Source organism: Ictidomys tridecemlineatus, chromosome 16 (assembly GCF_052094955.1).
Source record: "Ictidomys tridecemlineatus isolate mIctTri1 chromosome 16, mIctTri1.hap1, whole genome shotgun sequence".
NCBI lineage: Eukaryota > Metazoa > Chordata > Mammalia > Rodentia > Sciuridae > Ictidomys > Ictidomys tridecemlineatus.
The window spans coordinates 10,411,557-10,483,645 of record NC_135492.1 but is presented as its reverse complement, the minus strand read 5'-3'; the positions used below and the strand labels follow the sequence as shown (position 1 = coordinate 10,483,645).

Below are 72,089 nucleotides of genomic sequence, written 5' to 3'. Positions count from 1 at the left end.
TTCTCAAGAAAAAGAAGAAATCAGATAACAATAATATACCATCATCACTGCTATTAATGAATGTCTACCATGTATCAAGTACCATGGGAGGTAACCATATATTAAATATGTGAACTAAAGATCTCCAAAGAGCCTGAAGTCTGTTGGACCTTGGACATCTAACATATCTTGAGTGGAGAGATGGAATGTTGCAGATCAAGAGCCAAGTTATCTTGGGCTATCTTTAATCTCTTTTAATAGCTTTTTATTATTGACCTGTGTATCTGACCTAGCATTCTTGTGACTATGAAATAAAACTCTTGGAATGAATACTAAGCTTGGTAAAAATGTGATAACATCTGAATCTTGTAAAAGATTTCCTCAATTTATGAAAGACAACACCTGAGTCTTCTAGAAGAGATTTTTTTCATCTCTTTGTAGTCCCCATCTACTTTCTTCTGTGACTATAAAAGCCCATTCAACTTCTTTCACAGGAGAACCATGTCATTCCAGGAAACTTGAATCTGTTCCCAGCCCATGGTTACTCATGTTTGGTTCTGAATAAATCTTTTTCTTATTCCTTAGAGAAGAGTTGTTATTTTTTTGTTGACAAATGGAACTCCTCCCATTCTAAAATTTTGAGAGAGGGATTAAAGGTTGGAAAAAGAAAATGGGGTATGAATTATTCTCAAGCAACCCTACATTCTAAATCAAGATGCAAGACTATTTGTTCAGACTTGTAAAGTGGGTGGTCAACAGCTCATTACCCGCCTCCTCATGGAATGACAGAAGGCTAAGAGTTGAGGCTAAATGGTGCACTTGAAGAGCTATCTACAGAGAGATGTCACTTTCTTCCCCCTCCAGCCAAGGGTGTTGATTCTTTCTTACTATAACACTTAAGGTGGGTATTCCAGAGGGAAAATAGTTTTGACTGGAATCATTGATATATGTTTGGGGGTAAAGGGACTCAGGCCTAAAGATAATCTAAAGGCAAGTGGCTGTGGCAGGATTTCTCTTCTGATAGTGAGTCCAGATGACTGCCTTCAGGGTGAGTGCACCCCTGAGAGCTTAGTAGAGCAGATGTTTGCATTTTCCATGGGCCAGATGTAGACTGCCCTGGAGGGCCTAGAAAAGAGAGGTGACCCTAACTAGGGAAAGACCTACAGAATCCACATGGCCAAATGGTCTTAAGTGGCCAGTGGGAGAAGTATTGCCCATATCTATTGCAGAGAACCTCTTACTTATACCTATAAGTGAGAGATCCTCTGCAATAGGACATCATCCAGAAACTCAGGACATTGTCCCTCGAGACAATGCCAAACTGTGATAGAAAGAGAAAGATTCATAGATATTAAATAATTTGCTCAATATCAAGAAGCTAATAAATGGTGTATGGTGGTTTTGTATAGAGTCAATTTGAGTAAGCTAGAACTATATTTTCCAGAATCATCTTCTTGTCATGGTTAGGGTTGGTTAAAAAGATATATTTTTAAATTATGTGGAAGGCAGAGAAATTCAGCAGAAGCAGCAATTACTTCCAGCATGTTCCGGGTTGTACTTATTCTGCCCCATGCCACTACCAGAAGTAGTAGCAACTTCCAGCCCTTTTGACCCACAAAAATACCAGTCCATATTTCAGAGGCAGAGACAACAAACTTCCATTGACTTCTCTAGGATCCTTTTCTAGTAGCTGGCCTGCCTGAGCTCAAAAAGTTTGAAAGGCTTTCTCTGATCCTACAATTTCTCTATGCAAACCTTATTCCCCCAGTGTCTCCAAAAATCATGGTAACTCCTTGATTATGGTTTGTTCCCTTCAAAGCTCATGTTGTAATTTTAAGTGATGGGAGGTGGGACCTCTAAAAGAAGATTTGGTTGTTAATGCCTTTCTCATAGAAGTGGGTTTTGCCTCTTCTGCACACACCCATATGCCCTGCCACACTGAGGCCCTCACAGAAACTGAGCAGCTGCTGGCTTTGCTCTTAGATTTCCAGCCTGTGGATCTAAGACCTCTTATGGCATCTGGTTTGCAGGTGTTGACCTGGCAAAATGCTTATTCTTTATGCCTGTTAGGAAAGATCACCAGACTCAGCTTACTGCCAACTGGTAAAGCCAGCAATATGCCTTCATCTTCCTTCCTCAGGGCTTTATCTACTACAGGAATGAGATGATGCTGAATGGACCAGGTAGGTAGGAAGTAGCATGTACTTCAGAGGCTTTGGTAAGACACATGCATCCAGATGGTTGGAAATAAGTACCCTAGAAATTTGGGTAAAATTTATTGAGGCCCAGAGATTTGAGGTACATTAAAGTATCACATCTAAGGTGAAAGACAAATTGCTACCTCTCGCTTCTCTACACTAAGAAAGGGGTGCAGTGTTTGGTGAGCCTCCTTAGATTTGGAAAGTAACATTCAATTCCTTTGGTAATGCAGCTTTAATATATCAAATAATTCAAATGTCTGGCAGTTTTGAGTAGGACCCAGAATGTGCAAACTTATCTGCTCCTTGAACCAAGCTTTCAGATTCAATGGTGCTTCAAGTGTCTGGTACTGTGTAGGACTATGAATAAGTGTATGGAAACTTCAGCAGATGCTAAAGATGAATCACAGAACAAACCTTTAGGATTTTGGATAGAACTATGCCATTCTCTTCAGATAATACTTTCCCTTTTTGGCTTCATTGGGTAGGGGCTACTAGAAACTCAATGTTTGACTCTGGATTACCAAGTTACCATGTGACCTGAGCTGCCTATCATGAGCTGGATATTATTTACAGCAATATTCTACTATCAAGTGGAAGTGGTATGCATATGTGTTAGAACTTGAGCAGGCCTTAAAGGTGAAAAAAATCACAAAAACAAGTGCCCCAGATTTCCTTGGCTCCTAACCCTGCTAAACTGCCTCTTCCCTGTCATGTGACCCTATGAGAAATTCTCTCTGACCCAGTTGACCTAAAAGAAAATATTTGCAGTACTATTGTCTCACTCAGAGGGGACCCAGAAAGACAGCTGGAAAATCCTCCCTTTGTTCAGAAGTTTTGAGCAATACACATAGTTGCTCATTTTTCCTGGAAGGCCGGTTAGCCAGTGATAAAAATACATACTTAAAAAAAAGTTTTTGAGTGGGTGTGTGTGCTGTGGCTGAAAGTTTGACTTGATACTCATAGTATTAGAGGGAAATACACATTTGGAAAATCAGTAATAAGGAAATATGGAGAAGAGGTATGTGAATGAACCATGATGAGCTGAGACAAAGTGAAAATATTTGTGTCTTCATGAATGACCACTGAAGTGAAATCTTAGTGGAGAATAATCTTCATAATCAGAGCACTAAGATAGCAAATTTCTTTCCCCAACTGTCTTTATCAGCCATCTCTATCTTTGTACAGTGTCTCATAGTTCCATTATATAAGTTCAGGGACAGAAATTGTGCATGGCTTAGTAATATGGGCTTCTTTTCATGAAGTCTGATCTGTCTACAATCACTGCTGAGAGGCCAACTTGCCAACAGCTTAGACCAACACTGAACCTTCAATGTGGTGCCATTCCCCAGGGTGAATATCCAGTTACATGGTAGCAGGCTGATTACATTGGAACACTTTTATCATGAAGGGGGCAAGCCTCTCCTCACTAGGGGACACTTAATCTGAATATGGATTTTCCTTCCTTGTCTACATACTGCTAACTAGATCACCAACTTACAGAATATCTTATTAATATAATATTTCACTAAACATGGCTTCTGATCAAGGATCCTTTAACAGCAAATAAAATATGGCAAAGTACTCATGATCATAGAATTCAGAGATCTTATAATATACCTGGTCACTCTGAAGTAAATGGCCTAATAGAATGGTGGAATGGTCACTTGGTGACACAGTTTCAATGCCAGTTGAATACTCACATAGGATAGAACTTAAGCAATGTACTTCAGGAAGCTGTGTATGTCTTGAAGCAATGATCAATATGTAGTGCTTTTTTCCCCCATAGTCAGGATTCATGGTCTGAAAATCAAAAGGTTGAAATGAGAATGATTCCTCTCATTGTCATTCTTAGTGATCCTTCAGGGAAATTTTTGCATTCTAGCCCCACAACTTTGTTCTTTTCAGATTTAGAAAAAATATATATAACTACCTAGGTTAATGCCATGTAAGTAAAACATGTAATACATATATCTTTCTTTTTTTAAAAGAGAGAGAGAGAGAGAATATATCTTTTTTGTAGATGGACTAAACACAATGCCTTTATTTTTATGTGGTGCTGAGATTTGAACCCGGGTCCCGCCCATGCTAGGCGAGTGCTCTACCGCTGAGCCACAATCCCAGCCCAATAATACAGATATCTTTCAGTGATGACATTTAGTGTGCTGGAAGCAAAGGGAATATAGATTGAATAATAGAGAATGAAGTTAAAAACACCAACTATGACCACATAAATAGCTATAAAAAAGAGAACTGCAATAGTTAAAAATGTTTTCCTCACATTAATATGAATATTATTATGACCATAATCATACAATTATAACATAATTGATTATATTAATACAATATGTTAACATAAATACTGAAATTTATTTTCTTCCTTGAAACTCATGAAATTGATCAGGGCAATTTATTATCTGAAAGCAACCAGAAATATATACAGAAGCTGCCTGAGATTCATCCAGAATCACAAAAATGTTGGGATTAAAGACAAAGGTGTGGTAATAATGAAATTATTTCCTGCTTGAGCCTCCCCACCCAAGTCATTATACTTCAGCGAACTGGAAAAAATTTTCAGTGAACTGATTACATGTACCTTGAAACATTTAATCTGCTCAAGACCTATGAGGTAATTGCTATTAACACCAGTTTACAGATGCAGAGAGGGAAAAAAAAAAGCCTTTGGGCTTTCGATAGCTTTCATACTAACTGGGAGAAAGACCAGGAAAATGCATATGGAAAGTGAGAATTGGTGGGGGAGGATTGGGCAATGTGAGTTGTCTCATTAATCTTCAGAACAATTCCATAAGGTAGCTATTAATATTCTCATTTTATAGACAAGGAATCTAAGACCCAGAGTCTAACTAATTTGCCCAAGATCATACAACCCACAAGCAGAAGAACTAGGATTTACCCAGGATTGCCCAGCTCTAGAGTTTGTAGCATTTTATAACATGTGGGCTGTGTCCTGGTCATACCCTTGGGGACCCAATTCCCCACAGTCCAAACACTCCACATGAAATGCTTAGGGAAGATGAGAAGGCCTAGGGATAGGCTGAGTAATATAAATGCCACTGCAGGAGCTGACAGTTTGCCAGAGTGAGCTTGGAAGAAGCTGGATACTGCATAGTTTGAATTCTACACTAAAGACAGTGGAGAGCCACACAAGAACTCAGGAGCAAAAGCCAAAGTAGATTAGCACATCGAAGACAGAGCTGCTAAGTCCAGATGAGGGATGAAACTGCACAGGAAAGATCAGAAGTTTTGACAATAATCAAGGTAAGAAATGATAAGTTCTTAAAACAAGAGTTGGCCTGGGGGTGCAGAGATCGGGGAGAGGAAGATGAAGATGTTTTCCATCTCTAGGCTCTTTCTATTCTGTAGTCAATGCTTGTTGTGTGTGTGTGTGTGTGTGTGTCTGTGTGTGTGTGTGTGTGTGTTTTCTCTTCCCAATTGATTAATGGCAGCCCTAATTCCATCTACCAGGCAGATGACTGACTGCTTACATACTGAAGGCTCAGTATTCCAATATACTGCCTTCTGTAGAGCCTATAATCCCTTCATGTGAGTTATTATTTATTTATTTATTTATTTTTACAGCTGTATTCATAACAAGCAAACATAGTGGTACTCTGTTTAATGACATCTTTAAGGGCTACCATTTGAATCTGAACCAACTGTGAGGAAAGACTGAAATGCAAAAGTTTTGATGGTATGGCCATTCTGGAGGGCTAGATGTCCAGGAATTCCCAAGAAAGAAAAGAGGCCACTCTGCCCGGGAAGGATGGACTGCTGGGGCGGGAAGGGGATTCCTTGAACACAAATAATTTTTGCCCTTTGGCTTCTAGGAATTTTGAGCTTTGTCTTTTCCCTCTCATTCTGACACAGCATCAAGTTTCTCTTTAACTTTTCTTAAGGCACAAGGATTCCCAGAACAAGATTGCTACATGCCATCCAGAGCCTGGATGGAGCTGGAGAGGCACATGATAGAATATTTCCTCTGATGCATTTTTCAACAAGAAAGGAGGGACAGATGTGTAAAACGTGGCCCATTCAGACTTGCAAGACCTATCAATGACCAGTCAAAAACAGGAACAGTGTGAGCAGCTCAGTATCCAAGTCCCACCCTGCAGAGTCCCTAAGCTCTTGTGTAGGACTGAGCCCAAGGCTTTCAGCTGAGAGGACTAGAAAGTGTTTTTGTTTTTTGTTTTTTCCTCAAGAGTGATATCTGGGAAAGTCTTCAAAGCTGGAAGGTCGAGGATAGTTCCATTTTTCCCATCTGAGGGAGGATTTCCTTGATGTTCTCCACCAGCTCGTGCCCCTTTTCTGTGTTGTCCAACACATAATCGTTTTCAAAAGTTGAACTCCCCTTCCAGAGTTAGTACCCTCATTAATGGTTTAAAAGGCAGTCCACTGGGTTTTCTTTTCCCTATTCTACAAGGCTATTCCAAATACATGAATAGCCATCTGGGTCCAGTAGCTGCGGTGCCCATGTCCACCGTAGAACCACACTGAGTGACAAACCACAAGCTTAAGGATATAAGGATCCAGTTTAGCTACTTGCCCTGGGGGAAGAGAGAAATGAGTCCTCTCTACCCTGTAATGGAGTCCATCTTAACCCCAGCAGGTGGAGGAGGAATGTACAATAATGTGCTGGACTGTGTGCAGCCAGTGTGCCCTGGTCTAGCCATCTGTCTTGATTAATCATCTCTGTGCTGAATTAGTTTGAAGATACAAGTGTCATCCTTGCTTGTAGGTATGGAAATACGAACCACAGATACCCCAAACACCAGCAGCATACAGGCATGTACAATTATATCATTACCCCAAGGTACATATGCAGTTTATTCTTTTTTTTAAAGTATTTTTCTAGTTGTAGATGGACACAATATCTTTATTTATTTATTTTTATGTGGTGCTGAGGATCAAACCCAGTGCCTCACACTTACGAGGTAGGCTCTCTACCACTGAGCTACAGTCCCAGCCCCTCCAGTTATATTCTTTACGTTTAAAAGTAGAAACAACATGAACTTGGAAAGCATTAACTGAACTGATATATGGAGAGACAAAACCTTAGGGAAAGCTCTATCTGCTCCAAGTCTTCTCTTGGCATCTCTCTTAGTCTTTATTTCTTTATTTTTTAAATTCATTTATTTGTATGTAGTGCTGAGAATCAACCCAGTGCCTCACACATGTTAGGCAAGCGCTCTAACCACTGGTCCATACCCTCAGCCCCTCTCTCTTAGTCTTGATGTCTTCAATTCTTTTCAGGTATCACAAGTGACAACGGAAGGGAATAAAGGGGACACAGGCACACTCAGTGTCAAACAAACAGGCCCCCCAAAGCAGGAATACAATGCAGTATCATTTTCCAGATTGTGAAGTGTGCATATTGAGAAAGCTTAAAAAAACACTTTAGCAGGGATTGGCAAAATTGTTCTATAAAGGCTCAGATAATTATTTAGGTTTTTATCGGGGAGGGGGGCCATATTTTCTCTTTTAAAAAATTCAACTCTGAGGCTAGGGATGTGGCTCAAGCGGTAGCGCGCTCGCGTGGCATGGGTGCGGCCCGGGTTCGAACCTCAGCACCACCTACAAACAAAGATGTTGTGTCCGCCGAAAAACTAAAAAAATAAATATTAAAAGAATTCTCTCTCTCTCTTTCTCTCTTCTCTCTTTAAAAAAAATCAACTCTGCTCTTATAGCACAAAAGTAGCCAATAATAATAGGCAATAATAAATAAACATGGTACTGTTGCAACAAAACTTTATTAACAAGGAAAGGTGACCAAGGAGTTTCATTTACAGACTCCTGTAGCAGACTGTAAGAAACTAGAAGCCATCAGTGCTGGCTCCACAGCTTTCAGGGGCTCCATTCCATTTCCTCCAGAAAAGGCAAAAATCAATTCTCTTTGTAATGGCATTAGTTTTGTTTTATTGTGTCCTGTGCTCTGGTGTTTTGATGTTGTGGTGAAGTGATACAATACTGGGCTTGAACCCAGGGGCACTTGACCATTGTTATATCCACACTCCTTTTTACTTTTTATTTTGAGACAGAGTCTTGCTAAATTGCCTGGGCTGACCTCAAATTTGTAATCCTCCTGATTCAGCTTCCCCAGTCACTGGGATTACATGTGTGCCCACTGCACCTGGCTGCTTCTTCCCTCTTTCTGTGTGTATATCTCTAAATGTTTCCATTTTTCTTCTGTCTTCTTGCACTCAAGCCATGAAAGAGACCAGGCTCTTTCACGTTAATAATTCTCCTCCTCCTTCTTTCTCTTCTTCATCCCTCTCTCCTCCTCCTCCTCTTTTTCTTCCTTTGTGCTAGAGATTGAACTCATAGGAGCTTAACCACTGAGCGACATCCCCAGCCTATTTTATAGTTTATTCAAATACAGGGTCTCAGGAAGTTGCTTAGGGTCTTGCTAAATGTTGAGGCTGACTTTGAACTTAGATCTTTCTGCCTCAGCCTCCTGAGCTGCTGGAATTACAGATGTGCCCCACAGCACCTAGCTTCACATTCATTCTTGCTAACTACTTTCCAAGTCCCTCATCAGTTCTGGGGTAAAAAGTGATGAGCAGTAATGAAAAGATAACTTGTTTGGGTGGATCCCTGGGCAGAACAAGCAAGCAGTCTGCTACATATCTTTGGGAAAATTATCTAAGCTCTCCAAGCCACCCTTTCCTTATCTAATAAATGAGCGAGTTAACTAACTGGCCTAAAATCCCTTCCAGCTGTGAGCTTGTGATTTTAGGAAGCTACAGCATCAACTCTGTGCAACTGTCTAAGACCATTAATTAAGATGTCACTCACAGACCATAAGGAAACTTCCAGGAGACAACAGAAATCCACTACATTATCTGTAACTAGCAACCTTCCTAAGTCCTTCACAGCTGAGGTGCAGAGTGTGCCTGTGAACTCAGAGGATGTGAGACCCAGCACACTAAGGGGAGACAAGGAAGACAATCCATGGAAACCAATTTACATTATAGGCTCTCATTGTACAGCTACAAAATGCACACAAATATTGACTTAGTTGGAAACAAGATCCCAGGTAGCTACTATTGGAAAGTGCGACAACTTCTCCATCAGATCCTCTCATGTGGGGCTTTTCTGGCCATGCAAAGGATACCCTTCAAAGCCCTTCAGATAAATATATGAATAGGTTTGGAGGAAATGTGGCTTTGAGGAGCTAATAAAATAAATTACCAGATCCCAGCATGTGTCAAAGGAAAGCAGTCTCCTCTGAGCAGGGATGAGGGAGGCCAGGGAAGGTAGGAGAATGAGGTTGGCTGGTGCAGAGGCTGGCACTGGTTGGCTTATGATGAGCAGGGGCCTGTAGCTCTGTCCCTACCTCCTAGACACAGTCTTGAGGGTGAGGAGGGAATGGAGGAGTCCACATCCTGGCCTCAAAAAGAGCAGGCTTTTATTACCTGACTCTGCTAAAGTTGTCTCACTTGTAGTCTAAATAATTAATTTACCCATCCCTAAAGGAGCATTCAGATAAAAACAAAACTCACCCCTGCCCTCAAGTTCAGGTTTCCATGGCACCCAGGGAAGGCTAGGAGGCTGGGAAGCCATCCCAAGCTGCAAACGTGGTCTGACTTCAGAGGTTCACTTCAGGTTTCAGGGGTTAGTGACCTTCTGAAGAAGGCCAAGAGTTTCTTTTTGTATTTGAGCTAAAGTTTTTTGCAATTTTGAAAGTTGTTTTTAAACCAAATGACACAAACAACAAAAACAAAGAATGTGCAACAAACTGTCCCCAATCTGATGGAGAAGGTGTCCCACTTTGTGGTCTGCAAAGCCTAAAATATTTACTCTCCAACTCTTTCTAGGAATAGTATGTCAACCTTTTTTCCCCTCCTCCAGGTCCTTTCCTAGCCTTGAAGGAGGCAAGAATGGCTCTGATCAGCTCACTAATAACCCCACCTGAGAGCCCACTCTATGCAGAGAGTATAGTTGTCAGAGCACTGATATTTACAGTCCAGCAAGAAGCTGACACCATTGTTCACCCCATTAACAAAAAAGAAAGAAAAAGAAAAAATACACTAGGGTTGGGTGAGGGAGACATCAGTCTTGATTCTACTGTATAAAGAGGTAGGCAGAGAGGGAGGAACTGAAACTAGTCCGAAATCATCTTATTTGCCTACCTGAGGATCAGAAAGCGGCATCATCCCAGTTGGTTTCTGATAACACCCTACCCCTAAAGCCCTGGTGATCCCCACCATCACAGAGGCTGCATCCAAGCTATCATATGGTGCCAGCTGATCCTCAGCCCTAGACAAAGGCTCAGCAGGTGAATTTGAAGTGACAGGACTTTGGCCAGCCCTACACTCCTCCCAGACTTTCTCCTAGAACCAATACCTCTGAGAGCGTCACAGGCTAAAGACCACAAAAGAGACGTGTCAGAGCAGGCAATGGGGATGCCAACCGAGCACACCCACTGCAAGTGGGCTGAGTGACGTCTGTGTTATCATGGAGATTATTTGGAGTTTGGGGGGCTTAGGGCAGAGTAGAGACAAAGTGACTCTACATCCTGGTGTGTGAAGATTCTGGGTAATTGCAGATAGGAGAACAGTAAACTTGGTCAAAGTGTCTAGCATGTTCCAAGAAAAATGTTGCTACTGTCCAGCCAATGCTTTACAGAGTCAGGTGTAATAAGGAAGGTCCAGGTTGGAATCTCAATGTCCATACTAGTGAAAGGTTGCAGTCTTAGAGATTTGAGAGACCAGGCTGTGAGCTCATAGGATAATCATCTCAACCTCCGCACTCTGGGGCTCAGTTTCTTTTCTCTCTCTCTCTCTCTCTCTCTCTCTCTCTCTCTCTCTCTCTCTCTCTCTCTCTCTCTCTCTCTCTCTCTCATGCTGGGAATCAAACCCAGACCTCTCACATATGCTAGGCAAGTACTCTAGTATTGAGTTACACCCACAGCTCTTTTTATTTTGAGGCAAGGACTTGCTAAATTTTCCAGGCTGTCCTCAAACTTGTGATCCTCCTGCCTCAATCCCAGAGTTGCTGGTATTAGTTGTGCGCCACCACATCCAGCTTTCTTATCTGTTATAATAAACAAATGAACAGAAACCTGAGGTGCTTGGATGAGGCTGATTCTAAGGACCTGTGCATTCCATACCCAACAAACAGCTCAAACATGCTGTGACTCCACAGATGCTTCATTGCTTTCCTTCCCCAAGTCAATCCAATCCCATCCAAATGAGAGATTACTGGCCTGGCATAAGGAAGAAAGCTTTCCTTCAACATGTTAGCAGTTTACCATGGAATCAGGATGGATGGAAAGGTGCTGACTGTGAATTCTCATCTTTGTGCCTTGTGACCAGGGAGTAGCCAAAGAGCTTCGAAAATTTCATCCCCAAACTCCTATCATGCCCTCAGCAGGTGGTTCCGAAGTCATGGTGCCATAGACTCTCAATGACCTAAATTATCTGTCTTCAATTCCCCAGCCCAACTGGATATTCCTTAAGGGCAGGAATTTTGTCTTGAAATTCTTTGTCTCTAGCAGAGCACAGTCTTCAAGATATGTGGTTGGAGATACATCCATATCTGCTTAGAGACTTGATTAAAATCAAGAGAGTTGATGCTGAATTTGACATGAAGAATGAGTCCAGGTAAGTGAATCTCTAAATTTGCTGGGTGATGACTGGATGCCATTCTTCAGTCCAAGGCTCAATCAAGCTTCTCCTATCCAGGCTGTGATCGCTAAGAGCTATCATGTGACCTAAACAGCAAACAATAGAATACAAGGTGGATCCATTCCATTGTGCCAGAGACTCTCCAGGATACGCAGGTCACATTGCTGCTGGTCCCTTGCTCCTGAAGCAGTCCAGGCTGCAAAAGTGGCCCAGCTTTTGTGGCATGCTTTACCCACTATTTGCTTCCAGGTCACTGTACAAATTGCAAGCACAGTGGAGGCTTTATGGGCTACAAACCTAAACATATAATGTGGTGACAAATGTCACAAGCTCTGTGGTGGGTCTCACTCTCATCTAGGCTTAGGTATATTCAGAATGTCTGTCTCCTTTCTCTGCCTACAGATAAGATGCTCTATATCTAGTCAAACTCCCTGCTCCATTTGTTCTGTGCTCTGGAAAAATTGTTGCTTTCTTCAAAACTGTTGAAGCTGCCCCTTTCTTTCTCTTCTTGTTTGTTTGCCTGTTTGATATGTGTGGTGATGGGCATGGAATGTAGAAGGCAGTGCCTTGACTTGCCCCACATTGTCACTCATCTGTACAAATGGTGATAACAAAGAGATGCAACTAATTAACCATGACACACATGGAATTGCTAACAACTTTAATAAAATTTTAATTACCCCTTGTTTCATGGGATAGGCAACAAACCATGAAAATAATAATCCTCTTGGTTTCTGTCACAGCAGACAGAGCAATTTGACTAGAGGAAGGGAGCTATGAACTGTTTGGAGTTTAGAATTGTGGGAATGGGGGGACAGTCCATGGAGAAGTGTTGGGCAGAGTGACTATTATACCTGGAATTCAGGTAGGAGGAGAGACTCCTCCCTGAATTATCTAGATAGCTTCCCCAATTCCCCACTTTGTTTGTATAGACTTGATGTTTTCCAGAAGCAAACTCACTATAGGCAAAAAAGAGAAAACAAGGCATATGGACCATCAAAAAATCTGTCAGAAAGACACTCCTGGATTTTTTATCCAGAGCCCTAACACCAGTCCTCAGAGTCTGACTGTACATGGAAGGACCACCTGGGGATGCAGTGAGTATCTCACTGCTCACAGATACCAACTTGGGTCATGCCATCCTGGATCCCCAGGGCTCCTGTGCCCCCTTGGCTGCCCCAGGTGAGGAAGAAGAGGAGTAGAATGAGGTGTCCACCTGGATACCTTAGTGGGTTTTGACTTTGTGTCCACTGCTGCAGCTCCATCCTGATAGGTCATGGAGCACCTTACACTCCTCCCCTGGCAGGCAGGGCTCCATCTGACACCACCACCTCTGCAGGATAAAAGAGGCTATTGGGGCAGGAGGCAGGAGTGCAGCTCTAAGCTTTCTGCAAGCACAGCTAGCAGTCAACGGGGGGGGGTCTGTGAATGAGGTACACATTTCCACACACCGCTGGCATGGAGTCCCATGTTTCCCTTGTCCTCTGCCTACTCTGGGATGCCCAGAGAGGAAGAAATGTTGAGGCTTGGGGACATAGCCCTACCAACTTTAATCCTACAGGTCCCAGCATCTCACCCAAGATATTGAGGGGGAAAGGAGGCAGGTGAAGTTATCTCTGAGGCAATCATGTCATTGGCACAGAGCTTGGTGTGTGTGAGCTACTATGCACCATGTGCAGAGGTCCACAGACCAGGAGGGCACAAGCTGGTATGCATGTGATCACACTGGGCATGGTTGCTCAGATGCCACTTAAGCTTGAGAACAGAAGCCAGAGTTGGTAGGTGGGAAAGGGTGATGTGAAGGAATACAAGTGTTCATGTAAAGGCAGGGTTGAGAATAGAGCATGTGGAAGAGGCTGGGGAGAGAGCAGTAGGTGAAGAGCCCACGTCTGAAAGGCTGTGTGTGGCAGAAAGCCTAAAGTATGAGGGAACTAGTCTGTCGGTGTGGGCTGGGCAGTGAGGGACAGCACACAACAAGAGCTTTCCTTGTCTATAACACAGAGATAATCATATCTTCCCTCCTGTCCCCCAGAGGGTGCCCCATCATTTGAGACTCTGATCATGAAAGCCCTGAGATGGGTATAAAATTGGATCCCCAGAAGATGAAATGGCCCAACAAGACCTCCTTATCTCTCTGCTCAGAGTCTCACTGACGAGGGCCTAGCTTCTCACTCACCATCCACACAGGAGGGCTTTGCCCGCACAGTGCCAGCCACCTGGCTGGAAAATCAGGAGTATTTTACAGTCTGGGAGTTCTCCTCCATGTGGTATCTGTTGCAGCAGTGGTGAGAAGCGATCACCTCATACGTGCCCTGCTTTACAAAGACTGATGGGGCCAGCCACATCAGATCAGGTCCCCAGCCCAGGCCTCCAGTCCTGCTCCCCTCCCACCCACCTGCTGGTCCTTGAGCCGCTTCTATCTGCTAGGGAGAAGGCCTTTCCTTCCTTCCTTTCTTGTTTGTGTGTTTTGGGCGGGAACTACTAGGGATTGAACCCAGGAGCCCTCTACCACTGAGCCGCACCCCCAGCCCTTTATATTTTATTGGGAGATGGGGTCTTGCTCAGTTGCTGAGGCTGGCTTCAACTTGCCTCAGCCTCGGAAATCACTGAGATTACAGGTGTGCACCACTACACCTGGCTTGGGGAAGGTTATTTAAGAGATTTCCAGGGCTTTGGTTTTAAGTCACTGATGGACCACATGTTCAGCAGCATCAAGTCCTGGGTTTGATCCCCAGCATCACACACAGAAAAAATCCAATGGCAGGGGAGAAAGAAGCAGATGAAATCTTCCTGTTCCTCCCCAGTGAAGCCGCACTCATCACCCTTTGGCAGACCCTGGGTCTGAGCAGAAGAAAGCTGAAGTCCGGCACCAGGTCCCGCCCCCACTTCCCTGCTTTTTCAGGGTGAGGGCAAGGGCCCCAGGGCTTACAGTGTGTGGGGAGGATCATCCACTTATATAGGCTTCAGCCATCCCAGAAGGAAAACCCCAGAATTAGGCCAGGAGGCTAGACTTAAGCCCCCACCAGAGGGCCTCTCTCTCTCTGCAGAACACCTTCTGGCCTGGAAGGGACAGAGAACAGTGGATCTGCCCAGGCATCATCCTGGTGGGGATTAGCAGAAGAGAGCAGTTGTCTGGGTGATGAACAAAGGAAGAGTCAGAACCCTGAAATCTATGGATTGTACTTTGCCTCCGAGATCTGCTCGCTGTGTGGAACAGGGTGGGGTGTTATCCAGTTTTTCAGTTGTGCTGGAAAACCTCCTTCCCAGTCCCTGCTGCCTCCCCTTAACCTGTGGCAGTTGGAGGCTGTGAGGAAGCAAAGGCCAGGAGGGTCTACAGACACATCAAGCACAGTGCCAGCAGCCAGTGGCCTGAGTTCCAGTTCTGCATGGCCCTTTCACTCATCCTGTGGAGAGAAGGGCACACCTTGCATAGCTCCAGACAGGAGGGGCTCTTCTAGTGCCCAGCCCTAGTTGCTTCTCTGTGCTATGCCCTCTGGGAGGCAAGGGTGGGTAAGATGCCCATCTTGTCCCCAAGCAGCTCAAAGCCTGGCAGAAAGTCACTGTAGGGAGCGATGGATGCCACAGAGAACAGGGGAGCAGAAAGGGAGGACCTGAGGAGGAAGTGACATTTAAAAGGGGTCTTAGAGCTGGGCACAGTGGCACACTTGTAATCCCAGCTGCTTGCGAGTCTGAGGCAAGAGCATCCAGAGTTCAGAGCCAGCCTCAGCAAAAAGCGAGGTGCTAAGCAACTCAGTGAGACTCTGTCTCTAAATAAAGTACTAAATAGGGCTGGGGTTGTGGTTCAGTGGTTGAGTGCCCCTGAGTTCAATCCCTGGTATCCCCCCAAAATTAAAAAAATGGGCTGTGGTGTGGGAGGAACAATCATGCTAACTCCCATTTTTTTCAGTTCTTAACCCAGACATGCTCTTGAATCCTTCATGACTATTCCAAAAACTAGGATAGTTATTACCTATTTTATAGATGAGCAAATGGAAACTCAAAAAGTCTGGACACAACCCAAACAGCCACCAATGAAGGACTGGCTAAATGCTTTGAAGAGAATCTGGGCAGTCTCTTCCAAACAGCTGTGGAAACACAATGAAAAATTCTTTATTTAATGATGCATGCAGTGATCTCCAATGATAATCCACTGTTAAGAGGGAGCAGCAACATGTGGGATGATGTGTATAAAACGTGTAAAAGAAAGAGATTATTTATGCTGCTTGAATAGACATAAACTAGCTCTGGAGCCACATGTGGTGGTCTGTACCTGTAAATCTCAGCAACTCTGGAGGCTGAGGCAGGATTGCAAGTTGGAGGTCAGCAAGGGCAACTTAGTGAGAGCTTGTCTCAAAATACAATAAAAAGGGCATGCACTTCGGAGGTCAGATAAGTCTGGCTGAAGATTCCTTAAATGGTGTGTCCTGCAGTGTCCTGTTAGCAGGTTCTATACCAGGCTCCGATGTCATTGGTGTAGGATCCATATTTTAATACTGTTCCTAAAATTTCATTTAATACCAAGATGTCTTTGACTTGATTTTATTCTTTGTAATTCTAGAAACGAGATTGTAGTTTAGCCATTACTGATATTTTTGAAAAAGGGATATGATTTTTTGCACAGTGCTTCAAAAGAGAAACAAGCTTCGGTTCTCAATGCTGACCTTTCTTTTTCAGGTACAAGTTTTCTAGCTCAGACAACTGAGAAGAACTATAGACCATTCTTGAGGCCTTGGTTACACGTTGATTTTCTATATTGCAGGCAGATTGGGCTGTGATGGGTGGTGTGCAGGCAGATACAGGATCTGACAACCTGGGAGGTTCTGTACTAAAATGTTACTTTGTATCAGTTTTATTACAACAAAATAAAGGACAATTTCCGAAAAAAATACTTAAAAATAAAAAGGGCCAAGGAAATAGCTGGCAATAGAGTAGCCCTGAGTTCAATCACTAATACCGCAAGCGTGTGTGCACACACATACACAAAACACCAAACCAAACCAAACCTCACCAAACAAAAATGTCAAAAAATTAGCTATGGAAAAAAACAGGAATAACATTGTTTACAATTAAGAAGGAAAAGTGGTTGGCTGAGAAAGAAGATGACTTATTTTTCTACCAATTTCTTTTTTACTCCCTATTTATTTTTTCCTTTTTTGTACCAGGGATTGGACCCAGAGATACTTAACCATTGAGCCACATCCCCTGCCCCACCCTTTTTATATTTATTTATTTATTGTTTGTTTGTTTGATTTGAGAAAGGGTCTTGCTAAATTACTTAAGGCCTCCTTATGTTGCTGAGGATGACCTCGAACTTGCATCTTCCTGCCTCAGGGAGTTGCTGGGTTAACAGGTGTGCACCACCATACCCGGCTCTTTTTTATTTTTTGAGTTTCAAACCTGGGGAATGTAGTGGCCATTTAATTTAAACAATATTTAAATTTAAAAATGAAAATGAAAAATGGGGGTGGCAGGGGCCAGAACCCAGCAATCTTCCCTATGCCCACCTACCACCTTGCTTCTGAGCCAAACTCTCTTCCCCTTTCCTTATCTTCCTCCATCTTTGGTGGTTCAAACTCCCAAATCTGTTCCAGAGAGTCACTAGAAATGAAGGGAATTCCATCTGGGAAGTAGAGGTACACAAAGGCTGGGAGCTGCCCAGCCACAGATGGGGACAAAATCAGTCTCAGGAGGCATCAGGGTCTCAAGCTCAGGGATAGACCTGGGTCACTACCTTTGTTGCTCACCTAGCCCCTTGGGTCACTGCTGACCTCCCTCAAGTGCCAGCACAATTCTGAGAGTATTAGGGATCAACCAAATGCCAGGAACCTGCTGCCATCTTAGAATAAAATGCCCAATATCTGCCCACCCCTCACACTTCAAATCTTCAACTGTTTCTTCACTTACCTTTTGTTAGGATCTTTTAGATTCAGTCTGCTCATCTGCTGGTCTCAGACTCACTCCACCTGGACAAGTAGGAAAGATTTCAGTGAGTTGTGAGGTCCTGAGGGAGCCCGGGCCCTGGTCTGGTTGGGTAAAGGAAAGCTTGGGAGAAGGCAAGGGGGTGGGTTGGTCGGAGTCCAGTTATGAAGCTGTTCTAGGCAGGGGCAGAGTCTCTTCTTCTGGATTGGGAATGGCCCTTACAGAGTCAGGATGAGCCTGGGACCAGTGGCCAGGGAGCTTCAATGTCACAGGAGTGAAGCAGTGGTGGGAGGGGTCTAAGAATCAGCATTGTCATCTCTCTGATCTTGGGACAGAGCTGAGGATCAGCGGAGGGTTCTAATCAGAATCTGCCAGATAGAGTTCTGCTGGGATAGACCTCTGGGGAGGATTCCCGAGCCCTGAATCCTCTTTGCCTCTACCTCCAATGTCCCATGGCACTTGCTTCCTGGACTTACATAGAGCTGGCTCAGTTCTGCCACTGTCACCCTCTTTCACCCCACAGAGCCAGAATGGGGGTTCAGCAGGTCTCTGAACTGCAGGCCACAGCTCCCCAACACCTTCTCCTAAGTACTCCTCCTTTTTCAGCCTCCTAAGGAGGCAGAAGTGAAACGCAGGATGGTGAGGCCCTGGAAGGAAGAGAACCCTCCCTCCTAGCTCCCAGCAACAAGGGACCTACAAAGGGGAATGAAGGTGTTCAGAGGAAGTGATGGCAATATCCTGGAGACAGTTAAGCTCCCACCTATCTGGATGTATCTCTTTCCTGAACAGGTCTCTCCTCTCTCCGCCCCTATCAGGAAACCTCATTTCAACTATTAGAAATGCAGCTTCTCCCAGGTGAGGGGTGCTGGGGATTGAACCCAGGGCTTCAGGAATGCTAGACAAGGGCTCTACTACTGAGCTACATGCTCAGCCTGTCTCAGGTGATCTTGTTTCTGAGCTTACAGACCCTTCAATCCCACTTACCTGGTCTCTCTTATGAACCCCAAGACTCAAAAGACCTGGGGGAGGGGAGAGGACTGGGGCTAGAGGAAGCTGCAGAAAGCTTCTGGGAATGTTTCTTCAACTTCTATGCTCTACCTCAGTTTCCCAGCCTGTTTCCCCCCTGCTTCAACCCATGCTATAGTGAGACTGAGTGAGCAGCCTGCACACCAAGAAGGAGTTGAAGACGTGAACCACAAGAACCTCCAACCTTCCCCAACCTACCCTCACCCAACTCCAGTGTCCTTTCAGTCCTCAAAAATTCTGAGCACTCTCACAGGGACCTACCTGCCCCACAGCGGTGACCACTGTTCCACCTGCTGGCCTGAGGTCTGCGCTGCCTCTGAACCTTGACCAAGACTCAGAGAGCAGACTACTGTTGGGTGCAGCCAGGTTGAATGCCCTCCAGTCCAGGGCTCTGTCTGCATCCCTCACCAAGTTGCTGTGCCCCCAGGACGGCAGGGCTCTGGCCAAACTCGCATCACCGACGCGGCAGTGATGAGAGCCCTGGGCCCTGCTCTGATCAGTCGGACCCTCTCTGATCCTCCCGTCTGAAGGCTGGGGAGCATGCTGCGGCCACTGCAGCCTTGACGCCGGTGCCGCCCCACTCCTCCAACCTGGGCCAGCACAGGAGAGCGTGGGGCAATGGGCGGGCTGGTGGTCGAAGCCAGCCCGCAGAGGCCTCTGGTGACTCAAGACAGGAGGAGGGAGGGAAGAACTACTGGCCCCTATTGTCAAATAGGTAACCCCGAGGAAGTCCTCCCAAACCTGCAGGCCTCCTGACGCCTAGTTCTGTGGCTCAGGGGAAGGAGGTGATGCTCAGAGGTGAAGGGCGGAGGCGGAGTGGAGGTGGCGGTGGGGCGCTGGAAGTGAGGAGTCATTGCCTGGACCTGCAAGGTGTCTTGAGCTTTGAAGATTCCAGAACTGCATTGTCCGGTGGAGTAGTCGCTAGCCGCATTTTATTTAAATTTAAATCTAAACTCATTAAAATTTTACTTAGCACTCAAACGCTATTTAAAGTGTCCAGTAGCCACAAGAAACTAGGGACAAGTGTATTGGGCAGAGTAGATATAGAACATTCTCACGGTTGCACAAAGTTGTTCCCTGTCCTCCTCCTACTAGGGCTTGATCAAGGGGCCCTCTACTGGAGTTACATCCCTGGTCCTTTTTATTTTGAAAGGAGGTCTTTTTTTGAAGGGGATATATATGTATGTGTATATATATAAAATTTGTTTTATACTTGACAGTAGGGTGTATAGATGAGGGCTGGCCTCAAACTTGTGATCGTCCTGCCTCAGTCTGTGGAATCAACAGGATTACAAACAATCACCATTAGACCCAGCTACAAAGTTCTTTTCAGTAGTCCTCTCCTAGATTGATATCTGGAAGGCAATATTTCTACCCCAGAAATGGTACCCTTAGTAACAGGCAGGAAGGCTATAATAGCCTGGTGAATGGTCACTATGGATGATGGGTGTGAGTCTCAACTTGGGAATCAAATTCTGGGACCCAGTGTCTGCATCAGAAAAAAAATGTAATATAATTTCCACTGTAGATTTATTTATTTAGGTACTGGATATTGGACCTAAGGGTGCTTTACCACTGAGATACATCCCCAGTCCTTTTTAATTTTTTTTTTACTTTGATACAGGGCCTCACTAAGTTGCTTAGAGCCTTGTTAAATTGGTGGGGCTGGCCTCCAACTTGCCATTTTCCTTCCAAGCCACTGGGATTACAGGCATGCACCACTATGCCTGGAAATAGTAAAATTCTTTGTAAGGTTATGTTTTGTATGTGAAAAGTACTAGGAAAATAAAGGCAAAGAGATTCTGTGAGTTTTTCTTTTCATATGGAGGACATACCTCTTACTGTAACAGGGCTCTGGGGTTGGGGTAATGTGGAGGGAAAAGGCAAGGAGGAAGAAATGGTAAGCAAACTATCCCTGAAACACCAAATAATAAAAATAATAGGCCCTGAACCCCTGCATGTGGACTGTGAAAAAGGGGCCTGCCTTGAGGCTCTCCAGTCCCCCTTTATGGCTAGACATTATCAGTCTGAACTAAGGAAAACATCCCACAGATTTGCTTCTTCCCAGCCTGCTACCTTTCTCCTCTCACCTTCTGCCACCTTGGGATGGGTAGGGGCGATGACTGCATTACCAGGTCTGAAACAGTCTGAGGATGGAGGAGGTGCGATCGTGTCAGGAATGGGTGGGTGGCTCAGGGAGATTAAAGTCTTAGGGTCTGGGTAGGCTGGGGTGTTGTGCAACAGCCCACAGACACTGCCAACTTCCCTGGGAATCATCTGGTACAGAAGCAAGGGGTCTCCAGGCCCTAGCTCTGTGGCCTATTTTTGCAGCCACTCCATAGATGCTGGGAAGAGCGGGGAATAAGAAGCTGTGTGACAGTGAGAAGTGATAAGTAAACTGTCCCAGAAACATTGAATAATAAAAATAGCTAGTAGTCATATTTTTATTCAGTCTTTGACCTGGCAGTGATGTTATGTCATTTATCAGAGAGCTGATTCCCATTTTTCCTCAAACAGGAGGGGAACACCCATAACAAACAGCAGCATGTTCTTTGTCCCTGTCTTTGCTGCTCTGTGGGGTCTGATGTTTTCTCCCTCTTGTGACTTCATTTGATCTAGCTTTCTGCCCAAATCTCGGGCATAATTATAGCAAACCCATATACCTGAGTGACTATTGTAGGCCAGGAAAGCCACCCCTTCTGGGAGTACAGTTTAGCCTGGGGGACAGAGTATGCTATTTTCAGGAAGCACTCAGTGGGCAGAGCTCAGAGGTAGGGTCCCTATAATGAACTTGATTCCAGTGTCCCGTGATGGCTAGTCCAACTTGCATTAGGGCACAGAGACCTTGACCTCATTTTAGGTCCCAGGTACATTTTAGGTGTACCTGGGACCTAAAATGATCTATTCCCTGATACCGTGTGTAGGAATACAGCTCTTCTCAGGTCAGGTCAGTACCACCTTCCCCCAGGAGGCAGAAAGCAGAAAGAATAAGCATCCCACCTGGTACTTGGTCTAGTTTCAGTCCTGGAGCAAGGGGGCTTTTAATCCACCCAGGCAGCAGTTTAACCTGGCCTCTGGCTCCCCCTGGCGGCAGAGAACTTGCCTAGCATTCCAAGACTTCCCAGCCTCTGCGCAAAGAGTAGAAAGGCAGAGGAGGAACCTCATCCCTCTAACTGCTGTCATCTTCTCCCTAACTCTCCCTCCCTGATTCAGAGAAATCAACTTGATTCTCAAGTCAGAACCGGGTTTTGGTATCAGGAGACTGACGTGGTTATGAATCTCTCAATGGCCTATGATATCTTCTGGCATGCCATATTAAATGACAGGTACATCCAGTCCCATCTCATTTGTAAAATGGGAGTGATAAATTGGTGTACAGAATGTGCTTTGTAAAAGGCCTACTGCCCAGTAGGTCTTCTTTAAATGGTATTTATTTATTATATTATGTTATTATTCTTATTAACTGATGAGAAGTCTAAATCTGAGTGTACAGGGAAGGTTCTGAGAAAGTAAGTGGGGTAGGAGTGGCAACCGCTCTCCCACACGTGGAAGTGGCCTTTAGAGATAACAGTACCATTAAGAGCTCAGGAATTTACCCCCGCTCTCTGATCCAAGGTGATGAGCTGTGACCTGCATGGTTACCATTGCCTTCACTCTGCACCAGCTCGCTGCTCTCGCTCTCACTCCAGTAGCTCCAGAGGTGTTGTCACACCAGCTGTTTCACACCCAGCGGCCCTGAAGCGGCTGTTTCCATCTGAGGTCATCAGCTTCGTTGCAGCCTGACCACCCTGAACCAGGAGCGGGGAGACCGCCTCCCCCACCCTCGTCACAATAGGGAAGGTCTATTTGATGTCTCTCCTACAGCACCACTGAAGTAAAATTTCCTTCTCTCAGACCTTTCCCACAACAAACCCATCTCCCTCTGAGAAATTGCGGCTGGACGAAGACAGAATGAGGTGGAGAAGAGATCGGGAGCCATTGGGGCGGTTCCCGGGGTGGCCTAGAGCTAGGGGAAGTTCTGCCCCTCACAGTCCCAACCAGGCAGGGAGCCAATGGCCTCAAAGGACCAACAGGGGTAAGCACCGCCCACGCTGAGCCCTAGGGTCAGGGTCTGAGAGAGGCAGCGCCACAGCCGAGGGCGGGGCCAAGAAGCAGCAGGCTAAAACTGGTGCGCTCTGCGGTGGCTCACCTGGTGAGCTCTGGGGGTGCTTCACCTCCGCGCACCAAATCCCCAGACCTGCCCAGCATGACCTCCGCGCCACTGGCTGCAGCTACAGAAACGCCCAAGAGCCCTCCAGCGAGGCCAGGAAGCGAGAGCTGGGCGTCAGCGAAGACCTTAGAGGCTCCAGCGAGCTTCTCCAGACCGACCTTTCTGCAGCTGAGTCCTGGGGGCTGCGACGGCGCCGACGACCATGTGGGCTGGGCGGGCTAGGCTGTGCAAAGCCCTCCGGACAGGGGCCGCCACCTGCCCTGGAGCACTGGCTACACTGAGTGAACGCCCTCCCAGGGCACCCAAACCTGGATGGGACTACCACTTCTCCCCAACTCTGCATCCCCGCTCCAGGGATGCACCCCCCGTGTGGCGCTTGGAGCCGTGAACCCCCATTTCCCGGGACCTTTGCTATCCTCTGGGCTTTGGGCACCACCCGCTCCGGGCCCTCTCTTCAATCCTGTGCAGCCTGAATCACCTTCCTCAAGACCTTGTAACTCGTTGATAACCCTCACTCTCTCCCCTCAAAACCCCGTTTTTTCCCAGAGCTGAGGGGGTGGGGGGGCTCTGCCAAGGATGAGTTGGCCAGGTCCTAATCGCAGCTCTGCAGGTTAAAGGCTAAGGAACTGTGGGGTGAGGGCGGTTGTTCAAAAAGGAGCGGAGTTCCTTCTAACCAGGGGATAGGGGTTGGAAAGACTATCAGCAGCTTCCAGCCCTAGAGCCCCAGTTCCCTGTCCCTCTTACGTTCCCCTCCCCCTCCACACCCAGAAATAGCCCAACACCAGAAGGCCGCCGGCCTCCCAGAGTGGGGGAGGGGGCAGCCTACTGCAGTGGGAGGGTACCCTTTGGATTGCGTTCTCTGGGTAGACTTATTGGTGCAGCAGATAAAGGAAATAGACCCCTTGATCAGGACAGCGGGCGTGCTTCTAGGCTACATGGATTTTTTAAATGCATCTACCAGAAAAGCTAACCCTGAGGGAGATGGGGACACTGAGATCGCTGAGAAAGGTGGCTGGTGGTCTCATGTCCCCACCACCACCTCTTTTAACTTCCTACAAGGGAGAAGTTTGTGGTTAAGTGGCTCCTTCCCAGTCCAGGTGGTCCTATACCCTTACTCTACTTTCAATTCCTCTTTCAGGATCTGGGCTGAAGCACTTCCTCACTACCAAACAGGCAGAAACTCTTGCTTGGTAGTTTTAGGGTGAGGGTGGGTGTGCCCATGAGTTGTGGAATGCTGGGGACAAAGTACTGGGAGAACTGATTGACGTTGGAGGTGGAATGTAGGGTCTTGGCGAGCAGAGAAGTAAAGCTTCTTACCCTCATCTTGCCTCTTCCAGCAGAACCTCTGAGGGAGCCTCTTTTGCCAAGTAAGGGGGGATCTGAGGCAGGCAGGTGCTACTGTCTACCTTTCTATGAAGTAGGGCCTGCCACCAAGACAGTATTCCTCGTCAGCTCTCCCTGCTCCTTTTCTCTCTGGTCTGGATACCAAGTGGCTGTGACCTTTCTCAGCTTGGCCAGCCGACAGGGGAGGATGTGTATATGTCTAAGGTGGGGGTTATTCCAGGACCTGGTCTGGTGTCCAACCTGATGTGGTCACTCTGGCCTGGCAGTGTCATCAACACTGGCAAGAGCCAGCACAATAAGGACCAGGCTTGCTGTGAAGTGGTGTATGTGGAAGGATGGAGGGGTGTTACAGGGGCCCCTAGGGAGCCTAGCCAAAGTCCAGTAAGACCTCACCCCTTCTCTTAGCCTCCAGAGACACAGACACTCGTCCTGAGGGATACCAGGTATCTGGTTTTATTTCTGAAACTGGGAAGAACTGCCTCCTAACTCACTAGCTTTCTGTGTTTGCCACAGAACCCTTACGTGGCATTGATTCCTGCCATGTCAGATGAATGTTTACTTTTCTACTTCAAATGTAGATGTTCGTGTATTATGGATAATTTAATTAATTACTGATACTGATTTTTGCATCTTTTATCTTCAGAATTTGGCTTTTTTGAGGGTCTCCTTTCTTTTGACACATAGTGTGCCCTGGGTGAATAAGTGAATAAATCTAATTTGCCTGTAATGTCAACCTCTCTAATATTTATTGGATGCTTACAGTCTTGTTCTATATTATACTATATATACACACACACACACACACTCACACATACACACACACACACACACACACACACACACACACACACACACATACACAGATTTACTCTCCTTCAACTTTTTCCCCACCAGGGACTCAGCTTCTATTATTGGGGCCTGTTGGATGGACAGGCCAGTGGTGGAGCTGCCGAAATGGCCTCACGGCTCCTGCATCGCCACATCCGGGAGCAACTAAAGGACCTAGGAGAAACACTTCAAGACCACTCACCACCTCCCCTCTGCCTCCCATGCACCTCAGGGACCCCAGGTTCCTCTGATTCTACTCACTTGATTTTTCCTCAGTCCTGCTGGTCTTCACAGAAGGAAGTGACCCATGAAAGCCTGGTAGTAGGGGCCATTGAGAATGCCTTCTAGCTCATGGTGAGCGGGTGGCCCAGGACAAAGGCTGGCTAGGCAGACACTCTGGCCAACTCTGTGTGAGAGCCAGGTGGCCTCAGGGACTGACCCTGAGAACCCACAACACTATTGAGAGCCAGAGCAGAGTTTGGTTTTGAGGGGAGGCAGAAGGAGTAGTTACCCCCATGTGTTTCACTATTTTTCCAGTTGTGGTTTGGCTGTGCCAGATGATTTCTGCAGATGGGAGTGGGGAGGGTGACTCGGTGTCTGCAAACTCTTCTTTTACTCTCCTCCCTCTTGACCCTTCCTCACTTGACAGGATGAGCAGATGGCTTGGGAGCAGGAGTGTCATGGCCAACAAGTAGAGGGGGGCTGCTGTGCACTGGTTGTGGTGTACCTGCTAGGCAAGGTGTATGTGGTCAATGCAGGTGACAGAAGGTATGAAGGAGAAGGACTTTAAAAGTGGCTACAAGGGGCTGGGGATGTGGCTCAAGCGGTAGCACGCTCGCCTGGCATGCGTGCGGCCCGGGTTCGATCCTCAGCACCACATACCAACAAAGATGTTGTGTCCGCCGAGAACTAAAAGATAAATATTAAAAATTCTCTCTCTCTCTCTTCCTCCTCTCTCTTAAAAAAAAAAAAATAAATAAATAAATAAATATCACCTCTTGTATAAAGCCTTCCCTTTGATGCTCCTTCTGCTTTACGTTCTAGCAATTTGCACGTAACTGTATTATGGCTGCCAGGTGCCATAATCATTTATTAAAAAAAAAAGTGGCTACAAGGAGCCATACTCTCTAGGATGGGGGGATAGAAGAGTGAGGTGGTGGGGTTCAAAGTCAAATATTGGACTTGGCATGGTGGCACATGCCTGTAATCCCAGAAACTCAGGAGGCTGAGGCAGAAGGATCACAAGCTCAAGATCAACCTCAGAACTTTAGTGAGACCCTATAATAAATTGGGTCTCAAAATAAAATCAAAATGGCTGGGGATATAGATCAGTGGTAAAGCTGCCCTGGGTTCAATCCCCTGTACTGTAAAAAAAAAATAAAATATTTAAAGAAACCCTAAAGATTGAAGGAGCTTGGAGGACCATAGATATAAAGAAAGGCCTTATATATCCACAAGGAGAGGAAAGATGGAGTCCTGGGTAAGAAATCCTAAGCAGAAGGCCTGGTCCCTCTGGAGTTATCCATGAAGGGGGCTGAGGAGAGCCAGGCCTTTTCTGTCTCTGGGAAGGGCCATCATTGTCCGGAATGGTGAAATCATTCCAATGTTCGGGAGTCTACCCCGGAGACTGAGCGCCAGCATCTTCAGCTGCTTGTAAGTAGAAAACAAACTTCCCACCCACATCGTTTACTGGTTCTTGTGCCTCTCTGCACTCTTGTGCCTGAGAATATCCCCCCAACCCTACCCTCTCTCTGTCTCTGTCTCTCTCTCTCTCTCTCTCTCACACACACACACACACACACACACACACACACACCACCACCACCACCACCACCACTACCACCAAACACAGAATACTCCCTACTGGGAGCTTCTTGGGAAGGCGGCTGTGTGGGCTCTTGAGTGCAGGGCTGAGCCCAGGGGATAATGCTACAGGAAGGAGTCTGAGATGGTTTGCAGCACCCACCGTGGCCCCAGCTGAGGAAGGAAGTAAAATCAGAGGTGGGGGGAGGGAACAGAAAAGGCCCCTGGGCTCTGGAACTGGACTGCCTGGATACTGAATCCTGGTTTGTTGTTCTCTGCTAATTATGTGACCTTTGACAATTCCTTAACCTCTCTGTGCAGTAATAGTTCCTGCCCCATGGGTTGTTTTGAAGAGTAACTGAGTTAATGTGTGTATCAGAAGCATGTGGACCTTTACTTAAAGGTCTGCTATAATAAATATCATCACAGGTGGCACACCTGTGATTTCTGCAACTTGGGAGCCTGAAGCAGGAAGAGCATAAGTTCAATGACAGCCTCAAAAAATTAGCAAGACCCTGTCTCAGAATAAAAATTAAAAAGGGCTGGGGATGTAGCTCAGTGGTAAAGCACCCCTCAGTTTAATCCCCATTAGTGCAAAAGAAGAAAAAAATTAACACTTTCTATATATTGTACTAGGGTACGCTGTGAGTGTAACATCCTCTGGCCCTTTGCTCTGTCTGGCCATTCTCAACCCCAGGGCTTCCTGAAAGCAGAGCTGCTGGGTGGTGAATTCACCCACCTTGAGTTCCCCTGCAGAGCTCAGCCCAAGGAGCTGGGGCAGAGGATGCTCTACCGGGACCAGAACATGACTGGCTGGTAACACTTCCCTCAGAGCTGGGTCGTTCCCATGGCAACCCAACCAGTCCCTCACCAGTAGCAAAGTGGAAGCTGAAGGCTGGGCCAGGCTGGGAGTTGGGGGATGGGGCCGTTCTAAGGGGTTTGTGTGTGGGTGTCCAGCTCCTAGAAGAGAGGAGTCTTTTATGCCTAGGTGATGCCTCTACTCCCTCCCCTCCCCAGAGCCTACAAAAAGATCCCATTGGAGGACCTCAGGTTTCCTCTGGTCTGTTGGGAGGGCAAAAAGTTAAAATCCACGGTAGAGGTGGGAGAGGGCAGGAGGACCCACCACAATTTGTCTAGGGAGGTTGAGGTTCTACCTGAGGTTAGTTGTGCGAGGGCTGTGTGGTTTCAGAGAGCCTGGCAGAGGACTAAATAGCTTTCCCCTTCCATGTTTCCCTCAGGCCCGAGTGATGGCCACTATTGGGGTAACCTGGGGATTGGGAGACCACAACCTTAATGTCTGCAGATCCACCCTGCCCATCAAGCCTTTCCTCTCCTGCTTCCCTGAGGTGAGCTGTATGGGGGCCTCCTTAACTATACCTTCCCTCCTCTGTGGGTCTCAAGCTGGCTTTTATCCAGGGTCCTTTTATCCCCAAGCTTCCTGTCCAGCAAACCCCACACCTCAATCCTCCCTATACTCTTTCCCCACCAGGTTCAAGTATATGACCTGACACAGTATGAGCACTTTTCAGACGATGTGCTAGTCCTGGGAACAGATGGCCTATGGGATGTCACCAATGATTGTGAGGGGGTAGCTGCCACTGTGGACAGGGTGCTGTCGGCCTAAGAACCCAATGACCCCAGCAGGTAGGGGTTGCATGACATGATGGTAAGGGGATGGCACTGGCAAAGGAAAGGGCAAAGGGAAGCAATGCTTGGGGACCCCATGTGGGCTTCTGTGTCTATATTACAATATACATGAATCTGCACATGTGCTCCTGGCAGGTATACAGCTCTGTCCCTACCTCTGGTCCTGGGGACACGGGGCACCCCCCAGGACCATGGCTGGCATCTCCCTAACAACAAGCTGGGTTCCGTGGATGACATCTCAGTCTTTGTCATCCCTCTAGGAGGGCCGGGCAGTTACTCCTGAGGGGATCAGCCTATCCCTCCCACCACCACCCAGCCTCTCCATGCTTACCCCTCTCTCAGCCCAAATTCTGCAGTTGTCTCCCTTTAGCGGCAGTTTAACCCAAAAAGGGATATCCACTAGACCCAGAATTACAGCTCTTGGCAAATAAACCCAATGGATAAAGGTGTGTGTCTTTATTTGCTTTGATTAGAACCTAAAAGTTAAGGAAAAGTTCTGTGCTGTGGTGGAAGAACATCAGGACAGCCCCCCCAAAATGAATTTTTTTCCAGGTTCTTCTTTCTGCCCTCTCCTCTCCTCAATCCACTCACTTGCCCTAAGTGTTCTCAGACACTTCTGTATCTTCATTCATCTGCTGATGTTTCTTCCAAATTGGGCTCTCTTCCCAAATCTTTCCTGAGCTTTAGATTCATACATACCAATCATCTCCCAAACATTTCCTTGAAAGCCCACTGACACTTTACCTCAACACACCTCAATCCACTATTTTCCCCACAACATGTTACTTCTCCTACTTCATCTTCTCAAAGGGCATCAGCTTGGCTGCTCAAATTAGAAATCTTGGAGTTGGTAACCCTCTAATTTCCTCTTCATCATGCTAATCATCACTAAGTACCATCATGTGCTATATGATGACAATGAGCTGCATTTATGATGGTATACACCATATAGCCTTGGTGTGTAGTAGGCTATGCCTTCTCAGTTTGTGTAAATACACTCTATGATGTTTACCCAACAATAAAATTGCCTAATGATGCATTTCTTATATCCCTATCATTAAATGATGCATGACTGTATTGTTGAATATATACATTTATGTATCCGTGTGTGTGTACCTTTTCCCACATATCTTCACTCCCACTGTCACCTCCTTATTTTTTTTATTATATTAGTTTCCTAACTCTAGCAGCTCCTTGCTGTTCCTGAGCAAAATTCACAGTCAACTCCTGGACATGGCTTATAAGGACCTTCATGGTCTATCTCTGTTTCCTTCTCCAGCCTCATCTTCCATCACCATCACTGTCTTCTGGGGAGTTCCCATGACACTGTAGACCTGCAGTAGCTTCAATTTGTTATTTAAAATATAGACATCAACCTAATTTGAATACTTCATTTGTTCTTCAGGGCTGGGCATCCCACAGCTAATGCATTCTCTCCACCCCCCAACAGCAAATGCCTCCTGTATGGCCGCCTGCAAGAGTTGTCCATAGGGAATGGCAATCAAGAGCAAGGTCTCTGGAGTCCATTGGTTTGAATTCTAGGACCAGACCCAACATCAACTCTGTAATCTCTCTGAGCCCCCATTTGTTTTCTCAGTAAAATGGAGATAACACTACTAGGCCATCAGGTTATTGTGAGGTCTGAAATAGTTAATGTGTATAGAGTCAGGTTCCCTAAGCGTTAGATATCTTGAGATTGTCTGTATTCCTCACTTAGACTATAAATTATTTGAAGGCATAAATAAATCTTCAGCACATAGCTCTCACTTCATACTGAGTGAACTATTGAGTGGATTAAGAGGCCTGGGACCAAACTGCTCTTGAACTCAGTTTTCTCATTTACCAAATGCATTGGCTGTACTTCAGATCTTTAAAGTCTGTAATATTTCTAACATGCATCCATTCGGCAAATATTTCTTGAAAACCAATCATGGGACACACACTGTGCTAGACGAGAGGAAGGGAAGACTGGAGGAGCACAATAGTCATCAGAAGACAGCACCAGCATTGTAGTCACACAGGACTGACTGTATGAATTCTTGCTATCAGAAATCTCAAACATTTGCTAAGCTGCGTCTTCAAATCTCAGTTTCCTTACAGGCAAAAGGAGATGGGTATACTTCCCTCGAAAGGATTGTGACAAGTATTTAAAAGGTTGAGTTATGTAGTTCCTAGAATATACAAGTCAATAAAATGTTGATAGATTTCCTTCTTCTTTGTCCACCTCCTCAGTCATTTTTACAAGAAAGATCTACATGTAGGTTACGGTATGTAACACATCATACGGGGCTAAGGGTCACTAAGGACACAATAATACAATAGGAGTGGGAACTGTATTCCTGGTTGGGGATCCAGAAGCACTTCCAAGAGTACCCTTGGAGAAGTAGGTAGGAATTGGACTCAGGGAAATTCCAGGCAGTGGAAGGAAGGGGATATGAGGCAGAACGGTGGTCTGGGTCTGCAGGTCCCAGAATGTCCGCAAGGATTCTATGGCAGAGAGTGGTCTTCTGCACACACCATGGCCCACTCCATCGCCCGCGCTGGCACCCGGGTTTCCCAGTCCTGCCTCTCGCGAGCGCCCAGGTGGGGCAGAAGCGGGTGCTGTTTGGCCGCGGGAGGGCACCAGCGGCCCTTCCTGACGCCACCCCAGTGCCTCTCAACTTTCTCAACTTTCTCTACGCCCATCTGCCTCTAGGGGCTGAGGCGGAGCAGAGGCCGAGTCCTTCAGGGTCCCTCCGGCTCTGGTCACCGCCCACTCCTCTGCAGTCCTGGCAGCTCGCAGCGACTCTCCTTCCAGCCTCTCACCCAGCTGGGGCAGGTGCCCCCAATCCTCGCGCCGCAGCGGAGGCGACCCTTGGCTGCCTGGGGCTGGACCAGAGGCCAGCGGAGCCAAGGACTGAAGGAGGGCGGGGGCGGGGCCCGGCCCCTAGGGTCAGTCTCAGCCTCCTGCAACAGCCACGCAACTCAGGCAACAGAGCGGAAGGTACAGGGGTCCGGGCAGGGGGAGAAGGGCGTCCCAGTTCCTGGGAGAACACTTTCCTCCTCTCCAAACGCTGGGAGCTCGGGCAGGTCCGGCGAGGGGTTTTGGCGAGGGGTTTTGGTCCGTTCCCTCCCCTTAGAAGCGGTGTCCGGGCTGCGCTGGGGTCTGGCCTGCTGCTGTTGGGGTGCAGCAGAGCGTTGGAGGGGAGAAACCACACAAGAGACTCACTTCATGCAATCACAAGGGGGAAGTTTATTGAGGATCCTGTTCCAGCGCGCTGGGACTCTGTGCCCACTCAAGAAGGGAGAGCGGCTCAGAGCCCAGAGCAGAGTTCAAGCGGAGTTTAAGTACACTTTTCGGAGAGGGTTGGGGGCTTTGCATACATCAGAACAAATCATCATGAGGCGCGGGAAAATTGAACAACAATTCTGAAACATGATTAGTACATATATTGGCGGGAACAATCAGGGCAGGAATGATTGGTGCTCCTAGGTGGGGTACACATTCAAACTGATTGGTTTGGACCCTGAATATCTACGTGACAAACTGCACAGGGTCTTGAATGCTTACGTGAGGAGTTGCACAGGACACCAGTCCATAAATCACTAAATGGTCAGTAGGGCCTTGTCCTAACTGCCTCAGGAATTTAACCCATGCTTTGCAGTTTTAGAAGCAGGTTTACAAGCCTGGTCCTTTACACTTTAACTCAGGCTCTGTGGCTTAGAATCAGCTTGGAAATTTCACCTTTACACTGGGCTCCTCCCTGGACTGCAGCAAGGGGCCCCAGGAGTGGCCTGGCAGCGGCTCTCTCCTGCTGAGGCCCTGATAGGAGCCTTCCCTCCCGGTTTCCACTAGCCTCCCGCGGAACAAGGGAGAGGCCTTGATCTCCCTAGGCGAGGGAACCCAGCCCAGACGCCCTGGCTAGCCCCAGGCTAGACGGCCCAGAGCGGACCTGGCCTGGGGTGCTGGGGATGGGCTGGGAGTTCTCCCAGGCTCATAAGGTGGAATGGCGTGAATAAGGGCGTGGTGGTGTGACCCTTGGGGGCTGCTGCTGTTCGGGGAGGTTGGACACTGCCCTCGACAGTCCTTGGAAACTGCTTGGGGCATGGGGTAGGGGAGACCCGGAAGGATCCAGCCCGTGTGTGTTAAGGAATCTACCCTCCACACTCCCCAGCTAGGCTAAAGATTTATTTTAGGGGTGTCGGCTGGGGAGCCCGGGGAACAGAGTTCTCTCAGTTCTGGCTTTAAAGTTGAGGAAGAGGTGTCAACTGAAGAGTGAGTCTTTCCCAAACTTCAGGGGAAGTGAGCCAGGTAGGAGGCCCACTGGATCTTTGGGAAAATCAAGAGAATGAGCTAGGTATCCCACATATCTTGTCTCAGGGGAGGGCCAGAAGTTCCAGGCTCCGTTCCAGTTCCACTTCAGTCTCTGCGTGGGGTTTGATTGCAACGTTTAGGGTCAGTGGGGCAGTTCCCCTGGGGTTTCCTCTCACAGGGAACTATTGTTCATGCCATCTTGGCCTTGGGCCTTGTATCCTGGCTTGGCCTGGGCTGCTTGCTCTTTTAGCCCAACCAGAGCCTGGAGGGAAAGTCTTTTGAGCTGGGGTTCCAGGTCACTTAATTCATGTCCTTGTCCTGAAGTTCTGGCCTCTGCCTCCCACCATCTGGTGCCTGTTGCCTTGCTGGGGGATGGCAGTGGCGCACTCTTGCCTAAGTGACTGGTAGATCAGTAGTGATTGTTCTCTATCTGCACTGCCTGGGTTGGAGTTACCCCAGCCCATGTTTACACAGCTGCGTAAGTTGAACTAATGGGAGTAGGTGGGGGAGTTGGAAGAAATCCTAGTGTCAGTCACCTGGGTAGACTTCAATGAACCCCTGTTTGGAAAGGGATGTGCTGGCAGGGCACATCTTCCCTGTCATTTGGGATATCAGCAAGAGCCCCTCTGTGATCTGGAGCGTGGTTCTGATAAATTCTCAGTGACTCATGTCCTCTTCCCCCACATCCCAGTTTTCTGAAGGTGTAAGTGGAGGAGAGGGAGGGGCCGCCTAGCATCCCACTGTTGAAGAGAGACAGCCTGGGGCTGGAGTATTCTGCTTCCTAAAAAGCAGACCCAGGCTATATAATGTGAGGTGGTGGAATGCAGGGACCAGAAGAGCTCAGCCCAGCATGAACGGATGTGGGACTGAGGAAAAACTAGGTTTGAGGCAGAGATCAGGTTACCTACCATACCCTGTGCTCCCTGCCTAGTTGGTGGAGGGACTGGTCCTCATTTGTCATTTCTTTTGGGGCTCCTCCCAGCCCAGGCTCTACCTCCTTCCTTTTTCCCAACAGCCTAGATTTCATTTCAGCTCCAGAGCACACCCTCTCTTTCTCCCTGACTGCAGGGCTGGGAATCTAGCTGGCTCCCCTCCCTGGGGAAGGAGGAAGTGAGGGGAGATGTGAAGGTGTGATGAACTGCAGGTGTGATGAACTGCTCCTTCACGTGTGTTTGTGATGAGGGATGCATGTTAACCCTGGGAAGCTGACTCCTTGCCCTTAGTCACAGGGAGGGGTGGGCAGGGCATAAAAGTGAGCTGGACCGAGGGAGGAAGGGGCTGTTCCAGAGTGGGTGGAGGTGATTCCCTAGTGGATTATTCTGTCCCTCTGCTGTGGTGGATTCATGACTCCCTACAGTGTAGTCATTGTCCCCTATTGGGGGCTGAGTAACCTAGTGTTGCCACAAGCCCCGGAGGAAGAGGGGAGGAAGGCAGGCCGTTCGATTGTGTGCTGTGGGCACTGCCTGGACTGAGCCTCCTTTGTGTGACCCAGGCTTTGGGGACAAGGTGGGGTGGGTCAGAGAAGCTGCTGGCTGCTGCCTCTGTCCTCTGTCTGGGTTTTCCTCCTCCTTTCCACCTCTGAGGTGACATGTAGAAAGGCAGAGACTCTGGAGGCATACAGCCTGCTTTGAGTGCTGTCCTTGACACTCTGATTATCTAATCTTCAGAGAGTTTCCTTGTTGGTCAAAATGGGAAGTGCACCATTCACCTAACAAGCCACTGGAAACTGAGGTAAATAATTTTTGTCAAATTACCCAACAAAGAATGGGCACCTTGGGGCTTTATAAATATTCCTTCTCTTATGTATCAGCCACCCAGTAAGTGGTTATGCTAGTATCTGGTTTTGTAGAGGGACTCCTTGTTTTTGACGAGGCCGGTGTGACTCAAGCCAAGGGACAATCTGTTCTAGATTACATCTTAGCAATTATTAAACCTTAAATGTATAAAATTTTGTTACAAATAAAATCTGTCTCATGACTCCAATATGCAAAGCAGATAAAAGCTGGCTTTTCTGGAGGCATCCCTGAACACCTTGCTGAATGTTTCCCCTCAATTGAATGGATAACATTAAAAGTCATGTTTTCTGGTTCCCAAGTGGGTTCTTCCACCTCCCACTGCTATATTTTAACCCACTGGAGAAAACCTGTCCCTGCCCCCAGAAATTAGGAATCTTAAACTCTGTTTCCTACAGGATTGGTGCTTGGCAAGAATGTGCTGAAGCAAGCCCCCTTTTCTGTTTTCTCTTCCAGGTTTGTGGAGAGGTTTTGGAGTCCACAGAACAATTTTTGGACTACCATTTTTTCCCCAAATCCCTCCTGCCTCTTGTTTGCCAGCCCCAGCCATTGCTGCAATCAGAAAGAAGCTGGTGATTGTGGGGGATGGTGCCTGTGGAAAGACCTGCCTCCTTCAGCAAGGATCAGTTTCCAGAGGTCTACTTCCCTACTGTCTTTGAGAACTATATTACAGACATTGAGGTGGACAGCAAACAGGTAAGTGCTGGTAGCAGGCCTTCCCTGGCCCCCGGGGCCCAGCCCCCCAATTCCTTGTTCTGCATGTCAAAGTGGCCAGCTCACAAGGCCATGACGCAGACTTGCGGTTCTCCTGTTTATCCGCCTGAGACATATGTGCTCCAAAGGAACATCTTGACCTTTTCCACTCTAGTGGACTTCCTGATAAGGGAAGTTTCAGTATCTAACAATGGCAGATGTCGCAACCAAATTTCTCCCCTCTCCCTCCCTCTTTTGAGTAACTTTCCACTTCTGCTGCTTGGGGTATAAAAGGGGATGATGTTAGTAATGAAGTGGAGACTCCTGGATGAAGAACCTTGGTGTCCTGTGAGTTTTTTTTTAACCTCGACGTCTCTTGCTGGACTCGGTTCCCGTTAGCCAGACGCGGCAGGTAAGGCCAAGAGCCCTTTCCTATCCTGCCTTGGAACCCTGTTCTTGGTCACGTAGTATGTCCTTCCTTACCACTCACTCACATTTTTGTTTTATTTTCCTGTGGGAACAAGTAAAATTTGAGATATGAAACTGCACTTTTAGAAAACCTGGATGTATTCACGTGTGGTGATACATGCCCATCATGCCAGCTACTCAGGAGGCTGAAGCAGGAAGATTGATCAGTGTGGGCAACTTATCCAGACCCTATCTAAAATAAAAAGGGCTGGAGTGTGGCTTATTAGTAGAGTACTTGCCCAGCATGCATGAGGCTCTGAGTTAATCCCCAGTACCCCAAGGAAAACCTGGATATATCCTCTGGTTCTACCACATACTCACTGTGTAATCAGGGCCAAGTCCCTTTGCTTCTGGGTTTAAACTCCCCACCACCACAAAATGGTGATGATGGCATGACTTACCCCAAAGGAGTGTGAGAATTAAAGTGGTATTCACGATAGCAATTCATCTGAGATCACAAAAATCAAACACATTTTAGTGATTTTTGTGGGAGAGGGGTTACTAGGGGTTGAACCCAGCAGCACTTTGCCATTGAACTACATCCCCAGCCCTTTTTACTTTTTTAAACAAATTGAATCAGCATCTTGTTAAGTTCCCCAGGATGGCCTTGAACTTGGCGATTTTTCTGCCTCAGCCTCCCACAATGCTGGTTTATAGGTATGCAGCAGTACACCCAGTTTACATCTTAGAACTTTAAAGAAAAACTCAATTGAGTTTTTTATGACTGTGATTAATATGGTGCCTTGCACACAGCAGGACTAGTGGTTTGAGAGGATCTCTGGGTAGTAGGTTGGGGCCCTTGGGGTCAGCTATGTATTGCCCGTTTGTCAGGTGGAGCTGGCTTTGTGGGACACAGCAGGGCAAGAAGACTATAAATGCCTTCGGCCTCTCTCCTATCTGGACACAGATGTCATCCTCATGTGCTTCTCCATTGACAGCCCCGACAGCCTGGGTGAGGACTTTGGAGAGAGCGGGTGGAGACGCTTTGGAGTCAGCCATCTTCAGAGGCTGTGGGGATGGAGTCACAAGGGCTGCACAGGCTCTGCTGGCTCCTTTGTTGTGGTATCTCCAGTGTTTGGAAGGGCTTGGGGGAGGATATGCTACAAGGGACCGGGTTTTGAGGTATGAAGGAGACCATCAGCCTCAGACTGCTATGGGAAGGAAGACCAGTGCCCACATGCTTAAACTGAGGAAACTGTTGGGACATGTCTGTACAGAAAACATACCTGAGAAGTGAACCCTGGAGGTGAAGCACTTCTGCCCCAATGCGCTCATCATCCTAGTGGGGAATAAGATGGACTTGAGGCAAGAATGAGCATACCAGGAGAGAGCTGGCCAAGATGAAGCAGGTGGTGGGGCTGCCTGATGGGGAACCCTAGGGAGGAAGGTGCCCTCTGAGGGGTTGCAATCTGAGGCAGAAAGGAGCTCTCTCTTCAGCCAACTGTCCTGTGTTAAGCAGTCATAGTGATATCTACCTCCTCCTCTCCCATGTGTGTGCCCTGCTAAGAACCAGAAGGAACCTCAGTATCAAATCAGATGATCATAGAATGAAGTGACTTGTCCAAGGTCACTTGGCATTTTAATTTATTCCAGTTTATTATTCTGTCTTTGGAATTGGGGCTACTAAGATGAATAAGGAAGTCCTTGTCCATGGGGAGACAGCTTATGTTTCACTTAGGGTATGCAGACTGTGCCATCAGTGTACCTGGGGAGGAAGGGCATCATCAATGGCTGAAGAAAGGCTTAGAGGGTGAGGGATCTGGCTTATTAAGGGTCTCACTAAGTGGCCCACTGACCAGAGGAAGAGTTTATTACATGAAGCTGCCAGGGTATGGAATAGAGACTATCTTGAGAGGATAATTATATAAGGCAAGGTTGTAAACTGGGGACAGCAGGCAGAGGATGGGTTGGGAGGATGATGGAGAAGGTAGTCATTTAGGAGGTAGCCAACACACATTCAGGCAAAACATATGTGGACCATAGGGTCTGCAACTAGGTGGGAGAGAAGGAGCTAGTCTGGGGAAAACTTTGAATGTAAACATGAGGTTTAGATCCCTGCCCTGGGCAGCTGGGGCCTGGATGCTTTGTGGGCTCAAGGCTGGAGGAGGTATTTGTTATAATTACTATACTTATGGGTGATGTGGTGAGAGGTGCACCTAACCAACAGCTTCCTCTGCCTTATCTTCTGTCTTCTCAGGAACCTGTCCGATCTGAGGAAGGCCGGGATATGGTAAATCATATCAGTGCCTTGAGTTCTCTGCCAAAACCTATGAGGGATTGCAGGAAGTTTTTGAGATGGCCACTCAAGCTGGCCTCCAGGTCCACAAGAATAAGCACCAGAGGGGCTGTCCCATTCTCTGAGATCCCCATGGCTTCTGATGCCCTTTTCCTTCACAGGGACTTAGGGATCACCCACCTGCCCTTGAGCTCCACCCTTAGGACTCCATGATGAAGGCTCCTTTTTCCAGTTCCCTCATGCCCAGGATTGCATTCTTTACCTAGCCCCCAGAGTGGTGGCAGGTCTGCCCTCCCTCCCTGTCCTCTGGGAGCTGGGCCTGTGGCCTGCACTTCTTGAGCAGTGCCTCTCTCTGCTACCTTGGTCCAGGGGTAGGGCTCTTGCTCCCTTTGGCCCTCCCCAGAGGATGGTCACACACCAGCACTTTATATACTTCTGGCTCAGAGGAGCATTTCTAGGGTAGGCAGATTGGGGTTTCTCCTTTGGGCAGGGGCCTTGTCTCTCACTGCACTTGGTGGGGGGCATGAATAAAGGCCACAGGTTCCAACACGTGTGTGGCAGTTTCCTGTTTCCTTTGTCTGGTTCCTATCTTAGCTACAAGCCCAGAGTCCCATCTCTCGCTTCATTTCCAAGTTGCTTGCCAGACTGGCCCCCTGTTGGCAAAGACAGGACTAGGGTAGAAGGGTGGAGTCTTAGAGAAGAGATGAGGTCATGCCTGGCTTAGCCTGGGAGGTGGGTGAGGGGCATGGTTTCTAGCCTGGACTAAACTTAGAAACCAGTGGGTGGCTTCCAGCTGAGTTTCCTCCCCTGGACATAGAGGCTGTGAGGAGATGTGCCCCTGGACAGGGTGTGACAGTGTCACCCTCTTGCAGGTCAGCTTGGGGACACAGGAAGCTGGGGCCAAGATGAGGAGACATGATCAAGAGGCTTTTACATAGAACAAGATTTTTTGTTTTCAGAGTTTTTCTTCCTTCCCCTTCCCCCATAACAATGCTAACAAGCAGCTTGATGTATCATTCTCCCAGCAGTGGAAGGGTGGAATGGCTTGGTTGTAAACACCCTCCCCCAGCCTTCCTGTCCCTTAGAAGGGCAGCTCAGCTGGGTTCTGGCTCAGGGTTGGGTGCAGCGGGCTAAGGCTTGGCTTGGTGTGAGAAGGCAGGCAGTTGTGTCTTCAGAGCTCATTCCTCCACTGGGGCTCCACTTGCAGGGACAGGCCCCCTTTACTCTCCCACTCCTGGGGGAGGTAGTCATGACCATGGGGCCCTAGAAAGAAAGGAGGTATGCTTTGTCTTCTTTACCTTCTCTTCCACCACTGTCCCTTGCCTGGCCCAGCCATACCTAAGGTAGAGGGGCTGAGCTTGCTCAGATCTTGAAGTAAGTTCTGTACGTTCTGTAGGTCCAGTTTGGCAGGAAAGGGACACCCTGTATACCCTCTGTTTTCTGTACAGAACTCCAGGAATCTGTGGGGTACAGAGGTGTTGGCACACAGAGCTGTGCAGGCCTGGATTGCCAAGGCCAATGTCTCGGCTTGGCACCAGAATCACGAGGCACTCACAGCTTTGTAGGTTCAAACAGCAATTCTTTATTCCCGCTCTCACACTGCCTCCACACAGGTCCAGGGGCAAACGCGTTCTGCCGTCTCCCGCACAATTCACCTACTCCACGAGGCTATCTCCAAATCCCATTTTAATCTCACGAGAACTCAACGGGAACAAGCAGCAGGAACACCCTAATCCCAGCAATAATCTTCAACTTCCAACTTCCCTAAAACCCATTATCTTAAACTGGCAACGCCTTAAACTCAAGGAGCCGGTTACTTCCTCAAACCTGATCAGCTCTAAACCCGGATCTGCCTTGGTCCTTGAGCAAGGTCACCTTATTAAAGCATGCATGCAATGTTCCATCAAATGTCCTCTAAGCAGCATGGGGTACGCTTGGCAAGGAAATTTCGATGCGTCATTCCTACTTGGTAATGGCCCTCAGCATCTCCCCCCTTCTGATTAATTAAACAACAAGCAATGCGGCTTAGGACCGTGCCTGGTAGGTTGTCCAATTCAACATATGGTTCTTACCCGTCATCGGATGAACTGACCTCTAGGCGTCAGTCCCCTGTCTTAGGTTGAATCCACTGCAATCAGATCAACCCGTCGCTGACTACCGGTCCAGCATTCAGCCATGCTTGTGGATAGGCCTAAGCACCAGTGGGGGGGTGAGGTTCTTGCCTCACCTCTGTTGGCCCCCAAATTTAACCTTGGTGCCAGTGGGGGGGTGAGGTTCTTGCCTCACCTCTGTTGGCCCCCAAATTTTAGACCATCACTAGTAGAAGGGAGGAAGATACAGAAATGCCACGACACCAAGCCAATTGACGGCTCCTTTGGAAAAATTGCGTCACTGGTGACACCATCAGCAAAGATGCCAGCATTACCACAATTAACATGGGGTGCGCTGGCAAGGAAATTGCATCACTGGTGACACCATCAGCAAAAATATGCCAGCAGTACCACAAATCGCTGCACCAGGCGATAGTTCACAATGCATGCAACTGATATATAGTCCAGGCAAGTTCTGCAGGCAGTTCAAGGTGGAAGAGTCTATCAATATGTCCATATCCTCCCAAAGTAAATCAAGTCCTTGATTGAGCATTACTTGTTGAGTTATATTCATTGATGCATCAGTTTATACAGTTTACTGTGGTAGCTATCATAGAAGCTGTAGTTTGGTTTTCTTAGTCTTCACCGGCACTGGGATGGAGATGGGAATTCTGGCAATGATGTTAAAGAGACATTATCCTGAACAGAATTATTAAATATAATGAAAAAGAAAAGTGAAAGTAAACAAACAGATCTGTTAATCACCTTTAAAAACAATAGTAAGCAAACAGATCTATTAACCACCCTTGAAAACAATCATTAACAGCTGTTTACCTAATTAGATTAAACCAATTAAATCATGTGAATAAAAAAAAATTCGGATCCATTTTTTCATGAGCGCTCCTCATATAAAAATATGGACATACACACATACTGACATGCAACACAAAACAGGGCACACATAACATACAACATATAAGACAATAATAACGGCCTTGTAGCTTTACCTAGGTAAAATCTCCATTGCAATGTTTAAAAACTCCACAGTCAAAAAATAAAACAGTCAAAAAACAAAACTGATCAGAAAAACATTAACCTAGGTTTGTATGAGCTCAAAAAATAAAATAGAACTTTAAAATAGATATTGAAAAAAGGCACCGTGGTTAATCACTGTCGCAGATGTAAGAATAGCCAAGCTGGAGCTCTGGATATCAGCTGTTATGGATTTCAGTCAAATCATCTTCTTTTTCTGTAGAAATTGTTTTGGTTAACCTCTCTGGAATCCAAATCGGCTGCTGTTCTCCCTGTGGGAACACACAAACGGAACCCCGACTCCAGACAATAACTGGGTCGGGACCTTTCCATTGTCCTGTTAGAATATCTTTCCAAAGTACCTTAGGCTTATGTACGTTTTTCGGATACATATGTCTTTCTGCAGCACTAAGTCCTGATGAATCCAAATTTAGAAAGTTTAGAGTAAAAAGAGTTATTTTAAGTTTATCTTTGGGGGATATATACCCCTTTCCAATTCCCTCTTTTTGCTTTAATAGGTACGTTTTAATAGTTTGATGAGCTCTTTCAACTATGCCTTGTCCCTGTGGATTGTATGGGATTCCTGTTATATGAGTAATACCAAATGATGAGCAAAATTGTTTAAAAGATTTAGACGTATAACCAGGACCGTTATCAGTTTTTAACTGTTTAGGAACACCCACAGTGGCAAAATTTTGTAAGCAATGAGCTATAACATCTTTAGTTTTTTCTCCGGCATGAAGGGAGCCCATCAAAAATCCGGAAGAAGTATCAACTGTAACATGTAAATATTTTAATTTTCCAAATTCTGGCAAGTGTGTGACGTCCATCTGCCAAATATGGTTAGGTATCAGTCCTCTAGGATTGACTCCAAGATTAACTTGTGGTAAAAAGGTCACACAATTTTGACATTGTTTTATTATATGCCTGGCTTGTTCCTTAGTTATTTTAAAACGCTTTTGTAAAGTATTAGCATTAACATGAAACCTTTTATGAAAATTTGTAGCTTCTTCTACAGTAGAAAAAATATGTATATCATGTGTAGTTTTATCTGCTAAATCATTGCCCAAACTAAGGGCTCCAGGCAATCCTGTATGTGCCCTGATATGTCCTATGAAGAATGGATCTTTTCTATCCCAGATTAGACTTTGTATAGTGGAAAACAAAGAGAAAACAGTAGAAGAAGGGGAAATCCTACCAGCATCTTCAAGGGATGTTATAGCATTAACTACATACTGGCTATCAGAGAATAAATTAAATACAGAATCTTTGAACATCACAAAAGCTTGTAGAACTGCATTAAGCTCTACCTTTTGAGCTGACTGTTTGGGAACTAAAAATGTAAAAGTTTGATCAGGGGTAACTACTGCAGCTGTACCATTATTAGACCCATCAGTGAATATATTTGGAGCATTCATGATAGGTGTTTTTCTTGTCATTTTAGGAAAAACTACAGGATGCTTAGACCAAAAAGACAACAAAGGATTAGATGGTAAATGATTATCAAATGAAACATTCGATTTACACATGATTATTGCCCAAGTATTTAATTCATTAGCTAACTCATCAATTTGCTCCATAGTATATGGAGTAATAATTTTATTGGGAGAAATTCCAAACACTGTCTTTGCTGCTCTTATACCTTTGAGTATTAATTGTCCTACAGCCTCAGGATACCTAGTAAGAATAGTGTTAGGAGAATAAGATAAATGTATCCACAATAATGGACCTTCCTGCCAAAATACTCCTGTAGGAATATTTCTTGTTGGTAGTACAATAAATAATAAAGGCAAACTTATATCAATTCTATCTAAATGCATATTTTCCATATATGTCTCAATAATTTTTAATGCCTTTCTAGCTTTAGGAGTTAACATTCGGGGTGAATTTGGATCTGATGGACCTTTTAGAATATCAAATAAAGGTCCCAACTCTCCTGTTGGTATGCCTAGATAAGGCCTTATCCAATTTATATCTCCCAACAACTTTTGAAAGTCATTAAGTGATTTGAGTTGATCTACTCGTATTTGAATTTTAGGTGGACGGACCATGGTTGAGGATAATAGAACTCCTAAATAATTAATTGGAAAATTTAATTGTACTTTGTCTATTCCTATCTCTAGATTATAATTTTTTAACAAGTTTGTAAGTGTGGCATAACATTCCAGCAATGTGTTTTTATCTTTATGTGCCAATAATACATCATCCATATAGTGAAATATTTTTAGTTCAGGATTTTGATTTCTAAGTGGCTGGATTGCTTTATTAACATATATTTGACACATAGTTGGACTGTTAGCCATTCCTTGAGGGAGTACTTTCCATTCATATCTCTCATCAGGACCTTCATGATTTAATGCAGGGATAGTAAATGCAAAACGTGGACTATCCTCGGAATGAATTGGAATCGAAAAAAAGCAATCTTTAATGTCTATAGCTAAAACATGCCACGTTTTTGGTAAAGCAGACAATTGAGAAATCCCTGATTGAGCAGGTCCCATAATGACCATTTCATTATTAATTGCTCTTAAATCTTGTAATAATCTCCATTTACCCGATTTCTTTTTGATAACAAAAATGGGAGTATTATGGGGAGATACGGAAGGTTGTAAATGTCCTTCCGCTAATTGTTGTTTGACCAGATCATGGGCTACTTTTATCTTTTCTTTAGTCAGGGGCCACTGAGGAACCCACACTGGTCTTTCTGATTTCCAAGTAATTTTGATTGTCTCAGTGGCCCTTTCTGAAAATCCAACCCATGTCTGTCTGTTCCTTGATCTATTTGAATTGGCGCTGCTATACCTTGTTCTTGTTTTCCTAATCTTTTTTCTTTCCTGATACCTTGTCTAGCCCTAGTAGTGGGCACATTAGGATTGATGTTATTTGTTAACATCAAACCTAGTTGATCTAGGACATCTCGTCCCCATAAATTAATAGGAAGGTGATCCAAAACATATGGCTGTATAGTTTCTTCACATCCTTCAGGATCCTTCCAATCTAATACCATAGCACTTCTATGGGGATTAGTCGCCACTCCTAGGCCTCGAAGCGTTTGAGTGGCTTGTTGTAATGGCCAATGTTTTGGCCATTCTTGAAGAGATATGATGCTAAGGTCAGCACCTGTGTCCAGCAGTCCATTAAAGTCACGACCCTGAATATTTAGTTTTAACATTGGGCGAGAATCTAAATTTAAAGACAACATAGCCCAATCTACACCTGTGGAGCCTAATCCCTTGGAACCTCTTTCTACATTAAGACTAGAGAACTTATTATGTAGGCTGGGTAGTATTAACAACTGTGCTATTCTATCTCCAGGTGAAATTACTGATATACCTCCTGGAGAACTAGCTATAATTTTTATTTCACCTACATAATCGGGATCAATTACCCCAGGACTTATCATAAGTCCTTTTAATGTAGATGAACTACGTCCCAACAATAAGCCTACTGTTCCTTGGGGAAGAGGTCCTTTTACTCCTGTGGGAATGATTTGAACTCCCATCTCTGGAGTTAATACTGCTCTGGCAGAGGCGCAGATGTCCAACCCTGCGCTCCCTCGGGTTTGTCTGATGAGGGATTTAATGGACAATGTGTCCTGGGCACCACCCTGATGGGGTTTCTGGGTTCCTCCACTGCCCCGTATATTTGTGGTTGTGGGCCCCGGAGCATTGGGCCCCCCGGTCCGTTTTTTGGCAATGAAGCTTGGTGCCTTTCTCCACGATATCGTGGGTAAATACCTGATCCTTGTCCGTTTTTTGATAAGGGAGTACCTTCTATGGTGGTTTGAGAACGGCATTCATTAGCCCAATGTCTCCCTCTACGGCATCGTGGGCAAATACCCGGTATTCTATTCCTTTGATTTCTAGTTTTGTTAAACCCTCCTCTTATGGGGCAACTCCTTTTAAAATGTCCTGTTTGTTCACAATTATAGCATGTTTCTAGCCTGGCATCTAAAGCCTGTTGTACTGCAGCTGCCAAGACTTGTCCTTGTTCATTAACATCTCTACATAATTTAATATATGTGTTTAAATCTTCATGTCTCCATGGTCTAATAACCTCTCTGCAGCAACGATTTGCTTGGTCATAAGCCAGTTGTTTTATTAATGGCATTGCTTGTTCTGTGTCACCAAAAATTTTGGCAGCCGTTTGAATAAGCCTATCTACAAAGTCAGCGTAAGGTTCATTAGGTCTCTGTATTACCTTAGATAGCTGACCTTGTAAATCTCCATGTCCTTGTAAAGTCTTCCATGCCCTAACTGCGTCTGCAGCAATCTGTACATATACAGCAGGATCATATTCCATTTGTTGCCGCTGACCCTCATAAGGTCCCTTTCCTAATAACATTTCAAGACTTCTTTGAGGGTAACCGGCTGCTGCATTTCGCCTAGCTGTCTCCATGCAAAATTCCTCATTGGCAACCTTCCATAACAAATATTGTCCTCCATTTAGCACAGATTTACACATGCTAGCCCAATCTGCTGGCGTCATGTCCAAGTTAGTAATGGACTCCACCATGCTTACCGTGAAGGGGGCTTGAGGACCATAGGTTGTTACAGCCTCCTTTAACTGCTTCACTGTTTTAAATTCTAAAATACGGTGAATTCGCCGCCCTCCTGCCTGTTCAAATACAGGGCATGCTAATCTTTGAGGTCCTGTCTCAGGATCCCATCTATCAACTACGGGGTTTGAGGGCCACTCAGCTGTCTCCATCGGTGGGGCTGTTGGTTGAATTACACCCTCTGGTAAAACGGAGTTAGTGACAGCCTCTTGTTGTGGCCTTTTTTCTAATAACCCCTTTTCCTTTAAATTTTCTCCCTTTCTCTGACTAGCTCGAGAGACCTTCTCTTTTGCTTGACCTAAAATGTCTTCCTCCATGGTCTGAATCTCTAACAATTTACTTAACACTTTTTCGGCTTCTTTTTTAATAATTTCTAATCTTCTATAAAGATAACGCAACCCAATAAGATAACACAAAACAAAACCACAACTGAATGAAACAAAACCTGAATAAAAATTCACTGTATCAATTTTCTTTTTCTCGGGGCTAACAAACTTCAAACCTTGAGCCAACCATTTTTCCCAGTTTGCCTGAGAAATTTCTAGGGATAGGCAGCTTGAAACAAAAACGAAATAAATCAAAACAAGAACACATTGTTTTTTGAAATGGTCACCCATTCTCTCGCCTTCCCTCAGGGGGGAGCGATTTTACTCACCTCCAAATTTCAGACGTTCCGCGTACGGGTCACCAAAATGCCAAGGCCAATGTCTCGGCTTGGCACCAGAATCACGAGGCACTCACAGCTTTGTAGGTTCAAACAGCAATTCTTTATTCCCGCTCTCACACCGCCTCCACACAGGTCCAGGGGCAAACGCGTTCTGCCGTCTCCCGCACAATTCACCTACTCCACGAGGCTATCTCCAAATCCCATTTTAATCTCACGAGAACTCAACGGGAACAAGCAGCAGGAACACCCTAATCCCAGCAATAATCTTCAACTTCCAACTTCCCTAAAACCCATTATCTTAAACTGGCAACGCCTTAAACTCAAGGAGCCGGTTACTTCCTCAAACCTGATCAGCTCTAAACCCGGATCTGCCTTGGTCCTTGAGCAAGGTCACCTTATTAAAGCATGCATGCAATGTTCCATCAAATGTCCTCTAAGCAGCATGGGGTACGCTTGGCAAGGAAATTTTGATGCGTCATTCCTACTTGGTAATGGCCCTCAGCACTGGATGAGGAGTACCAGCGCAGGCTCGAGGCCAGGCCTGGGTCCTGCCACATCTGAGCCTTGGTTGCTTAAGCTCTAAATGTCAGCTCACTTACAAATAAGATGAAGGTTTTATGAAGATTAACTGATCCTGAGGATTGAGCCATAAGCAGGTACTAATGAAGATACACCTGCCTAAGCTGGGGCTTGTGGCCACCATGAGGGATTACAGGGCAGGAATGCTCACGCTTTCCACTCAGGGTCATGACCCAAGAGAATGGGGTTGCCCACTATGATGAGCAAAGCTTTGGCCCAGGTCACAGCCACGTTGAACCTCTAGAAGGAAGAAGTGGTGGGGTCATGGGAAGGAAGGGCCAGAGGAAGGAAGAATTCCTGCCACACCCACCAGCCCTCCAAACTTGGGGTTCTTAAGGAAACCCAGGTTAAAGTGCAGATCCAGCTGCACAAAGCTCTGTCTTCTTCACACAGTAGAGATGAAGACCACGCTGCATTCTTGGCCTTGGAATTCTTCCACAGAGCCCACCTAGAAGAGATAGAGGCAGGGCGTGAGAATAGGTGGGTTCAAGGGGAACTTAAAAGACGTCTGCCCCATGGCTCTTGATCTGCAAGGAGGGTACACTGGGCAATTGTCAATCAGTGGGTGAGTGCTGCCACAGGGGACAGAAGCACAAGCCTCAAGAGTGAAGCTAGCTCTGGAATCGGGCCTGTAAAGCCATCAGAACAAAGCAAACAGTGTTGCAAAGAACACAGTAACCACAAACAGTGTTTCTGAAACTTTCCTGGAGATAATCAGCAAGTACTTGTTAAGACTATGGAACCTGGGGCCCTAACCCAGACCTCCTGATCAGAATTTTCCAAGGCAGATTTCTCCAAATCTCAAAAGAGTAGGTTTCAGGCTTGTAACTGAGGAGCTGTAAAAAATACTAGTGCCCTGGCTCTGCCCGCAGATATCAGTGTTAATTGGCTGGGAGGGGCCCTGGTAGTATTAAAAGCCCTCCAGGTGATTTTTCTCTGTACTAAGAGCTCCAACCCAGATGCCCTTCAATAGATGAATGGATAAAAAAAATGTGGCATCTATACACAATGGAGTACTATGCAGCAATAAAAAATGACAAAATCATAGAATTTGCAGGGAAATGGATGGCACTAGAGCAGATTATGCTTAGTGAAGCTAGTCAATCCCTAAAAAAAAAAATACCAAATGTCTTCTTTGATATAATGAGAGCAACTATGAACAGAGCAAGGAGGAAGAGCAGGAAGAAAAGACTAACTTTTAACAGAATCATGAGATGGGAGGGAAAGGGAGAGAAAAGGGAAATTGCATGGAAATGAAGGGAGACCCTCATTGCTATACAAAATTACATATAAGAGGTTGTGAGGGAAATGGGAGAATAAACAAGGAGAGTAATGAATTACAGTAGATGGGGTAGAGAGAGAAGATGGGAGGGGAGGGGAGGGGGGATAGTAGGGGATAGGAAAGGTAGCAGAATACAACAGTTACTAATTGGGCATTATGTAAAATTGTGGATGTGTAACCGACGTGATTCTGCAATCTGCATTTGGGGTAAAATTGGGAGTTCATAACCCACTTCAATCTAATGTATGAAATATGATATGTCAAGAGCTTTGTAATGTTGTGAACAACCAATAAAAAAATAAAAAAAATAAAAAAAAGAGCTTCGAATCACCATCTCAGAGCAACTGTTAAGCTACTGAGGGTGGAGATGAGGTGACAATATCACATGACAGATGAGGGTGGGCTGTGGCATTTGGACTTCATTCTTAGGGCAAAGGCCTCAAACCTGCCCAATCACAGTGACCTGGGAGGTTGTTAAACATGCAGGCTTCCTGATCCCATGCCAGAACTATAAGCTGGAGCTTTGAGGAGCAAGAGGATGGGGAAAAACCCAGTTCTGTCCAAGGCAGTGGAGGTGGGACAGGGACTTGGGCCAGACTGAAGCAATGGCACAGGAGCTGAGGTCTCTGATTTGGGGAAAAGAAGGGTACAAAGAAGGTGAGAGTGAATGTGAAGTAGTGTGTCACCTTCAAGTCCTTCTAGTCTCCGAAGCTCCCTGTCAAGTTTGGTGATGCAATAACGGATTTTTTCCACCTGGAGTGAAGGGAAAGGCATCTTTCTCTTATGTGGTCACCTCAATTCAAGAGTAACCAGGCAGGAAGGAGGCCAGAGATCTGGGGAGCAAAGAGGGAGGAGGCAGCTGACCTCTGCACTCTTCTGAGATATAGGGCCAGCAGAGGCCAGGGCTGTTCGAGAGGTATCACCTGGGGGAAGTCCCATCCTTACTGGGAACTGAGGGCCTGACCTGCTTCTGGTATGGCGAGATATCTCCAATGCTTCATGGGCTCAGGTGGGCTTTCCCCTTCTTAGAGGAAGGGGCCAGGAGCAGCTTCAGGTAGGAGGTCACCATGGCAGCCTCTTCAGGGTTGAAGAAGGATGGGCTATTGCACTCACATTCATCTTTGCCCATCACACCATGAAAGATGATGGGAAATCCCTGGTCACAAGGTTAGAAGAAACCCTAAGCTGGACTTCCCTGTTTCCCTTCCCTCCCACTCCAAAACCCTTGCAGGCAATAAGGAAGCTTAGGCCAAGGTGACAACTGGAGGGACCCTTGGTGTTCAGTCGAGCCTTTTCCTACCTTCAGTAAACAATCAAGATATGGGGGTGGGGGCCTGAGTCCTGCTCTGTCCAGCCTCACCTGTTGAGGCAGACTCTGTCAGTGGCAGAAGCAGTCTTGATCCACCACATCTGCACAGGCCTGCAGCTCTCCATCGTAGTAGAGTTGGTTGGGAATGCCCAGGATGGTGGGATGGGACCTGAGAGGCAGGAGGGAGGGAGGGAGAGCTAGACCAAGGCCTGGATTACTTTTGTTCTGCCCTGAGGGGACAGGCTTTAGGCCCACACATGAGCGTCTTGCTTCCTGCTTCCTGCATAGCAGGACACATTCACCTGCAAGCTCTCCTGCCAGGCATTGCACACCACATAAAGCAGAACTTGTGGGTCCATAGGGATCCAGTGACCAGTGAAATTATTATTTTTTTTTCAAATTACTTTTAAAAACTAAGATTTGCCAGGCATGGTGGTGCATGCCTGTAATCCCAGTGGCTTTGGAGGCAGAGGCAGGAGGATGACCAGTTCAAAGCCAGCCTCAGCAAAAAGCAAGGCACTTTAGCAACACAGTAAGACCCTGTCTCTAAAAAATACAAAATAGGCCTGGAGATGTGGCTCAGTGGTCATATGCCCAATTCAATCCCTGGGACACTCCATCCCTCAAAAAAAAAAAAAAAAAGAAAAAAAAACTAAGAAATTAGGGACTCAGCTTTCAATTTTGCCAAAGAAGGGCAGTACAAAAACAATGTATCACTTCCCATTTCCCTTATTTGAGATAATATGTTAAATCCAAAAATAAAAGTAGTAACAACACAATAACATTTCCTTTTTGCAACTGTCCTATATGGTACTCATCCAAGCATTTTTAATGTCTAAACTTATTCAGTAAAAGAAGCATATAAACAGGGTGTGGTTCTGTGTGCTTGTAGGTCCAGCTAGCTATTCAGGAGGCTGAGGCAGGAGGACTGCCTGAGGCCAGCCTAGGGAACAAAGAGACTCTTAAAAAAACAAAACAGAGCTGGCTAGGTAACTAAGTGGTAGAATTTTTGCCTAGCATGTGTGAGAGCCTGGGTTCAATCCCCACCACTGCAAAACAAACAACCCTGCCTAGCCCTCTAATTTGATAATATGTTTATGAAAAACTATTCATTTTCTCATTTCTCCTTGGATTGCCTGGAAATGCCATCTGAGACAGACATCAGACACATCCTGGTGTCTGACCACCCCCATATCTAGATAATCTCACTAGTCCAGAATGAAACCACTAGCTAAAGCAGGCCTCTGAACTTCCAGTCTATAGTCCTTTTTGCATCACAGAGGTGCAGAGCACCAGGAATGCAGACCAGAGCCTCCTGCTGGGATGCAGTGGGTGCAAAGGCATGGGCTAGCAGTGGTGGGAGATGAGGGTGTGAGCATATCTGTAGTTTCATAGGAGCTTGGTTATGAACTGAGGTGATGAACTTGGTCATAGCCATCAGGGCCCTTCTTGTATAGGGCATTGTAGGTGAGCAGCCGTTCCAGCAGCGAGTACCCCAGCCCATACTTCTGTGTCAGTGAGGACCGCAGCACAGGTTCTAGCTTTCGAGGGTCTCCAGCCAGCACCAGTTGCCCTCCTGGATTGCCTGTTTCCTTAACTTCCATCAGTCCTATAAGGCAAAGGTGGTATGAAGAGAAAGGTAAGTGATGGGATCTCCCCATGCAGGGTGGCACACCTGTACCCCACCCTGAGCCGCTCACCTGCTATGGCCACCAGACTCTCAGGTTCCATGCAGTGGCCAGCATCATCAATGACGATGTGTGTGAAGTGATCAATGGGAAACTGGGCTTATACCAACCTGGGAGGTGTCAGGCCAGGCAGGGTCATCCCCAGGTACCCAACTACCAAACCTGAATGCTCACCCAATCTGGTCCCTCACTCACCCACTGAGAACCCTTCCCCATCTTCCCAGCCCACTACCCTTTTATTTACACACACACTCCCCACCTGCTGGCCATGATGAGTGGTAATTAAGACTCGGTATTCCTACAGTTCCTGCTTGGCAAGAAACACATACTCCCCCTTTTTCACATCCCTGTTACAGTAGGGCTGTGGATTGTGAAGCAACATGAGGCATCAGCTTGGCTCTACCCATGCCCACCCTCACTCTGGCAATGGGCCACTTTATAGACAAGGAAACTGAGGCCCAGGGAGGGTTCTCACCCACCCAAGGGTGAGGATCCAAGTCTCCCTACTTTTCTGGTTTACCCTTAGAGTCTCCCAGACATCTGCCATCCCTTGACCCTCTGCACTTCCCTGACCTTAATGTCCTCAGGTACCATGTGGATGTCCCTGCGGGGGCCAGGAGGCAGTAGATGGATCTGGGCAGATGGACCCAGAGCCGCTGACAGAGAAGGTCAGCACCTGAGTTGGACGACGCACAGGCTAGGATGTGAGCTTCGGGCAAGTGCTTCACCACCTGAGATGCGGACAGGTAGAGTGTGGGAAGCAGTTTCCCAAACTCTGGTGACTCACACTGGGGCAGTGAAGCATCTGCCTCCCACAGCCAAGGGAGGCAGTGATATAAAAGACAAGTTCTATCCTGGAGCCCTGCTAGTTCAATTAGCACTTTGACGTGGAACAACTGCAAAAAAACCACACAAGTCTATGAATATCGAAATGCAAAAAGTCACTCCAAGAGCCACACAGTGCCCAACCTACCCGACAGTGCTCAACAGCCACACTGACTGTAGCTCCCCACTTTTTTTTTAATTGTAGTTGTAGATGGACAGAATGCCTTTATTTTATCCGTTTATTTTTATGTGATGCTAAGGATTGAACCCAGTGCCTCACCCATGCTAGGCAAGTGCTCTGCCACTGAGCTACAGCCCCAGCCCTCCCCACCTCCTTTTGATGGCTGATGAAAAACAAGAACTTTCAGGGAGATGAAGGAATTCAGAATTTGGGGAAAACAGCTCCATCTGAGGGAGTCAAGGATATAGGTCCCAGGTTTATCCTCAAGCCTCACCTGCTTAATGTCCTCCACTAATGTGACAGTCTTGCCAGTGCCTGGAGGCCCAAAGATGATGTAGGGGGCTGGACGTGTGGTGTCCATAACAATGTGCTTTATGGCCTGCAGCTGCTCTGGGTTTGACTCCAGACTCTGGTCATACAGCCTGGCAGGGAGGCTGGGAATCTGAACTTCAACTTATCCAGCATCCCAGAGGCCTCTAGGACTCCACCCCCAAGCCCCACACTCCAACCAGCCCTGGAGTCCCCTTCCCTCAGTCTCACTTGAGCTTCACATCTGAGGTCAGCAGCGGGACCCCACGGAAGGCCACAGGAAAAAGCATGGACCACAGCAGCCAGCACCCTGTCAGTTCCAGGGCCCGATGCTGGACCTGCAGGGGCTGGCGGTTGAAGGTGAAGTTCACCTTGAAGGTCAGCCCATCCACAAATTGGCTCAGGAGGGTTTGGATAGGGAGAAAGGTAGAGTATCTCCAGTTAGGTGGGCCAGACAGTAAAAAGCCAGGACCTCCTTCCACCTCCCTCTGCTCCACTCCCTGTTTCCAAGACTTCCATAAAAGCTCCCTAGGAGAGGCAGCTGCTGAGGTAGCTCAGAGTTCCCTGGAAGAAAAGCCCCTGCCCTGTGCTTGGGATCCACTCATCCTAGGAGAAAGCCTCTCATCTCCCCTGGCCTGAGGGAGAAGCCTGAAGAAGGGTTCCCCCAACACCCACCTCATGGAAAAGCTCAGTTTGACATGGTCCAGTTCCACCTTGCGCATGAAGCCCTTGTAGGTGATGGGGTCCTCCTGGTGTGTCTCAGAGGACAGAGGGAAAACAGGTGGTCCCCCCACAGCACTGAGTGGTGGCTCTCAGTCACACCAGGAACCTACAGGGTGTGAACGTAAGCAAGCTTCTGTCCCAAGCATGGTCACTGAAGGACCCAACCCCCAGGCTCTCCAGACCTCTGAGGGACGAAAACTGAGGCTCTGGCCTTCTAACAAAAGACTCAGAGAGCTGTGTTTTCCCTGTTTCCCTTCCTCTCCCACCAGACAGGAGTTGTGGGGAGAGGAAGAATACAACCTTCCCAAGCTGCTCACAGGTTCAGAACTCCAGGGTGCTAGTTTAAGGCCTGGCAGCTGCTTCCCACTCTACTCAGCTGCCCTCTCACCAGCTCAGTTCTACTCTGCCTTTAAAATATTGTTAAAACTCATCTCCTGTAGTCATCTTGCCATGATCATCCTTGTTCTCTCTTCCCACCTGCATTTGTGTGGAGAAATTTATTCTCATGGGCAATTCTGGTCTAAGGTACACACATTCAAAATCTGTGTGCTAGAAAGGGGCCTAAGAATTATCCAGTCCAGCTCTATGCTGTGGTGAGCCGTTCCTGTGGACTGTGGTCGCCATTACATGATGGCGCTGGCTCCGCTGTGGTCAGTGAAGGACAGCTCCATATCAAAGAGAGTTGGCGTGTTCCCAGCTCCTTATCAGAGAAAGTTGGCGTGTTGTTTTCTAGCACCCTGTGAGAAGGGTACACGTGGCAGCTTTGCATTGGGGTTCGCGGTGCCTTATTAAGGCTGGGAGGGGCATCCGAGAGAGAGTAGAAGAATTATTAGAAGAATATCAAGGGCCTGAATAAACTGCTGAAAGAAGATTCCTGAGTCGCGTCTTCCTTGCGGGCAAGGGGGGTCGTGACAAGTGGTGCCGAGACCCGGGAGAAAAGAAACAAAGAAACACCCAGGAACCAGAACTTTCAGCAGTCAGGGAGGTGCACCGGTAAGTCCCAGGTAACGTGGGACCCGCTGTTAAAAAGCGGGAAGCTCCTCTGTAAAGAGAGGGCGCTACATCTTATAGCAATTGCACTCTGAATTTTTGTTCTCTTTCTGTGTATGTTCGTTTTGTTTTGTGTACTTTCACTTTCGATTTCTGTGTTTTCTTGTGTTGCGTCATGGGTGCCGTGACTTCAAGTCCACTTCTTCTGGCCTTAGATGGCCTTTTACATTCCAAGGAACTGGAGGTGAAACGCAGTACCTTAGAGAAATTTTTACAGAGTGTAGATACAGCTGCACCATGGTTTGCATTTTCAGGTAGCCTCACTACACCCAGCTGGGATAAATTAGGCAAAGACCTTGACTTTGCTCGTGAGCAGGGCATGCTAGAGGGCGGGGTGATACCCCTCTGGAAGATGGTCCGTAGTTGCCTTACGGATGGCAGATGCCAAGAAGCGCTTGTTAAAGGGCAAGAGGTTTTAGAACAATTACATGAAGAAAAATCAGAAACAACAGAGAGCGAAGTGTCTCAGGAAGAGGGGAGTGTGCGGGGCGTGGAGAACAGGAGGAGACTGTATCCAGATCTCAGTGTGCTGCGCACGCCCCCATGCGAAAGTGGGTCAGAGGCAGAAGACGCTGAGGAGGAGGAGATAAGAATGCTGTCCCGGCAGTTAGGGAGTTTAGGTACAGGAAACCGAGATAAGCAAGGGCTCAAGAATGGGCGGCCTCCCGATCCACCTCCGTATGGCGGGGGTGTTTCGGGATGAAGTTTCCATGCCCAAACATGGAGGGCTGTTAACGCTGAGATGGGTCTTGCTTATCCAGTTTTTCAGGATGATAATAGGGGAAGATTTCATGAGCCTTTGGATTTCAAGATTGTAAAGACCCTGGCGGAGTCTGTGCACACTTATGGGGTTGATGCCGCCTTTACACTAACTCAGGTAGAGAACCTGTCTAGATATTGCATGACTCCCTCTGATTTGGCTAGCCTCGTTCGGGCTTGCGTCTCCCCAGGCAAATATCTGGACTGGAGAGCATTTGTGCTAGAGGGTGCAGCAGAGCAAGCGGCGCAAAATCATGCAGCAGGACACCCCCATTGGGACAGGGACATGCTTTTGGGGCAAGTGAGATTTGCTAATCAACAGACAGGATTTCCTCCTGAAGTATATGACCAGATTAATAATATTTGCATTCGGGCATGAAAATCACTTCCTAATAGAGGAGAGGTATCTGGTAACCTGACTAAAATTATACAAGGCCCTACAGAACCCTTTTCAGATTTTGTAGCAAGGATGGTGGATGCTGCTGGAAAAATTTTTGGAGATCCTGATAGAGCCATGCCCCTTATCAAGCAATTGGTTTTTGAGAAATGCACCAAAGAATGTAAAACAGCGATTACTCCTTATAAAAATAAAGGCATAGAGGCATGGATGAAGGTGTGTAGAGAGCTTGGAGGACCTTTAACTAATGCAGGTCTTGCAGCTGCTGTCCTTCGGGTTACAAAAAGGGGCGGCTCTGGTGCCGGAACATGCTTCCGTTGTGGTCAGCCTGGTCATCTCAAGCGTGAATGTCCCAAAAAAGACAATTTCAATGGACCTCCCCATGGTGGCTTTTCCAATGTCCCTCGTTTACCGGGGTTGTGTCCAAAATGTAAAAAGGGGAAGCATTGGGCAAGAGAGTGTAGATCAGTGAGGGACATCCATGGGCAGCCTATTTTAACTGGGCCAAAAAACGGCCGGAGGGGCCCTCGACCCCAGGGCCCGCAAATATATGGGGCAATGGAGAATGTCACACCCGAACCCGAGACATGGCCATCTCTACGCCATCCCATGAGATGCGGAGAGCCACTACAGGTGCAGCGGGATTGGACCTCTGTTCCACCTCCAGACTCGTATTAACACCTAAGATGGGAGTCCAGTTGGTAGAAACTGAGTTCAAAGGGCCTTTACCACCTGGCACTGTGGGCTTATTGATTGGACGTGCTTCCTCTATTTTACAAGGTCTTCATGTTTTTCCCGGAGTCATAAGCCCTGATACAGTGGGGACAGTAAAAGTCATGGTGGAAGCTCCAAGAGGCATTGTGTCTATCTCCCCAGGGGATCGGATTGCTCAATTACTAATTTTGCCTAGTTTACATAACCACTTCCCGGCTGACTCACGGTCACGGATGGGAAGTGAGATTGGTAGCACTGGAGGGAATTATATCTATTTGTCACTGGGTATGAGCAACCGCCCCACCTTGGAATTAATCATAGAGGGTAAATCTATTGTGGGACTGCTGGATACAGGAGCAGACCGTAGTATTATAGCCCTTAAAGACTGGTCTAAGGGATGGCCAGTACAGACTTCTGATCAATCCTTAAGGGGACTTGGATATGCCCAAGCTCCTCAAATTAGCTGCAGACATCTATCCTGGAAAGACCCGGAGGGACACCGTGGTACCTTTCAACCTTATGTGCTTGATTTACCTATTTCTTTATGGGGCCGTGATCTGATGGAAGACATGGGGTTCACCCTTAGTAATAACTATTCCCTAATGTCTCAACAGATTATGCAAAATATGGGGTATAGGCCAGGTCTAGGACTAGGAAAACATCTACAGGGGCGTAAACACCCTGTGCAAGGTCATCAAAAACTTGACAGATTCGGTCTGGGTTTTTCATAGGGGCCGCTGGGGCTCAAATACCCATAACTTGGCTCGCCGAGGAGCCTGTTTGGGTGCCTCAGTGGCCCCTTCCCTCGGCTAAACTGGCAGCAGCCCATGACCTAGTTAAAGAACAACTTGACTTGGGCCACATTCAACATTCTACTTCTCCATGGAATACTCCCATATTTGTCATTAAGAAAAAAATCAGGGAAGTGGCGCCTACTGCATGATTTACGAGCAGTTAATGCTCAAATGCAACTTATGGGGCCCATTCAAAGAGGGCTGCCGCTGCTTTCCTCTGTTCCTCAGGGCTGGCATATCATTGCTATTGACATTAAAGACTGTTTCTTTTCTATTCCTTTGCATCCTAAGGACTCACAGCGTTTTGCCTTCACCCTTCCCTCGTGTAATCACGAGGAACCAGATCAAAGGTTTGAGTGGGTTGTTTTACCACAGGGAATGTCTAACAGTCCTACGATTTGTCAGATGTATGTAGGGAAGGCACTCGCACCTCTCAGACAACAATATACTTCCATCAAGATTATTCATTATATGGATGATGTATTATTGGCAGCCAAATTAGAACAGTCAGTTAATGAGGCCTATAAAGACTTGGTGAAGTTGTTAGCTCAGTATGGATTACATATTGCACCTGAGAAGGTTCAAACAGGGGATTCTATTCAGTATTTGGGAGCGACGATTGGATATGACATGTTAAAACCACAAAAAGTTACTATAAGAACTCAAGATCTCCAAACTTTAAATGATTTTCAAAAACTGTTGGGAGATATTAATTGGATAAGAGGTTATTTACATATTCCTAATATCGTGCTCCAGCCTTTGTATGCTATTCTTAAGGGTGATCCAGATCTTACTTCCCCTCGTACCCTCACTACAGAGGCCAGAGCAGCCCTTATAAAAGTAGAAGAAGCTATGCAACATGCTAATCTATGCAGGCTCCAGAGTGATAAACCTTTCCAGTTATGTGTGCTTGCCACTATGCGGCAGCCTACTGGAGTACTGTGGCAAGATGGGCCTTTACTATGGATCCACGCACGTGTATCCCCAGGAAAATCTTTAGAATACTATCCTGATGCTGTTGCAGCGTTAGCACTTAGAGGGATTTAACAGAGCATTCAATTTTTTGGACAAGCACCTTTTTCTATTATCATACCCTATTCTAAAGCTCAAATTAATGTTTTGTGTGCTACTCTAGAAGACTGGGCCATTTTATGTTGCTCGTTTCAAGGGGATATTGATAATCATTACCCTTCTCATCCATTACTCCATTTTGTTAAAGAGCATCCTATCATTTTCCCTAGAGTAACTTCGCCCACTCCAATTCCGGGGGCTGTTAATATTTTTACTGATGGCTCTAAGTCTGGAATGGGAGCTTATGTGATTAATGACTCTCCCCCTGTCCAGCATCAATTTGCTCCTGGAAATCCACAATGGGTAGAACTACAAATTGTCATTGAAGTTTTTAAACAGTGTTCTTTTCCTTTCAATCTCATTTCGGACTCCATCTATGTGGTGCAGGCGCTCAAAATTCTGGAGGCTGTAGGAGCTATTAGTGACACCCATACTGTGTCTGCTTACTTTAATCAGCTTCAACAGCTTATCCATAGCCGTACTGCCCCTTTCTATCCAATGCACATTCGGGCTCACACCTCTCTTCCTGGCCCGTTATCACAGGGTAATGCCTGTGCTGACTCGGCAACTAGAAGCCAGTTGGTGTGCTTGGCCTCCTCCTTAGAAGAAGCTAAATTGTTTAATCACAACTTTCATGTCAATGCTATGACACTGCGCAGAAGTTTTTCCATCTCAAGAGCGGATGCTCGTCAGATAGTATTACAATGTCCCTATTGTGTCACATTTATTCATCCTCCTACTTATGGTGTAAACCCACGAGGATTGAAGCCATTGGTCGTCTGGCAAATGGACGTAACTCACGTGCCTGACTTTGGTAACCTCAAATATGTACATGTTTCTATTGACACATACTCTGGAATTATTCATGCTTCTGCTTTATCGGGAGAAAAGGCACGTAATGTTATTACTCATTGCTTAGAGGCATGGGCAGCATGGGGTGCACCTGCATCCCTTAAGACTGATAATGGACCTGCTTATACGGGCAGACAGTTTACATCTTTTTGTTCTACTATGGGAGTACAACTTGCTCATGGGTTGCCTTACAATCCTCAAGGGCAAGGTATTGTTGAACGTGCCCACCGCACCTTAAAAGAAACCTTAGAAAAACAAAAAGGGGGAATAGGAGTTGACCACACTCTTAAAGAACGCCTGTCCTTAGCTCTTTTTACCATTAATTTTTTGAATTTGGATATTCATGGCCGCTCTGCGGCCGATAGACATGTGTCCCCTCAGCCCTCTGTGACTGGCTATGTTAAGTGGAAGGATGTTCTTATGGGCCAATGGAACGGCCCTGACCCCGTGCTGACATGGGCACGAGGATCTGTATGTGTTTTTCCTCAGGATCGCATGGAGCCGCTGTGGATCCCTGAACGCCTGACAAGAAGAGTCTCGAGATCTACTAACCAGCAGCAGGAGGTGCCACAACAGTCCCATGATGAGGAGCTTCATTCTGATGAGTGCTCTGGCTCTGATGCTGGTGCCAACGGTACAGATGGCACCAATGCAGTGGTGGGCAGTGGCACGGGCATGGCCAATGCCAATGCCAGTTCATAGTAATTCTAGTGTCCTCCCCACTCTTTTTTCTACCTCATGTGAGATGTCTGCTCCTTGTACCTCTCCTAGAGGGGACATGGAAAATATTTTTAATCAGTCTCAAGTTAATCTCACAGGAGTTTTTTGTTTCAGTCTTGGGAACACTAATTGTATTAGCCTTAAGACCAAAAATTTGACTAACTGGGAGGACCCATTGCGGTCCAGTCGAGTCTCAGGGAGTATTCTCAGTGCTGTATTGAGCCAAGTAGTTTCAGGGAAGCAATCAGGCTCAGGGACCCCCACAACTAGCTCCGTTTTAAACATAACTACTTTAGCTATTATCTCCGAGGTATTAATCCCAATGCCTCCTTCTTCTAATAGTACTTGCTATGCCACTCATTTCAAGGCCTCTCCCTACTGTACCCCTAATTTTGGTTTTCCCCCGACATTTACGCCTTGTCAGGATCATTCTTGGGAGAAACATCAAGTTGCTAAAGGTTTCTCCTTTCCCCCCACTCTAAAGAGATATGTTTATAACTTTAACAACAATGCCAACTCCTCTACAGGAACAGGTTGGTCCTGGTTTCAATGGCTCATTTCCAATGAGAAGGGGGCTTCAGCCGATATTTCCGCATTGGCTCAATTACTAGGAGCCAAAAGTTGGCTGGCTAATGTTTCTGGCACTACTAAGGAGAGTGAACGAGGTAATAGGCTTACATCTGTTTCGTTCAACTCTCTGTTACATTATGCCACATTGCCTCCTGCAATGGTCTGTATACAATCCCCGTTCCTGTTCCTTTTAGCTAATCACACCTCATCGGGGATGCTGGATTGTTCTATTATTACCTGTTTCTTATCTGAGTGTTGGAATGGTTCTTGGACTGTAGCAGTAATTATGAAAATTCCAACTTTTGTCCCAATCCCAGTCACTGCGGATCCAGATAAATTTCCTATTGTAGAGCTACTTAGAGTCCGCAGAGATTTTGGAATCACAGCAGCTATAGTGACAGCCATGGAGGCATCTGCTGCTGCAGCAGTTACGGCCGGAGTAGCCATGGCCAGTCAAGTACAAACTGCTGCCACTATTAATCAAGTTGTTCAACAAACGTCCACTATACTTGAATCGCAAAATGCGATTAATCAACATATTTCGTCAGGGATTTCAGCTACCAACCAGAGAATAGATTTTCTTCAAGCTCAGGTAGAAGAATTGGCTGACCTAGTACTTTTAGGCTGCATTGACCAACGTGCACATTTATGTATAACCTCTGTCAGATTTAATGATTCCAGGAATGCTTCCCACATCATTGGTGGATATCTGGCCGGAAATTGGTCCATGGAAGCGGAAGACATGATCCAGTCTCAACTAACCCAGATAGCTGTCTTGAATAGTACCCGTGTCGATCCCGTGACTCTGGGTCAATTCACCAATTGGATATCTTCTGCTTTTTCCTTTTTTAAGGAGTGGGTGGGAGTAGGCATTTTTGGTGCACTGTGTTGTTTTGGTATGTTCCTCTGTTTGTGGTTTCTTTGTCGCCTTAAAGCTCGTAGTGCTCAAGATAAGACTATGATCATACAAGCTCTTGCTGCTTTAGAAACTGGCAACTCACCACAGGTCTGGCTTGCGCATCTTAAGCACTAAACTTTTGACATGGTCATTGCACCCCAAGTTATTATAACATTGCACTGGGCTTGACATGTCTTTCCTCGTTATTCTCTTAGTGTCAGAAAGCCCTTGCACTCTGCCGGTCTTGCTACCATTGCACACAGATGGGTTTCTACACTAGTGCCTTTGACATGGTCGTTGCACCCCAAGTTATTATAACATTGCACTGGGTACGACATGTCCTTCTTTTGTCTTTCTCTTAGTGCTGTAAAGCCCTTGCACTCTGCGGGTCTTGTTGCCATTGCACGCAGAAGGGTTTCCACACTGGTCTTTATCTATCACTTTAAAGTCCGTGCCTTTCTTTCAGGGTGCTGCCAACTTGTTTGTAGTTGTACTTCTGCATGGCCACAGTTCAACCTCAGCTATTCCCTCTTACTCACCATCATCAGGATACAGGATGCGAGGCAAGGCACTGCACTTGAGTGATCCATTGAGAAGAGGGACCTCAAGGGGAGCATGTCCTATTGCATGCGGGTTTGACGTGTCTCCGCCCCGCCCCACGAAAAAAGGCATCGGCTGATATGGTGTCAGATCTGGGGAAGGCGCCCCCTGGGGCTGGCCCATACTATTCAGCCACTTTTGCACAGTGGGATAGGACCTCTACTCTCGCCTGTATTGTCTTAGTGAAACAAAAAGGGGGAGCTGTGGTGAGCCGTTCCTGTGGACTGTGGTCGCTATTACATGATGGCGCTGGCTCCGCTGTGGTCAGTGAAGGACAGCTCCATATCAAAGAGAGTTGGCGTGTTCCCAGCTCCTTATCAGAGAAAGTTGGCGTGTCGTTTTCTAGCACCCTGTGAGAAGGGTACACGTGGCAGCTTTGCATTGGGGTTCGCGGTGCTTTATTAAGGCTGGGAGGGGCATCCGAGAGAGAGTAGAAGAATTATTAGAAGAATATCAAGGGCCTGAATAAACTGCTGAAAGAAGATTCCTGAGTCGCGTCTTCCTTGCGGGCAAGGGGGGTCGCGACACTATGCTTTTTAGATAAGGAACCTATGGCTCAGAGAAAGCAAGGATATTGCCCAAGATCACACAGCCAGTAGTAGCAAAGTCTAGATTAAAACCCCAATGTCCTGCTCTGACACCATTTGGGGCAAAGGATGCCCACCCTATCCCTTGCTGACCCCTCTGGGACAGGAACCATTTCATCCTTCTTCTAGTTTGCCCTGTATTTAGGAATGGCCTATAGAGGTTGGCTGACTTGAGCCTGCCCTCCCTGCACCTGATCTGAGCCCCAACCTCCAGAGTGAGCAACCTGGGGTTCTGGTCCATGGAGTCCCAGGTCATGGGCACCGATTCCAGGTCATAGTGCCGGATGTCGTGCTCAATCTGCAGCTCCTCCAGATGTAGCAGCAGTCAGAGTTTCACCTCATAGTTCCTCCACATCAGGGCTGTCTCCAGCTGGGCCCTGGCAGTGATGGTTGGAGGATGAAGTGGGAAGGGCAGGAAAGGGACAGATCAAGCACCCCCATGACCAGGAGCATCTAGCCTCTCCCATTTGCAACTAGGAACACACCAGGAATCAGAGAAGACCAGAAGGACAGATAAATGGATTGGGTCAGAGGCCTTGAAGAAGGGAGCCCCAACTCTTGCTTCTTCCGATGTCCTTGACCCAACCTCAGACCTGACTTGAGTATCCGCGGTAGATATTATGGCGGAAACATTCTTCCCCAGATCTTCCTTCCATGCCTCACACCCTAACCTCATTCAAATGTCATTCTCTGTTCAAATGTCACCTCCTCAAAGAGACCAGGACTGACTGCTCTCTGTAAAACATCATCAATTCATCCCCTTGTCCTGCTTTGGTTTTACTTTAGCATTACTTGAGTTCTTCAAAGCACTCACCAGAATATGGAATGTACAAGATAAAATAAAAGAAATGATCAGTGCTCACTGTTCCCCACCAGAATGGGCAAGGCCCATTTGGAACAGCGCCTGGCAAGTGGGCTGCTCAGCAAGGGTGAACGAAGAGAGCCTGGGAGGCTGGACAGACATCCAAAGCAACAGGCAGAGGCCAGCAGGAAGAGAGGACGGGAGTGGGGTACCGAATGGAGGCATTTACTTGATCTCAGCAATCTCCTTTGAGGCAGTGAAGATACTTGTTCTCTGAAGAAGGATTGGGAGCAGCTGCCTGAGGCGTGGGGGTGGGTAGTAGGTCCCCAGTTCCATACTTAGCTTCAAGTCATAGCCTTTAGCACTGCAGAAGTAGGGGGAAAAGCTGTCATAAACATTGAACTTGTCACCTTCAAGACTCTGGGAATGCCCCTCCGTGGAGGAGGCACAAGGACCCCTGTGATGCCATTGCCAAAGGGTGGTCGGCAGCCACTGCCCAAGGACATGGAGCTCACTAGCTCATGTGGCTGCTCAGTCCATGGGTGGACCAATTTTGGAAAGCCCAATACTTGGAATATTTAAAATATATTATTTATAATACATTTTCATTATTAAAAAAGAATCTGGCAAAAAATTATAATAACATTTTTACCATCCTGAGACAGCTAATGTTAATTTTTGGGGGTATGCAGGCTTCCAGATTAATTTATATTATATGTGTATATATATAGTTTTTGTTTTGGGGTACCAGAAATTGAACCCAGGGGCACTTTACCACTCAGCCACATCCCCAGCCAGCCCTTTTTAATTTTGTTTTTGAGTCAGGGTCTCAGTAAGTTGTGTAGGGCCTCACAAAGTTGCTGAGGCTGGCTTCAAACTTGTAATTCTTCTGCCTCAGCCTCCTAAATCACTGGGATTATAGGTATGTGCCACTGCACCTGGCTCCTATATATTGTTAACAAAAAGTGAACAATTATCTAACTGTGAAGGTCCTACAGTATTTTGTAACTAGCTACCTATGTCGAAAAGATGTTTACACATGAGTCCACTCGCATGACATGTCCAGCACAGAGAAATTTATGGAGACAGAGATAAAGTGAGTGGCTGCTAAGCACTAAGCAGGTGGGTGAGTGAAAAAAGGGTGGTAGCTGAAGGGTATTGGGTCTCTCTTCTTTGGCATAATAAAATGTTCTAAAACTGACTGTAATGATGGTTGCACATATCTGTGAACATACTAAAAAAAATCACTGACCTGTATGATATGTGAATTATTTCAGTAAAGTTGTTTTAAAAAAGAGAGCGATCTGGGTGCAGTGATGCATGCCAATAATCCCAGCACCTCAGGAGGCTGAGTCAGAAGGATCAAAATTTCAAGGCCAGTCTCAACAACTTAGCAAGACCCTGTATCAAAATAAAAAGGAGTGGGGCTATAGCACAGTGGTAAAGTGTCCCTGATTTCAATTCCCAGTACTACCAATTATTTTTAATTTAAAAAGAGAAGAGAGGGGGCTAGGTAGAACATGGGCTTAGCATGCACGGTTTTGATCCCCAATGCTATGAGAGAAAGAGAGAGAGAGGGTGGGGGGAGAGGTGTGTGTCGGTCTATAATGGGCTGCCTGATAATTCATTACACAGTGAAAATACTTCTTAAAAAATGTTTTCATACTGTCCTTGTTCCTGCTACTCTCCTGCAATTTGCTTCCTAGGCAGAAATTTTTTTTCTGAGCCCAGAGGAAGAAATAAAGTGGCCCCTGGTTCCCAGCTCTGGGCTTTTCCCAAGGGCCCACACTGTTGTGATAAGGACAGGCCAAGCCCTGTCAGGTCTGGAGGGAGGGCTTACAGGTCAGGTCTTTCTCCTTCCTCTATCTGGTTGGTCAACACAGTGTTTTCAGTGATTCAGGTGCGCTTGAAGGGAGTCATGGGCTCCAACTGTGCAGCCAGAGGGCTGTGGGCGATGGCAGCTAAGAAACGGGAAATGTAAAAAGTGCCAGCTCCTTCTGAACCTGACTTCCCAGGTCCCAGCAGCTCCCAGAGCACCGTGGCTTGGAAGTAGCCCACAAAGCTGGTCTTACAGTGCACATGCAACTCATTCACGTGCAGGAAGAAGGCTGAGTGAATGGGAGGGGGGAGGGAAGGCAGGGACCCTCCCACCAACATGTTGATCCTGACACTTGCCCAGCTGGACCTCCCGAGAGGAGACTACTGGACAGCCAAAGTGTGTGCTCCAAAGCTGCAGCCCTGCTAGGACAAGCCCTGCCCACCAGAGTTCTTCCCTTTGGAAAGCTACTCACCGGGGCCCAGCAGGCAGGGCAGCTCCTGGTCACCATAGTAGAAGGCAAACTGGGGTTTCCGGCAGAGTGGGAAGAGGTGACTGAGGGTAGCAGGTTTGTTTCCTCTGTTCCGGAGCCTCAGGGTCAGCACCTCCTTGTGGTTCAAACCCAGGCAGATAAGGATCTGCTCATCTCATGCTTCATGGGGCCCCTGGACTTCCACGTCCACCCCATGTTTCCCGTGAAGATACTCAGCCCTGGGGAGAGTGGGAGTCAAGGGTGGGGGCTAGGGCAGGAGCGGCCTGGGCTGGGGGATGCCCTGGGGAGAGTGCCAGCCATACTCCCACCCGCAGCCAAGCCCCCCACCTGCTTCCCCCATTCCTTAAGGAAGAGGCCTCCCCACAACCTGAGCAAACTACTCTTCTTGGTTAGACAGCCCCTTCCCCCATGCCCTGAGTACCCCTCACAGCAAGTGTGTGTTTACGAACAAACACACAAACACACACACACACACACACACACACACACACACACACACATACACACACGGACACACACCTGTTATAAAAGATCTTGGCTAGCAGTGACTTATGGTGCTTGCTGATATCTGAGCTCAGCTTCATTCTCCTCTTTTCTGGGAGCCGCGAGTCAGTCCAGCGGTACAGTTTGAAGAACCTGACCCGAGTCTTGCTGACGTAGGCCAGATTTGCCTTGAGAAGCACTCAGACTGAACCCAGAGATTCCAGTGTGTGACCGCAGCGCAGCCTCTGAGGCTCCCAGGGCAGCCTAGGGGAGGGGACTGGTCTCCCAAAGATGAATGGGCACTACTCAGGCAAAAGAGGGAGGGCACAGTGAGTCAAGGTGAGGGGTGTGACCTCGCTACCTGGGCCATTGCTGCACCTCTGGGAGCCTCACTTCCCTCCATTATGAAATGGGTATGGCAAGGCTTGCCTCTTTTAAAGGTTGCTGTGAGCCTCACCCAAGATGGTAGCATTGCGGCAAGCCACTTAGCCCAGCACCTGGCACATAGGAGACCTCAGTAATAGTGAGTGATGATTAGTATCACATACAGTTTGGTTGCACTAAAGTGAGAAGTGCGAGGGGAGTGGCAGGAGACAGTAGAGGTACACAGGGCCCATGATTCGGGCCCGGGTGCATAGGCCGGTACCTAATCTTGAAGTCGCTGTTATAAATGGTTCGCAGCTGCTCGGGATCTGTCTCCATGTCCAGTCCTCTAACGACTAGGAAACTCTCCAAGCACTGGCCCATCTCCTGGAGCTGCCAACAGCTGAACATACTGGGAATCTCAGCGGTGGCTGCAGCCCAGGCAGGAGGGTCCGTGGAAATGAAACTGAAAGTCGCCGCTGTGGCTGGAAGTTGGCGGCCCTGCGATGAGGGTGGAGAGGGGGGGGAAGCCCGCTACCTCTGACCTCCTGCTCCTGCAAGCTCCCTTTCCCCCACCAGGCGTCCCTCCGCAGTTCTTTCCCTACCTGAGCCTTCCCTTTGGTCTCTTCGTCTTATCCCCTCCCCGTGCGCTGCGACCCAGGTGTAGGCCAGCATGACCATCACCCTCCTCTGGGCCTCCTGATAGCGGCCACCTGGGACACTGGAGGGGAGCCAAGGGAGGACAGAAGTACCCAACACTCACCCTCTGAATGGAGGACTTGTGGCTGTGCAGCATCCCCAAGAGCAGAATCCTCAGCTTTGAGCTCATCCTTCTCCTCTCCACCAGAGAAGAAGTCCTTTGGGAACCAATCCACCCGGTCGGAACTACATATCAGGGGTGTCTCCTCCGCCCCATACTGCAGGGACAAGGTGGCAGAAACCAGAACACCACCGCCCGAGCCCTGACAGGCCAGGACAGACCAGGCGGTGCCATCTCACCCAACCTACCCACACCCCTGCCGCCGCCACGGCCGCCAATGCCTCAGACTTGCCTGCTGCGGCTGCCTCTGGCTCCCACCCGATTGCCGCCGCAGTCACCTCCGACCTCCTGCTTCGGACGCCAGACCGCCTGACGCCCACGCCCCGCTGCCTGCGGCTGTGGCACCTCGCTGCCTGCTGCGCCCCGCCTGCCACCGCCTCCGTTTCCGCCACCACCGCTGCTGCTGGCCCGCCTGCTGCTACCTTTGCCTCGCCTCCTGCCACTGGAACTACCGCCCCACCTGCGGCCAATGCTGCCTCCTCAGGCTCGTGTGCGCCACCGCCGCTCCGCCTGCTCCCGCCCCCGCTGCTGCTGCCGCAGCCACCACCTCCGCTCCATCTGCAGCTGCTGCCTCCTCCCCGCCTTCAGCAGCTGCTGACGCCCCTCATGCCAGCACCTCGCATCCCGCAGCTGCCCCGTCTACCAAGGCCCCGCCTCCCGCGGCCTCAGCCCCGCTTCCTGCCACCTCCGCGGCCCCGCCTGCTGCTACCTTTGCCTTGTCTCCCGCCACTGGAACTACCGCCCCACCTGCCGCCAATGCTGCCCCCTCAGCCTCGCGTGCCCCCGCCGCCACTCCACATGCTCCAGTGCCCGCTGCTGCTGCCGCCGCCACCGCTGCTCCACCTGCAGCTGCTGCCTCCTACCCGCCTACAGACGCCGCCACCGCAGCCCCACTTGCCAGCGCCATCCCGCTGCTGCCCTGGCGGCCTCAGTCCAGCTTCCGCCACCTCTGCTGCTCCGCCTACTGCCGCTGCCTTAGCCGCCCCTCCACCTGCTGCCTGAGCTGCTTCTTAAGAGCTGTAAGGTAGGTGATGCCTTGCACGTGCCCAGAATCGCCTTACTCATGGCAGTGGAGCTGGGATGAGGATTCGCGAGGAGTGCGGCCCTGCCTTGATTTTTGCAGAGCTTGGTCCCTCTGCCCTTGGCTGGGCCCTTGACCACATGCACCATGGTCCTGCCCTGTAGCACAAGGCTCCTCACAGTGTCTCTACATTCTTCCGAGCCCTTGAGAGCACCCCACAAAAGGAGATGCTTTCTGGGATTTTGGGGAAGAACTGATTGTTCTGCTCCTCTAATTATACTTGTGGAACCAATAATTACTGATGCCTTGATACTGAGTATCCAACAAAGGGCTTGAAACTGGAACGGATTTGGACCCTACCTGCCCTCAATACTGCTTTAAGATTAAGAGATGTCGGACCTCTGAGAAAATTGCCTCCACAGATTAAAAAAGAATAAAAATAATTAGAAAGCAAAAATTCCAGAAACTCCTCAAAATCAAAAATTCTAGAAAATCCCCAAAAGCAAAACTTGAAATGACTACATCCTACATAACACCCTAAATGCACACAAGTGAAATATTGTGTAGGCACTCTATTGGATGTTTTATAAGTGGTCTGGAGATGATTTAAATTATATGGGAGGTTGTAGGTGGGTCCTATGCAAAGTCTATTCCATTTTATGTGAGTGTTGAGCTTCCACAGATTTTGGTATTAGGTTAGGTGGGTCATGGAACCAAACCTACACAGATACTGAGAGACAACTTATGTTGGTTCAAAGAAAATCTGATATTTCAGAAATACAGAAAGTCAAAAGCAGAAGCCCTACTTCATTTTTGGGTCCTGTGAGGTACATATTTTCCTAACTTTTCATCTAAGTATTGAAATATCTATGCGTACATGTGTTGGCTTTTCTACAAATATATTTATCATTTCTATCTCATCCTTCCATTTAGATATTTCCTTATCATAACAGTGACTGTGTGTGAATGTGTATGTGAAATGAGTCTCATTTATTTCTTTCTGTTTTTGGTACTGGGTATTGAACTCCAGGGTGCTTAACCACTGAGCCACATCCCCAGCCTGTTTAAATATATTATTTAGAGACAGGGTCTCACTGAGTTGCTTAGGGTCTCTTAAGATTCTGAGGCTGGCTTTGAACTCTTTTTACTCCTGCCTCCACCTCCTGAGTGGCTGGGATTACAAGTGGGTGCTTTTTTAATGGTAACATAGAATTTCCACATATGCATGTGCCATAATTTTGTGATTGATATCCTATAGGTGCATATTTGGGTTATTTCCCAAATTTACTACTACATATAACAGTGCACACTATTTGATGAGATACCATGTGGTTTCATTGGGTCAAATGCTGGTTGCATTTCAAGCTTTCTGAGGAATCTCCATACTGCTTTCCAGAGTGGCTGTACCCATCCAAATTGATTTATTTTAAGCAAGTGTCTTCCCATGTCCTTTAAGTTTAGAGGCATGGGGTTCTGTTTCCAAGGATGTCATGCCATTGTTTAAAATTATTGTTGAAACTCCAAATATGTGTAGCTTTTCATCCACCCTTCCTACACACAAGTAAATAAATATCACAGTATTTCACTGGATCTCCAGTGCCCATACGTGTTTGCAGCTGATGGCAGGGTTGAAGTTTTGTGGCAGAGATCAGACAGCACAGGCTCAGAATATTTCTCTCTTCCTCATTTCCGATCCTTTTATCATTGGAGATGGAGCCCAGCAGCCTGATTGAATCCTTAGGTAGTGTGAGCCTAGAATATCGGTGGCATTATTTCTCCTCTCCATTAGGCACCAATAGCAAAAAAGCAAATTGGGAGCACACTTATAGCATCTGCAGTAAGTCTGAAGTTTGTGTGCATCTGTTGGGCTGCAGTGATGAGATAAATCCTCTTTGTTAATATGTGACTTGCAACTTTAAGCCTCCCCAGTCTCTGGATTATAAAGCAGGTTGCTCTGTGGGCAGCCTTTCAGCCAGAGAACAAGTGGAACAGAGCAAGGGCAAATCCTGGGAATGCAATGAGCACACTGGAATTTTTTTCCTTTTCCTTTCGGTGGTGACTTTAGCTAACAGCTGCTCAAAACCTTGCTGATTCCATAAAGCCTTGCAAGCAAGGGCTGCTAGAAATGAGAGCACACTGAAGTATGTCAGCAAAAGAAGAACAAGGGACTGCTCTTGTAACAGGCACTCTAGTACCTTGACCCCTCTCCTAAAAAATATAGTTCCCAGTCAGGTGTGGTTGTGCATACCTGTAATCCTAGTGGCTCTAAAGGCTGAGGCAGGAGGATTGCAAGTTCAAACCAGCCTCAGCAAAAGCAAGTCGCTAAGCAACTCAGTGAGACTCTGTTTCTAAATAAAATATGAAAAAGGGCTGGGGATGTGGATTAGTGGTTAAGTGTCCCTGGATTCAATCCCCTGTAAAGGGCGGATTTTTTGTATATGCTAATTATATAGAATAGTGGTATATTTGAAAATGCATATACCATAACTGTAGCATAGACAAAGGGGTCAGAGGGAGAGACGAAGGGGTGCGAGGGGAGGGTACCCTGAATGAAATATATCAGTCAGACTACCATGAATCCTATAAAGAAAGAAACTTTCAAGCCTGCCACTGAACTAAGACTCTGTCTACCACCAACAGATGGAGCTTATGTCATGTCCCTTTGGCTTGGAAACAAATATTTCTTAACACCTTTCCAGAACCTAACACATAAATTGAGACTGAAATAGAAGACAGGAACTTATTATACTTGATCATGACCTGTTGGCATATCACTTAAGATCTATTGATTCCCTTCTTCTATAATTCCATAGTCATAAAGAAAATTGGAATCATTTTGTTAAAAGCTAGAATGCTAGGTAGTGCTTGCCCTGGAGAAAATATACCAGAAGTTTGTGCCTCAAAGGAGTGGAGTGGAGTTACAGCTACAAACCTGTTTTCTCTGATATCCATTTCTAGTAAATTGTTTTCATACTATCTGAGCAACTCTTAATTAATTGGTAAAATAAATTTCTGAGCAGAATTGTACTGTGGTTTGATAAGCCAAAAAAATCCCCTCTTATTCACCCCTCACAAACACTCTGTTTAGCATTTTGACAAGGATTCTCCCCTCTTCAAAGAATGATTGTTGTTTTTATTTTATCAATCCACATATTTTAAACAAGTTTTTTTTTCCTGTTTTGTTTCATACCTGAAATTGAACCCAAGGGAACTTAACCACTGAGCTATATCCCCAGCCCTTTTTCTATTTTATTTAGAGACAGGGTCTCACTAAGTTGCTGAGGCTGGCTTTGAACTTGCAATCCACTTACCTCAGCCTTCACAGCTGCCGGGATTACAGGTGTGCACCACTGCACCCAGCTAAACATAACTTTTTAATTCCACTTCTACACATGGGTGTATAAAGTCAATGTGACCTCAACTCATGTAACCTGCAGATTAGCCACGGAATGCTAAAAACAAACATGATTGGTGCCTATTTAAGCAAATGTTTAGACGGGTTATCACTTTTTACAGTATGTCCTTGATTAGCATATACAGTTTCAGCAAGAATCTTGCAGTTTCTGATGTAAGTTCTTGCCATGAATTTTTATTGGGGGGGGGAGGGATAGGAGCTGGGATTTTAACACTAAAGCCTGCTGTCTGTTGTGTGAATAATCCCCAGTTTTTTTCTTTTGCATTTGACTGTGCAGATGACATAAAACATTTTGTGAATTGGAAAGTATGATCATATCCCCCTCAGGTTTCATTGAGGCACAGATTCCTAGTGAATCTAGTTTGTGCCTGTACTTTTTTGGGGAGGTGAAGTATTTTTGCTCTGAAGGATGCTGCAGCCACTTTTCAAGTGAGAAAAAAATCATCTCTAATACATGTAAAAATTTTTACTACCTAAGAGGAAGGGAGTTGGAAGACAGTCTTTTCTTTTTCTTTCTTTTTTTTTGTTTTTCTTTT

The 72,089-nt window shown here is 46.8% G+C and overlaps 4 pseudogenes; 2 read left to right on the top strand and 2 right to left on the bottom strand.

The window, feature by feature from the left end:
• Positions 1–11,858: 11,858 nt before the first annotated feature.
• On the bottom strand, positions 11,859–15,227 carry LOC144371325 (chemokine-like protein TAFA-3; annotated as a pseudogene).
• A 10,050-nt stretch (positions 15,228–25,277) lies between these two features.
• Positions 25,278–28,884, top strand: LOC144371324 (protein phosphatase 1J-like; annotated as a pseudogene).
• A 2,235-nt stretch (positions 28,885–31,119) lies between these two features.
• LOC144371437 (uncharacterized) lies at positions 31,120–38,634 on the top strand (annotated as a pseudogene).
• A 567-nt stretch (positions 38,635–39,201) lies between these two features.
• Positions 39,202–66,972, bottom strand: LOC101975484 (helicase MOV-10-like; annotated as a pseudogene).
• Between the last annotated feature and the right edge of the window lie 5,117 nt (positions 66,973–72,089).